The sequence below is a fragment of the Jaculus jaculus genome, chromosome 4 (assembly GCF_020740685.1).
Source record: "Jaculus jaculus isolate mJacJac1 chromosome 4, mJacJac1.mat.Y.cur, whole genome shotgun sequence".
Lineage (NCBI taxonomy): Eukaryota > Metazoa > Chordata > Mammalia > Rodentia > Dipodidae > Jaculus > Jaculus jaculus.
In genome coordinates, this window is record NC_059105.1 from 65,841,605 (window position 1) to 65,907,301 (window position 65,697).

The following is a 65,697-nucleotide window of genomic DNA, read 5'->3' on the forward strand; positions in this document are numbered from 1 at the left end:
GGAGCTACTACCTGCATTTAAAATTTTTTTCAGATGCTTGTGTGAAAATAACTATCTATTTACCTGGCTACCTATTTCAAAAATAGTAAGGAGTTCCTTACTTTCACTCACACATAATCTCCTAGCCAGAAAAGGTTTGGAGAAAGAAACTTCATGTGCCTCCTTTGTTTTAGAGAATGTTTTTGTGTGTGCGTGTGTGTGTTTTCTGGGCTTGTGTTAGGATGAAAAAAAAATTTAAATCCATGTTTAAAAAGCTCCCAGGCCAACTTTACTCTCCTTGGCTGAGAAAACTAAGGCTTTGGTGCGTGTTCTGCCAATACAAGGGAATTAGATTTGTTCAAATGGAGGAGAAACTGTCACTTCTAGGCCTCCCACAAAGATCTAGGGATTCCATGACAAAGAAGTAATAATCCCTGTTGCTTCTAGACTAGAAAGAATTCTGTAGCATGGATGTAAACAAGCACCCTAATAAAGCCCTACTTTAAACACATATATCTGAGAGTTATTTTTACTTGTCTTTTGGACGGAAATATTTTTTTAAAGCTTAAAAAAATACATTAAATAACTGACCAGAAAAATGAACCCTGAATGAAATTTCAGCAAACATGTCAACCATAGCACTGGAGTGTGGTAAGAAAATCTCACTCGAATAAGAACAGTGGAGTAGTCAACAGAAAGCCTGGGTTGAGATCGAGAAACAAGGGCAGTGATATTCATGGATCAGAGCGGAAAGAAATGCACTGAGTGGTCATGGGGTGTTTGCCAGTCAAGTGGAAGAGGTGACGGTATGAGAACTTCACTTAACCACAGCACTAGAGACAGACACTTTCCTCCCCTTTCTTTCTTTCTTTCTTTCTTTCTTTCTTTCTTTCTTTCTTTCTTTCTTTCTTTCTTTCTTTCTTTCTTTTTTACCTAGCCAGAAAAGGTTTGGAGAAAGAAACTTCATGTGCCTTCTTGTGAAACTTCATGTGACCTGATGGAATTGAATAATCTGTGAAGAAATTCTCCAACAATTAGAAATGAAATCTGGTGAGAATTTTTAAATGAGCAGTAGTCATAAAAGGATCCATAATGTGTGAATGCAAACATGCTTTGTATCCTGTTCCAAGGTTAAACTAGATTAGGACTACTAAGTAAACCTATACACCCATATATGTGTGTGCACACACACACACTATTCTCTAGCATGTGCTACAATGTGGGTATATGCAAAAGAAAGAAAGAAAGAAGAGCCGGGCATGGTAGTGCACACCTTTAATTCCAGCACTTGGGAGGCAGAGGTAGGAGGATCGTTATGAGTTTGAGGCCACCCTGAGACTCCATAGTGAATTCCAGGTCAGCCTGAGCTAGAGTGAGACCCAACCTAGAAAAACCAAAAAAAAAAAAAAAAAGAAAGAAAGAGAACATAAGAAATGGATATTATAAAGTATTTAGTAATATTTTTAATTTTTTTCATTTATTTATTTATTTGAGAGAGAGAAAGAGAGAATGGGCACACCAGGGCCTCTAGCCACTGCAAATGAACTCCAGATGCCTGCACCACCTGTGTCTCTGGTTTACATGGGTACTGAAGAATCAAACCTGGGTCCTTAGGCTTTGCAGGTAAGCGCATTAAGTGCTAAGCCATCTCTCCAGCCCAGTAATATCTTTAACTGGGGGCTGGAGTTTAGCTCATTCAGTGGTAGAGCACTTGCCTAGCATGTATGAAGCCCTGGGTTCAAACATCAGTACCACAAAAACCAAAGCTTATAATCAGTGGGCAGGGCAAGGTGGTGCATGCTGTAGTCCTAGCCTTTTGGGAAACTGAAACAGGGAGCTCTTCTTGGGCACAAGAGTTCATGACCAGTGAAGGCCAGCCTAGGCATCTCAAGAAAAGCCTTTGGAAAATTTTTGCTCGTGAATGTTACCCCAAGGACAATTTTTTTTTTTTTATTTGCAAGCAGAAAGAGATAGAGAGAAGAGAGACAGAGAGAGAATGGGCACCCCAGGGCCTCTAGCCACTGCAAATGAACTCCAGACACGTGTGCTCCTTGTACATCTGGCTTACGTGGGCCCTGGGGAATCAAACCTGGGTTCTTTGGCTTTGCAGGCAAATGCCTTAATGGCCAAGCTCTCCAGCACCTGGGGACAAATTTTAAGTATAATCATGAGAAAATAATGCTAAGTGTTTATCAGTCAGCAAAGTAGCTTAAAAATTATGCTACATCTAACAATAGACATAGCCATGAAAAGCAATGGTTTAGAAGATGTCCTTCAGTGACAGAGCATTTGTCTAGTATAAATGAGGCCATGGATTCAATCTCCAGCACCATCCACCCACACCACACACAGACACACACATGCACACATGCACAACAATAACTTAGGTTTATTGCTAGAAAGATATTATATAAAGTGGTAATTCTATAAATTTTATACTTATAGTAATGTAAGTATGCAACAGTATACAGTATATACTAACATAGAATATACAGTAATTGATATAATATCAATGATGGTATTACATAGTTGGAATGCATATTTCTAGTATGATCTACAAAGTGAGTTCAGATTGCAATTTATCTGGTGATCTGATCCATTTCTGTAAAATTGTGTGGCGTGTGTAAAACAAAGTATAAAAGGTAAAATACAGAGATAGCAAAATACAAATTGAGAGGTCTCCTGTGGGAACTATTTTGTATTATATCATAAAGTATAAAACAATAAATATGAGATCAGAAAGTTGTCACCCTCTGAGGTAGCATTACTGTAATGGGATGACACAGTTTCTTAGGGTACAAGAAAGATTTTCATCTAGGTAGTGGGACATGAGTATGTATGATTTTTAAAGCTGTCTTAAACATTAAGACATCCCCTTGTGATTTGTGCACCTTTCTGTAGGCACATTATACTTCAATTTTAAGGAAAAACATAGGGCCAAGACCTCTTCAGGAGATATGGCTGGGTTTTACTTTTCTCAGCCTGTCATTCTCTTTTACTCAATGATCATATATGCATTTATCTTATAATAAATATAATGAAAAAAAGCAAATATCTTTTAACAATTCAAGACATGAAGATCCAGATCATAGTAACCTTTCAAAATCGACATAGACTCGCTCCTTTGCCCAGCTCTTTTCCGAATTCCTGGTCGATGTATAAAATATCCGAATCATGTTTTCCACATATTCTAAAAATGTCCCCTAACCCCAATGAGATCAAGTTTTCACTTCGTGGTTAAAAGTGTAAGCAACATGGAGACCTAATCCTCCTGCCTCATTAGGAAAATACCCAGCCCAAAGAGGTCACACACCAGAGCAGTGTCCAGCCCCGGAGGGAAGTGAATGGGAGAAGGGATGAAGGAAGGCCCTGTCTCAGATTCCTGCAGCTCTGGCCTAGAACTTGAAGGGCTCCGTTGAGGTGTGTCGCTGTGTACGTGCCAGGCTCTGTTTATTTCATGTTCTGAATGATTCCTTTTTAACCTACCAAGTATTTATAGCCCATAGAAACTCAGAGATGAAAGTTTTTCCAACGTGCAAAAGCCACAAATGACAAAATCTTGTTAGAGTGGCCAAAGCCAGGAGGGCTCTCAAGCCCGTGTGTGTGTCCGTCCGTCTGAAGCCCCGTTCATTACGACGGGGCTTTTCTGGGCTGGTCCTCAGAGGAGAATGGGTGACCCTAGGAAACCATTGCCACCACTGTGTTGTGAGCTGAAGGACAGCCATTGAACACAAACAAAAAGGATGCTTCAAGGACGCATTGCAACACAATCAGAACCATGCCACAGGCTCTGATGGCTAGAGGGGACAGCAGGAGTGACACAATTAGGGACAGGAGTGGTTCAATTTAGGGGGAAAAAAACCAACAGAAGTGTGCGGTCTGCCGGACAAAGAATCTGAGTTCTAAGGCGCCCCCAGTAAGCGGCTTCCACAAAGCACTGACCATGTGCACGGAGCAGGCTCCGCAGATGGCTCTTTAAGCCCCACTTAGAGCTGGCACTCTAAAAAGAGTTCAGGGGCAGCAGGCTTGCAAGCAAGGGAGAGCGGAGCTGCGTGAGGATGTGCGTGTGCCCTCACATACCAGAGGCAGTGCGGGCCAAACAAAGCCCCCACCTGGCAGGACTGGTGAGTCTCCAGCCTATTTCTGCTCTCTTCCTCTTCTTCCAGTTCTGTCCTCCCCAGCACTCCCCAGTTTATGCATTTTGAAGTGATAAGCCAGTTTAGAATTCCCACATCTCATTTGTTCAGCCATTTTGGTTAGAAAGCTCACTCAACCCATGCCTTTCCTCTCAACAACAGTGCCCAGAAAACAAGGGCTGACGATCTGGAAGAGTGGGTGGGGGGAAAAGCGCTATCGTACTTTCCAGGGGTGCTGGTGATGTACCTTAACTCCCCACGCCAAGAATAACTAGGGAAGGCAGGGCGTGGTGGCTGGCGCACGCCTTTCATCCCAGCACTCAGGAGGCAGGGGTAGGAGGATCGCCTTGAGTTCAAGGCTACCCTGAGACTCCATAGTGAATTCCAGGTCAGCCTGAGCTACAGTGAGACCCTACCTCAAAAAAAACCAAAACAAACAAACAAAAAAAGAATAACTAGGGAAGATACAGATAATGACCAACAGTGAAATGTACTCACCCAATCCTTATCCTGGAATACTGGGCCCAGACTAATCCTTTATGAAGATGTTTGTGATGTGCTGGGAAGATAGCTCGGTCCATACGGAGCTTGCCTTGCAAGCACAGGGATCTGAGTTCAATTCCTAGTGACCAGTAACAGAAAGCTAGATGTGGCGGCACATGTGTAATCCTACTACCGGAGAGGTGGAGTTAGGTAGATCTCTGAGACTTGCTGGCCAGCCATTCTAGCCGACTTGGTAAACTCCAGGCCAATGAGAGAGCCTGTCTCAAATAAGGCGGATGAGCCCTGAAGAATAACACCCAAGGTTGCCCTCTGGCATCCACACTGATGCACACACATGCAAAGATGTTCACAACAAGTGAATCTTGACCAGCCTCGATGTGGTGCGTAGGTGAAGAAAATAAGACAGAGCCTTGACTTACCATGCTGTTCTTAAGTTTGGAGAAACACAGCCAGCTCTACAAACTGATGTTGAACTTCCCTTGCAGATCTTGGTGGACATTCTCCTTCTTCAAATAAAAGTGCAGTTTAGTCAGGCGTGGTGGCGCACTCCTTTAATCCCAGCACTTGGGAGGCAGAGGTAGGAGGATCGCCTTGAGTTCGAGGCCACCCTGAGACTACATAGTGAATTCCAGGTCAGCTTGGGTTAGTGCAAGACCCTACCTAGGGAGAAAAAAAAAAAAAAAAAAAAAAAAAAAAAAAAAGCAGTGCAGTTTGCACTAACATTAGTGAGAGGAATGTACTTTTTCCTTTGGAAAAAGTAAACACTGTAAGTTCTGTCCACTTTAGCAAATAGACTTGCTGGAACAGGAGACATAAGATCAGTCTGCTTTGGGGGAAATAAAAAGTATACAGACTTCAACTTTACCACTTTTGTTTTCATCATGCAGGCATGCAAAAAAAAAGAAAAAAAGAGTGTTGTATTGGATGTGGGACCTCTGAGTATGGCTGCACAATTTGTATCCTGAATAAATCTGTGGGGGCAGTTCTCAAGTACACTGTGGTGGGGAATTTATGCTTTGCTGGGGAGAGTGCATTGCTTGGTGCTACTGAGTCAATGAATGTAGACTGTGGGATGCTGGCACCCTGAATCTATGCCAGTGCTTGCTCTTCTGCCCGCTTCTGAATGGTCACTACGCCTGCATAGAGGCCTCTCCTCTTGTCATAGGCCCCCAAAGCCCTTCCGCCACAAAATAAGGGTGTGGATGTCTTTCACTGCCACATGACAAAAAGCTCAACAGCCTGCCCCTCAGAAACAATGATTTTTTTCCCCACATATTTAATTTCTACTATGAACCAAGCCCTGACAGATTCAGTTCCTTACAACTCACAGAGGTAAATTGGCAAGCTCAGATCTGCCTAAACTCAGGGTCCACATTTCTTTTATTTTTCTTCTTTTACTTTTTGTTTTTACAACTATTTTAATTTATTTATTTGACAGAGAGAGAGAGAAAGAATGGGTGGGCCATGGTCTCTAGCCACTGCAAACTAACTCCAGACACATGTACCACCCTGTGTATCTGGCTTACATGGGTTCTGGGGAATCGAACCTGGTCCTTAGGCTTCACAGGCAAGAGACTTAACTGTTAAGCCATCTCTCCATGCCAGGGTGTGCACATTTCTTACAGTGACTACAGAGCCACAGTTTCCCTGGCCGTCCTTCAGGTCTTGGGGCCTCTAAGCCTCTGCTGCTTTGCCAGGATGGCGCTTCCCCCTTCCAAATGCTCCTCACCCTATGGGTCCTCAGTCCTTCAGCGAGGTTAGACTTCCTCACTTGTTCTGTTTCCCATCTTTTTGTTGTTGTATGTTTTTCAAAGTAAAGTCTCGCTCTAACTCAGGCTGACCTGGAATTCACTATGTAGTCTCAGGGTGGCCTTGAACTCACAGCAATCCTACTTCTGCGTCCCGAGAGCTGGGATTAAAGGCGTGCGCCACCATGCCCAGCTCTGTCTCCCCTCTTCCCCATGGTGCTGTAATTCTTCTGTACATGTCTTCTTTCACCATCTGCATTGCCACACTGTGAACCTTCAAGGAACAACTGCCCATCACACAGACCACTGGGTGCTTAGCGTCTGGCATGTGGTCAGACTTAACCAACATGTAACCAATGAGTCAGAGAATGAATGAACGGTCCAGGGGGAGCCTACATGAGGGGATACTGAGGTAACACAGTCTAGCAGGCCAGGGTTCCGATGGCACAGGAAACTTATACCTGGCATTTGTTCCCTCCTAACAAGCCATTTTCTAGGTGCCTATGAGAGTGCAAATGCCTCAGCCAGCACCCCCGACTCCCACCCCGGGGAGCCTCCAGCCTCACTTCTGCATTGGTCTCCCCAGGACGGCCATCTGCCTGCCACCCTCTCCAGAAGAGAGAGCTCCTTTTTAACCTTGCCTGCATGGTGAGATTCCCCATCCCCCAGGGCAGCCATCTTCCCTAGATTCTCCCAGGTACAATACAAAACTGCTTTGCGTGTTACTGTGACTCGGTCCCACCACTAAGTACAATATTACTCATTAGTTTCATGTACAATGATCATATTATAGTGATATAATACACTGTGACAATCTTGATACTTTCGTCTGACAAGCCAACAAACCTGACAATCTCATTTTAAGGCATCTGCAATTTAAAGGAATAAAAAAAAAAAAATGTACACTCTAATGTCATTGCGCCCTCCCTGCAAGAGGAGGGGTTGGACCCACTTGGAGTACTACATTCTGAGATGCTGTCAGAATTCTTAAAGTTAAACAAAAACCCTCTTGGTGTTACAAGGGAGAAGACAATAGCAGCCACTATCTGAATAGATAGCTGTCACTCCCGAAGACAGCCTGCCGGTAGTTCTGAGGACTTGCTTTTGAGGGGTGCTAAACTGGGGCTGTAGAGACTGTTTATGCGGGGTACCAGATTCTAGCTGCTGGTGGGGTGGGAGACCCTCACCTAGCGTGCATGGTCCTTCACAGGCCGTGGCTGTGCGTCTGAAGAACAAAGGCTCAGGGGTAAACTGGTGGTAGCCCAGTTATATGGAAAGGCCAGAACACAGCACACACCCAAGCCGTCCGTGTTCACTGAAGCCTCCCCAAGGCTTGTGAGTTCCATTTAGCTGTGTCCATGGTTGTTTTCTTTTTGTTTGTTTGTCTTTGGGGGTTTTTTGTTCTTGTTTTGTTTTGTTTTTTGAGGTAAGGTCTCCCTCTGCCTGGAATTCACTATGCAGTCTCAGGCTGGCCTCGAACTCACTGCGACCCTCCTACCTCTGCCTCCCAGAGGGCTGGGATTAAAGGCACGCCCAGCACCTCTGTCCGTGGATTTTTAACAACATGCCTGCCCTCGGATCATTCCCTTTTCTGGCCTATTTACACGTTGGCTCTCGGTCAAAATTAATTACAGGCATTCTTAAGAAAACCAAGCTCCTTGCTAGAATAAAAGAGCAGAAATCCCAGCCTTTTTTTTTTTTTTTCCTCTCTCTCTCTCTCTCTCCTTTTCCGAGAAGGGAGAGCCCAGGAGGAGTTTGCCAACACCCTGATCTGCTGTCTTGCATTTGTGCGGGCGCCATGCCCCTGCGGCTGGTTTTCAAAGAGCCGATCGGAACTGGCACCTCCGTGGTCAAGTCAAGGCCTTGCACTTGCCGGGCGGGCTGTGCGAGTGTCTGGAATGGCTTCCCAGGTTTAATCAGCAGCTCTGTCCTCCGCAGGCAGCAGATGAGCGCCCTTCCGTGACCCCAGCACGCCGCACACGGCGAGGCAGACAGCATGCTCACCTTTGGGGAAAAGACGGCTCTAATCTTGATCCTGTTCCCAGGACCGCAAGAATGGCGCTGCTTGTGCCTCGTCCTCGTCCTCAGTCTTTTCTTTGCTTTTGTGGTCCGGGTACACTGATCCTCTCCTGCCTGGGCCCGCGGGGCTCCGACCCTCGCCCCTCATCTGGGTAGCAGGCTTTTTCAACCCCCAGCCCTTCTTCACAGGTAGGAAGCACATCACAACTCATTAGTAATTTACTGCTACAGTAATTTTTATAATTACTGCCAGGAGGCCTCATTAAATTTGATCTAATGAATAAATATTGTATTTTTCAACGTGATTACCAGAACAGCTTAAGCTGAGTGCCATAAACAATTATTTTCCTCAGTACTCAGGATGTTGGTGACTATTGATTTTTATTTCATAAAGAATTTACTGTAGTCATACTGATATAAATGACTTCAGGAATAGGCCACATCCCCGGTGTCAATTCACGAGCAACAGCTAGCCACAGAAATGGCCGAGGGGAAGGGCTGAGAAGAAGAAGGAAAGAAGAGAGGAGTGTCCAGGGGTGGGCTGTGTGGACAGCTGGGTGCTACCAACTTCCGGTCATGAGCTGGCGCCTCCTGATACCCGGGATAGAGAGCTCTCGGTTGAACACAAAACTGGAGTTGATTTTTTTTTTTTTTTTTTTTTGCATTTGTATACATGGAATCAATGAATTCTCAGGTAAACATTTCCAAAGTAAAAAAGATGAAAAGACAGCTGGGTGTGATGGGGCACACCTTTAATCACAGCACTTGGGAGGCAGAGGTAAGAAGATCACCGTGAGTTCAAGGCCACCCTGAGACTACATAGTGAATTCCACGTCAGCCTCTGTGGAGACCCTACCTGGGGTCAGGGAGGGGGGCAACTATGACCAAAAAAAAAAAAAAAAAGGATGAAAAGAGACAGAATAGAAGGCTCACACCAAACCCTAAGTATTCATATATTCCTTTACTTCCAGGGAATGTCTTATTTTCCTGAGAGCCTCATTTTCCTGACCTCCCTAACTCCCAGGCCTCTTCATAGAAGCGCTATGGGGTCCTTCTGATTTTTCTCTTCCTCTAAGCAAAGCCAGCAGTTTGTTGCAACAGTTAATCAGTGCTTTTCAGACCTTTAAAGAGGTGGTGAAAGCCCGGCCGTGGTGGCTCATACCTAGGATCCCAGAACCAGCCTGGGCTACAGAATGTGTTATAGGTCAGCCTGGGCTAGAGTGAGATCCTGCCTCAAAAAAAAAAAGCTAAAGACATGGTTAGGCTAAAATGTATGGATGAGGAGTGGGTCCAATTCAATATGACTGTGTCCTTATAAAGAAGGAACTGTGGACAGAAGCACAGAGAGGAAATCATGTGATGACACCACAGAGGGCCATCTAGAAGCCAAGGACAGGTCCCAGGAAGCCAACTGTGCTGATTTTGATCTTAGTCTCCTAGCCTCCAAAAATTGTAAGAAAATGAATTTCTGTTCCTTAAGTCACCTCATCTATGTTACTGTCTTGCATTTTTAACTTTTGCTTTTAATTGACACCTGAGTGTTCATTGGTACATGTGTAGTTTGTGGTGCTTTATCACAGAAGTCCTAGGAAATCAGGATGATGGTCTTCACAGCCTATAATGGCTGTAAGCAGAGACTGTGGAGTAGACAGAACAAAGCAAGCCCAGGGCTCTATATGCACCTGTATGATCAAGGCACCTGAGGATTTAGTGGCATGAAACAATCCTTGTTCCCACCCATGAGTTATGTAGGCTAGAGATTGAGAAAGGATATAATGGAGACTATCTCTCTATCTCTCTCTCTCTTTTTCAATGTCTAAGGCCTCAGCTAGAAGCAAGAATGATGAGGGTGGCTCAGTAGCTGAGGTCCAGGATCATCAAAAAGCATGTCTTCTTCCATGCCCAGTGAGTGGCCACCTATTGACCAGGATTAAGTTGTTAACCAGAATATCTATACATGCCCTCTTCTTGGCGTTTCCTCACAACATAGAGGCTGTGTCTCAAGGATAAGAATTCACAGGAAGATAGTAAGATGCTACTTTCCTTTTTAAATCCCAGTCTTGCAAGCCCTGCATGGTATTTCCACAGTGCTCTAGTCAAGGCAGTCACACAGGCCTGTCCACATTCCAGGACTGAGGAAGCAGACTGCATGGCAAAAGGAATAAATGATGGTGTTTGGAAAGCAGGTAGGGTTAGGAATATAATTTTGCCATCTGCCACACTCGGACACATGTTTTAAGCTCTTCAAGCCACTGTTTCCTCATCCTTAAGGTAAAACCATGAGAAACCCTCGCTTGGTTGGTGAGAGGGTTAAAATGGAAACTCTAGAAAACAGAGCCTGGCACACAGCAAGGACTTAGAAAATCTTAATGATACTATTTGGGGCCAATCTGTTTATTCTGATCATGCCTTGAGATGATCACAACCTCAGAGGCTACACTCAGGGCCTGGAGTCAGAACATCCCTTCAGCCTTCCCTTGGCCAGACACAGCCTCCTTTTTCCAAGCCCGGCCTCTGCCTTCTCTTCTCTCAGAACCACACTGTCCCCACGCCTTCACAGCAATCATCTGGAGATGGGAACCTAGGACTCCACAGTCACCACTAATTAACTTAGTTCTCTCATGCCTCAGCCCTCTCAAGGGTATTTGCTTATGTAAAAGAGAAAATGTTCTAGGCAAAAACCCAATTTGAAAAAGTACATTGCAAAACTGTATCTCCATTATGATCTATTTTTGTTAAGCAAAATATGTGTACTATCCAGACACATAAAATTAAAAATGTTAAATGTTAAAAACAATTTAGTCATGAGATTCCTTTTATTCTCTTTCATGCTTTTAGTATTCACCATGCTCGCTACAATAAACACAGATTAACTTTGTAATCAGGAAAACAAAAAAATTTTTTTTTTCTCTCTCTTTAAGGGTTAGTGTTCACATAGAGGAATAAATGGTACAATTGATGCTGTGGAAGAAGGATGTCCTTTGAAGTCAGTGGATCTCCTCTTCACCTGGCTCTCATGGGATCTCTTTCCTCAGATCATATGATTTCCCTGGATTTTTAAAAATTCTTTTAAAAGCTCTCTTGGTGGGCTGGAGAGATGGCTTAGCGGTTAAGTGCTTGCCTGTGAAGCCTAAGAACCCCGGTTCGAGGCTCAATTCCCCAGGTCCCACGTTAGCCAGATGCACAAGGGGGCGCACGCGTCAGGAGTTCGTTTGCAGAGGCTGGAAGCCCTGGCGCGCTCATTCTCTCTCTCTCCCTCTATCTGTCTTTCTCTCTGTGTCAAAAATTAAAAAAATTAAAAAAAAAAAATAAAGCTCTCATGGCTTCTAGGTAATTGTACTAGATGCTCATTTTTCAAGCTGGAGTGTGGTATATTACGTGCATACATTAGTGGTCATTAAGGTTTGTTTTTGTTTCTCAAGGTAAGGTCTCACTCTAGCCCAGGCTGACCTGGAATTCACTATGCAGTCTCAGGGTGGCCTCGAACTCACAGCAATCCTCCTACCTCTGCCTCCTGAGTGCTGGGATTAAAGGCGTGCGCCACCACACCCAGCTCAAGAATCAAATTTTAAGCAGTTTGTGAATTTGTAGGGAACTATCATGCCCATATGATATAGAACAATAAGAGTTGGAGCTAAAAATGGAAACTTTTATAAGGCATGTATGTGAATCTGTCAACCAACCCTTCTAACTCCAGCCTGTGGGTGGAATGAAAAGGAGCCAGGAATTTTCCCACGAGCAGAAACTCAGAGAACTCTCTGCCTATGGGACAATTTGGTGGTTTTTGCTGTTATTGTTTGTGTTTTGCTTTTCCTAGAAAAACAGAATTGAACTGTCCAAGGAGAACTAGATCAATTAACATGTATGCTGGCCCTCCTTATAAAACCCAACTCAGGCTTCAGGTTGGGTCTCCTATCAGAAAGGCTTGCCCAGGTCTTCAGCCTGAAGTCAAGCATAGCTTAGCTATCCAGGGTCCAGAGTCAGCCTTCCAGTGTCCCTAAACCCATGCTGTCTCCAAGTTTAGCAAATGCTGAAACAAAAAGTTTGCAATTTGAAATAGGATAAAATTTCACTGTAGAAAAAGGAGATGAAGAAAAGAGTATTCTTAAAGAAACACACAAAAGGAATAGGGTGCTATGAAAAAGGAATAATCACAGGAATAAATTCTTAGAAGTTAGAATATAGCTATACAATGAACCAGGCGTGGTGGCACACGCCTTAAATCCCAGCACTCGGGAGGCAGAGGTAGTAAGATTGCTGAGTTCGAGGCCAACCTGAGACTACATAGTGAATTCCAGGTCAGCCTGGGTTAGAGTGAAACCCTCCCTCGAAAAAAGACAGAAAACCAAAAACCAAAACAAAACAAAAAAATATAGCTATACAATGAAACAACATTAGGGGCTAGGGAGATAGATGGCTATAAAGGGTGTTTGTCTGCAAAGCTTGCTGGCCTGAGCTCAATTACAAGACACCTTGTAAAGATGGACACAAAAAGTGACATAAGCATCTGGCATTCTGTTTGTATGGACAACAGACCCTGGCACACGCACTTCCCCCCACAAGCGCAAATAAGGAAGTAAATAAATAAAAATTTAAAAATCAGGTAATTGGGGCTGGAGAGATGGCTTAGCGGTTAAGCGCTTGCCTGTGAAGCCTAAGGACCCCAGTTCGAGGCTCGGTTCCCCAGGTCCCACGTTAGCCAGATGCACAAGGGGGCGCACGCGTCTGGAGTTCGTTTGCAGAGGCTGGAAGCCCTGGCGTGCCCATTCTCTCTCTCTCTCTCTCCCTCCATCTGTCTTTCTCTCTGTGTCTGTCGCTCTCAAATAAATAAATAAATTTAAAAAAAATCAGGTAATTGAACCATATGAAGTCACTGATACTTAACTGTGTTACTGTATGTCAGTAGCAATTTTGCATACATAATTCAGTCTTATGGATTCAATGATAGAGGCAAAGAAGAAGACACACTGGTTGCAGACAGATGTAGACTCTGAGAAAAAAAAGACAAAAAACACAGACGATTGGTGCAGAAGAACTGTACCCAATAAATAAGATTTCCAGGGGAAAACAAGCACAAAAAATTAACATAAAATAACAAAAATGAGGAAATTATTTCTAAATAACAAAAATAATTTACCTTGGTAAAATTGGATAATTTTAGTTGAAAAGTGCTAATCAGAACAAATTTTTAAGAAGGACAAGAAAGCAAAATATACCAACACACATCATTCTGACATTTTGGCACACTGAAAAATAAAGATCTCAAAAGCCTCCAGAGAGAAAAACACAGGCTTCCACTAGAAACATCTCACACTGGCAGAATCAGTGCTGAGCAGCAAAGGAACAAAATAAAAATCGTGATAGATAGAAATCATTTGACTTCACATTCTCTTTCCAACCAAGCTACTAATTAGGCAAACTAAATAATTCTCAATTACCCTTTCTGGAGAAATTGCCTGAATTGTACCCCAGCAAAATGAGAGGGGAAATGGAGGTTAGAGAAACGATAGCTCTTCCTGACTCACCCTGGGAAGACAAGCATGCAGCTCATGGATGACTTCATATGAATGAAGATTCCACGCAGGACAGAGAAAGAAGGAACAAGCAGATGAAAGTTGGAGTGGCTGGCAAGGGAGCTTAGTTGGTAGAGTGCTTACTTGACATGCATAAGGCCCTGAGTTCCATGCATAAAGCAGAGTGGAGACGCATACCTGTGACGCCAGCACTTAAGAAGTGGAGGCAGAAGGATCAGAAGATCAAGATTATCCTTGGCTACACTGGAAGTTTAAGGTGAGTCTGGATACATGACAAGGGAGGGAGGAAAGGAAGAAGAGAGAGAGAGGATCTTCATGATCTTGGGTTTGGTGGCAAATTCTTAGATAGAGAATCAAAAACGCAAGTGGCAAAAGGACAACAGATAAATTGGACTTCATTAAAACCTCTGAAACTGGGCTGAGGAAATGGCTTAGTGGTTAAGGAGCATGACTGCAAAGCCTAAGGACCCTAGTTCGATTCCCCAGGACCCACGTAAGCCAGATGCACAAGGTGGCACATGCATCTGGAGTTTATTTGCAGTGGCTGGAGGCCCTGGCGTGCCCATTCTCTCTATCTGCCTCTTCCTCTCTCTCTCAAATAAATTAAATTAAATTAAATAACTCTGAAACTAGGGAGATGGCTTAGTGGATAAAGTGTTTGCCATGTAAGCTTTGAGTAACTCAGTTCTGATCTGTAGAACCCCCATAAAGCTGACTGCTCTATATCCCAGTGTGCCTAAAGCAAGAAAAGAGGGGGAGACACCCAGTTCTTGTCAACAGTTTCTAGTCAACTTGTCTAGCAACTGCAATAGTGAATACCAAGCACCCCTTCCTTAAACAAGGCAGAAGGGGAGGAATGACACCCAGATTTATCCTCTGGCCTCCCTGTGTGTGTGCACTGTGACACACACACACACACACACACACACACACACACACACACACACACCACATACACAAAAACACACATCAAAAGAAAAAAGAAAAAAAAAACTTATATATCAAGGAACCAGTGAAACCACTCAATGATTTTAAATTTTTTTGTTCATTTTTACTTATTTATTTGAGTGTGACAGAGAGAGAAAGAGACAGAGAGAGAGAGAGAATGGGACGCCAGGGCTTCCAGCCACTGCTAACAAACTCAAGACACGTGCCCCCCCTTGTGCATCTGGCTAACGTGGGTCCTGGGGAATCGAGCCTTGAACCGGGGTCCTTAGGCTTCCCAGGCAAGTGCTTAACTGCTAAGCCATCTCTCCAGTCCAGTGATTTTAAATAGTTGCCATGCGACTTAACAATTCTAAACTTGGATATATACCAGAGAGATGAAATAAAGTGTTCAAACAGAAACTTATAAACAAAAGTTCACACCAATTAATACATACTAGCCTGGTGAAGAAAAAAAGACAACAAAATGTTCACCACCTACTAACATATGCACAAATGATGGTATATTCATACCAAGGACTATTGATTATTTGGTCATAAATAGGAAATGAAGTACTGAACACGCCACAACATGGATGAACCTGGAAAACGTGCTCAGTGAAGAAGCCAGACACAAAACCACCACACTGTATAAATTTCAGACATCCAAACTCCAAATCCAGGACAGAAGCAGATGGGCTGCATGAGCTGGGGAAGGCAAGAGGGAGGGGCTCTTACATGAGTAAGTTTGGGGGAGAGAGATGAAACGCTGCATTCACACGGCGCTCTCAATGTACCGGAAGCCAATGAATTGTACACTTTGAAATGGTTGAAATGGCAAATTGTGTTATGCAAATTTTACTTCCGATTTTTTTTTTTTTAAGAGTTAAGAGAAAATAGTAATGAAAAGCTAAACACTAGCCAGAGATCCAAGAAGCTTGATATTAGATTGTTTCTGAAGCCCCAGTTCTGTGCGAGAGAAGTCTGCTTAAATTGCAGCAGATCCTCTGTCCCCGCCATGGGCAGGTCTCCAGAGCGCAAGGGGTCCCCTCATCTTTCCGGCTGAGATCAATTAATAGAGTTCTTGGTGTCTGCCCTAATCATCATGCAAGCGGATAAAATTTACTTAATATCTTTTCCTCCCTCCCCAACATTGAAAAATAGGATAAATAGAATCCATCTCCATAATTTTACTTAGTCATTTAGTTCAGTAGCGTCTGTTTATCTTGATTTACAAGAATTTGGCTGGCAATGAGAGTTGCAGAAAGCATTTGCATAAAAGGAATTTTATTTACATATTTTCCCTCCTTAAGTACCAGAAGACTCAAAATGGTCATGTCAAGGAAACTCAGGCAAGCTCCAACGGTGATTATTGCTCTTCTTAAAGCCATACTGGATGGTCATTAAGAAGCGGAAAGACATTTACAGCTATTCAATTTAGAAGACAGACTTGAGGATCAGTCTATTAAAATATGGGTACCCAGATAAAAATAAGAGAAAGCTGAAATATGGGTTCCTGCTGTTATCATGCCTACTCAGTATGTGGGAAAGGAACGTGCCTTATGAAGAAAAGCTCACTTAGCCAGGCGTGGTGGCGCACGCCTTTAATCCCAGCACTCAAGAGGCAGAGGTAGGAAGATCACAATGAGTTCAAGGCCACCTTGAGACTACATTGTGAATTTCAGGTCAGCCTAGGCTGGAGTGAGACCCTACCTCAAAAAATTAAAAACAAAACAAAATAAAACAAAAAAGTTCACCATCTTTAAAAGCCCTCTCCACAGTATTTGTTTCTCTGGAACTTTCAAGCTAAATTCTGTATCCATGCATGAAAGTATACTTCAGGATTCTTTTCATAATCTCTGTATAATAGCATTTTTTAATGCTTATTATCCCATATCTGTTAAGTGAAAAGACACAGTGAAAGAGGTATATGGAGCGAGCGTGGTGGTGCACGCCTTTAATCCCTAACCCTCGGGGAAGCAGAGGTAGGAGGATCACCATGAGTTCGAGGCCACCCTGAGACTACATAGTGAATTCCAGGTCAGCCTGGGCTAGATTGAAACCCTACTTAAAAAAAAAAAAAAAAAGAATAAAAATAAAGCTTTCATTACCTGGATATTGTACTTGCCTAAAGCCTGTCAATTTCTCTGCAACCAAGACTCCACATCCTACAAGAGTCCTCTGCAAACTCTTGTTTATATGCCTTCCTTTGTCTCATAGCTATGGTTCCTATCAGTTATTGACCTTGGCTTTTCTTCCTTCTCCAGTGTTAAATTTGTAAGGAGTTATCTCCAACTTACAGGATTTTCTTACCTGCTCCTAAAGCCTGTGGGATCTCCAACATCCCTTGCAGAGAGAATCCAGGAACCTGGTTTCCTACCATCCTCCTGAGCCCACTCTCCATCCCCAACAAAGCCCTGCATGTGAGATGTTGTGTCAATTTCCTGAGGAGACTATTCACCCCAAACAGGGCATGGTTGGTGGACCAAAGAAACAATTCCACCCAAGTCTGGCTTGGTGAACCAATGTGATTACTTAGGGTTACTTACATGGGCCACACCATTGCAATATCTCTCACCTTGCCAGCACCCATGTGCTACACATACATATATGTATATGGACATGTGTGGGGCAGAGAGGGGCGGGGACTTAGGACCAATCTTGTGTCGATCTCCTGTGGATAATCACAGTGGCTGAGAGTACAAGAAAGAGGGCAGTGGCCAACGTCACGCTGGGAGGACAGCATTCCGCACCAGCCCACCTCTTTCCAGGCCCCATCCATCAAGTTTCTCAGCCAGGCTTTGCCCAGCACTTAGCTAGCCTCACAGAACCTGATTAGTTATCCTCCTAGACTTACACACTCCTGCTTAGGCAAGCTCAGCTTAAAGAAAATAAAAATCAAGGGCTGGAGAGATGGCTTAGCGGTTAAGCATTTGCCTGTGAAGCCTAAGGACCCCGGTTCGAGGCTCGCTTCCCCAGGTCCCACGTTAGCCAGATGCACAAGGGGGCGCACGCGTCTGGAGTTCGTTTGCAGAGGCTGGAAGCCCTGGCGTGCCCATTCTCTCTCTCTCCCTCTATCTGTCTTTCTCTCTGTGTCTGTCGCTCTCAAATAAATAAATAAAAATTAAAAAAAAAAAAGAAAGAAAATAAAAATCAAGATCCGTTCATAGAGTTCGGGGCCAGGCTGGGCAGCATATCAAGACTCTATCTCAAAAATAAAAATGAGGGGCTGACTAAAAGCAGTAACATTCGGATCCAGGCTACATCATGGTGAGCTATGACAACATGATCTGAGTTGAAGAAGACAGACACAAGGCACTGATTGTATGACTCTACTGAGACTAAACATCCAGGAGAGCTAAATCCGGAAAGCAGCTTGTCAGGCCTGAGAGGAGAGATGGGGGGCGGTGGGGCTTGTGGCAGAGGGACATAGGTTTCATTTTGAGGTGATAAGAATCACAACATGGATTATAGTGGTGGTTTTATGATATGGTGAATATATTAAAAGCCACGGAACTAAATGGGTGAATTGCGTGAAAATTAGTTTCAAGTACAAGTTATAACTCCATATAGCTGTTAAAAAGGGTGTGTGATCCCAGGTGGACTGAAATGCAAAGGCGGGAAGACGGAAGTAAGGACGGGGAACGCACTCGCTGGGAATGGGAGTGGGCAGGAGCTGGAAGTGGTCTGTGTTTCACTTTGGCTGGTAGACACGTGAAAAGTGTGTGAGCCGCACCTTTAAGAGTTTGTGTGCCCAAGACCATCATAAGAGGAAGAAAAGATCATGACATCAAAATAAAAGAGAGACTGATTGAGATGGGAAGAATGGAGTTTCAAAGGGGAAAGTTGGGGGAGAGAGGGTATTACCATGGGATATTTTTTATAATCATGGATGTTGTTAATAAATAAAAAAAGAAAAAAAAAATGAGGGGCTGGAGAGATGGCTTAGCGGTTAAGCGCTCGCCTGTGAAGCCTATGGACCCCGGTTCAAGGCTCAGTTCCCCAGGTCCCATGTTAGCCAGATGCACAAGGGGGCGCACGCGTCTGGAGTTCGTTTGCAGTGGCTGGAAGCCCTGGCGTGCCCATTCTCTCTCTCCCTCTATCTGTCTTTCTCTCTGTGTCTGTCGCTCTCAAAAAAAAATAAATAAATAAAATCAATCAATCAATCAATAAATAAATAAATAAAAATAAATAAAAATGAGGGGCTGAGCTGGGCGTGGTGGCACACGCCTTTAATCCCAGCACTCCGGAGACAGAGGTAGGAAGATCGCCATAAATTCGAGGCCACTCTGAGACTACATAGTGAATTTCAGGTCAGCCTGGACTAGAGTGAAACCCTATCTTAAGAAAAAAAAAGGGGGGTGGTGGAGAGATGACTTAGCAGTTGAAGCACTTGCCGGCAAATCCAAAGGATCCAGGTTCCATTCTCCAGTACCCACGTAAAGCCAGACACACGAGGTGCTGCATGCATCTGGAGTTCATTTGTAGTGGCTGGAGGTCCTGGTATGCCCATTCCCTTTCTCTCTATCTGCCTCTGTCTCTCATAAATAAAAAGGTAAAATACTATTAAAAAATAAACATAAGGCTGGAAAGATGGATTAGCTGTTAAGGCGCTTGCTCATGTTTAATCCACCACTTCCTTCCTCTGCAATGTTTCCCAGGCCCTGGCAGTTGGGAAGTTATAATTTAAAAGGAGGACCACATTAGTTTAAACACCAAAAATTTTCCAAACAATGGGTTTGGGGTGTAGCCCAGAGGAAAAGCATGTGCAGGTAGGTCCTGGTTCAATCACCATATAAATTCCAAATCAGCAGTCTATTGGCTTTGTTTGTTTGTTTTTCCAAGACTCACCTGTCACTCACTCTGTCCTCCCAGGATGGTCTCTCACAGCAGTCCTCCTACCTCTGCCTCCCCAGTGTGAGGACTCTAACATTTAGGCTCCCAGTTACATAAACTTGGTTTAAGATCCTTATGAAAAAAAAAAAACAACAACAACAAAAAAAAACCACAATAGTAATTCCTTTCTTTTGGATGTATATGGAAAGTGTAACTTTCAGCTTGGGTCCTCTCCGCAAGTATGTGGCTCATGGCCATACTATACGCCATACTACCACATACCTTTAAGAAGAAAACTTTGCTGGGCATGGCGACACACGCCTTTAATTCTAGTACTGGCGAAACACAGGTAGGATTGCCATGAGTTCAAGGCCACCCTGAGACTACACAGTGAATTCCAGGTCAGCCTGGGCTAGAGTCAGACCCTAAGTTGAAAAACCAAAAATAAAACAATTTTTTTTTAAAATGGAAAAATAAAACATAACTAAAAAGTTCCATAGACACTGGAACTACATAGGTTGCTAACAGTGGCCTACAGGCAGCCATTTGCCTGCCAAGTCTGGTCTGAAATTGGAAAGTATTTTTGTTTGTTTGTTTTTTGACATAGGGTCTCTCTCTAGCTCAGGCTGACATGAAATTCACTATGCAGTCTCAGGGTGGCCTCGAGCTCTGGCCGTCCTACGTCTGCTTCCCCAGTGGCAGGATTAAATGTGTGCGCCACCACGCTCGCCAAGAATAAGTAATTTAAAAATTATTTTACTGGGCTGGAGAGATGGCTTAGCAGTTGAGCAAGGCTCGATTCCCTAGGACCCACGTCAGCCAGATGCACAAGGGGGCGCACTAGTTGGACCATTCTCTATCTGTTGCTCTCAAATAAATAAAATTAAACAAAAAGATTTGAAACAAATTTATTTGCAAGAAGAGAGACCCAGGCATGGTGGTGCACGCCTTTAATCCCAGCACTCTGGAGGCAGCGGTAGGAGGATCTCCGTGAGTTACAGGCCACCCTGAGATTACATAGTGAATTCCAGGTCTGCCTGAGCTAGAATGAGACCCTACCTGAAAAAACCAAAGGGGGGAAAAAAAAGAGAATGAGCAAGTCAGGACCTCTGACCACTATAAACAAACTCCAGATGCATGTACCACTTCGTGCATCTGGCTTTATGTGGGTGGGCACTAGGAAATCGAACCTGGGTCGTTAAGAGTTTATAGGCCTTAAACACTGAGCCATCTCTCCAGCCCAGGAACTTCTTAAGACTGGTTATTTAACCCAAGCCGACCTCAAATTCTAATCCTAACCTCACCCTCCTGAGAGCTGCCATTAATGACATGCATCACCGTGCCTGGCTCTGAGTTTAGACCAGGCCTTTTGTGTCTTCTTGTAGTTATAAATTAGGTCTCAAGGAATGACATGCAGTTAATAAATATTTGAATGGTTGATAAACAGCAGCCAAGTATTACAAAAACCACTGTTCTTAGGTCTGCAAATGACAAGAGAACAGCAGAAAGCTTCATGAGCACAAGGCTGTCACGTGACGGACACTGCTGCTTTCATGTATTTTTCTCATCTCAGCTATTGGTCTTATGATCAAATGAGACACTGTTCAAGAGAACATCAGAAACCTAAGTCAAGAAGGAAACTTTTAGGAAAGAGGAAGAAATGGTCTTCCCAATATGAGGGGAGAAAAGATTAAATATAGTTAATATATTTGTTTATTTATTTAAGAGCTACAAAGAGGCAGATACACAGGATGGGCGCACCAAGGCTTCCAGCCACTCTGGCTAACGTGGGACCTGGGGAATCGAGCCTCGAACCGGGATCCTTAGGCTTCACAGGCAAGTGCTTAACCGCTAAGCCATCCCTCCAGCCCTATAGTTAACATTTTTATAGCCTGGTATGGTGGTGCATGCCTTTAGTCCTCAGCATGCCTTAGCACTCAGGAAGCAGAGGTAGGAGGATTTCTGAGTTCAAGGTCATAGTGAATTCCAGGTCAGCCTAAGCTACAGCAAGACTCTACCATAAAAAGCCAAAAAATATATGTATGTGTGTGTGTATGTATATATATGGTCATATTTAAACTTTTTTCTTTTTCCTTTTCAAGGTAATGTCTCACTCTAGCCCAAGCTTACCTGTAACTCATTCTGTACTTCCAGGCTGACCTCAAACTCACAGCAATCCTCCAACCTCTGCCTCCCTCCCAAGTGCTAGGATTGAAAGAGCTTTAAAATATCTTTTTATAACACATACACGTCAGAACAAAATGTTTTATTATTAAAATAAAAACCTTTGTATAAAAGCATTACAGATCCAAAGCTGTATTTACACTTGATAATTCAAGGTCCAATTAAGCACCAGAAAGTGAGCTGGTGCAGCAACAGACTACACAAGCAAGGAAATCTGACAGGCAGGATTCTACTTCTACCAACCAAGAGGGGAAGGGGAGGAACGACATAGCTCAGCCCATCGGCAGAAGGTAGCGTGTGCGCACACACTTTACGTCGCTACCTAAGTGCTTAGAGCCTAAACCGGACCAGTACCCAGCAGCCCCCGGGATGGCCACTTCAGGAAACTACAAGTTTAGTTCTTAATGTCAAGTTTCTTAAGTTTTATACCAAGAATTCACATCAGCCAATTCCAGGGTTTCACCATGCAAATTTCCCAGAATGTCTTTTCTCTTAACAATTGAAGTAGTTTGGTACAATGTCATCCACAACCTTTGGATGACTTTGGAAGCCGGATGTAGCCTGAGTCTCAAGAGAGGCAGCCAATGTAATACTCCACAACAATAACATCATCTTCCCACAAGATTTTAAGACTTTTGTGCCCCGGGTTTTCTGTTTCTAAAAGTCAACTAGTGTGAACACTAAATCATGTCCATTTCTTTTGTGTGTAAACAAGTTCAAAGGGCTGGTCTCTGGGATCTAATGGAGGAGTCAGTGTTACTATGGTGTTTCTAAGTGCTTGGGCTTTATGAGTGTGTCCCAGGGCTATTTTACACCAATTACATCAACTATGCCTTTATAAAACTGTCACTTAAAGAGAATTCATAAGTGAAGTGATGGCAAAGGACCCTTGTAAACAGAGGCTCCAAGATGTGGCCTAGTGATGCAGAGGGGAAACAGGTAAGGCAAGGGGTGCCAGCGATAAGCCTCTCGTGGGGTGGCAGGAACAAGCTGCAAGCCTAACAAGATTAACTCGCTTTGTGCTTCCTCTAAAAAACATCACAGAGATTCTCGCTCTGGGTTCAATCACAAACAAAAATCAAGGACTTTAATAAGAGGGAGCTGAGCAGCCGAAGGCAGAAGCGGGTCTTTCCAGTACTACGCCTGCATTTCAAATTCCTGCTTCAGGCTGCGGGAGAGAAAAGGGACATGTCAGGATATAGTTTTCAATCAAGAAGTTTTCTTTGTTCTTTTTTTAGACAGGATCTCACTCTAGTCCAAGCTCACAACATGGAACTTACTCTCTAGCCCAGGCTGGCCTGGAACTCACGGTGATCCTCCTACCTCAGCTCCCCAAATGGCTGAGATTAAAGATGTGTCCAACCATGCACAGTTTAAGAATCCTTGAGAGCTAAATTCATCTTTTATGTTAATTCTAGGTCAGCCTGGGCTAGAATGAGTCCCTACACCTTGGAAAAAAAAAAAAAAAAAAAAAAAAAAACGGGTGTGGTGCTGCACACCTCTAATCCCAGGGCTTGGGAGGCAGAGGTAGGACTGCCAAGAATTTGAGGACAGCCTGAGACTACATACTGAATTCCAGGTAAGCCTGGGCTAGACTGAGACCCTACCTCCAAAAACCAACCAAACAAACCAAAATTATTTTTGAGCCGGACGTGGTGGCCCACAACTTTAATCCCAGGACTTGGGAAGCAGAGGTAGGAGGATTGATGTGAGTTGGAGACCAGCCTAGGACTACAAGGTGAACGCCAGGTCAGCCTGCGCTACAGTGAGACCCTACCTTGGGGAAAAAACAAACAAGAAAATGTTATGAATTATAAAATGCATGTGGTCAATGCATGCACGCACAGGCTGGCTTTCCATGTCCACTGGGGTTAGTTGTACCCAGCAGATGTTTCTATTAATGTTCCTCTACTGTGGAGAGAACTACTGATTTCTATCATCCACATTAAAACACAGATGACTGTAAGATTCAGGTGAGGAAGAGAGGAAAAACAACAGCCATTACCTTTTCAAGTAAGCATGCACGTTCCCGAAGCCATGGTACTTGGCTAAATACACAAGGACCCCAGTGGCACATCGACCATCCCGTTGGCGGCAGAAACTGCAGTTGCAGATTCCTCGACAAGGCGGGCAATTCCAGTTCTGCATTAATGTGAAAAGCAATCATGAAACTAACCCGTAAGTGCACCTCCCAACTCCCCAGTGCCCTCTTCTGCCCTAAGCAGCTTACGGCCAATGTCAAGGCCCCAGGCTCACGCCTGCCATATAAAGCACGTACCGGGTCCAGCAGGGCGTCCTTGACCTCTTCACCATAACGGTTGCGAAGGCAGGGACCGCAGAACTGGCCCCGAATGCCCCAGCACTCTGGGTTTCTGCAGTTTGTTTTGGTATCAATAGTTTTCTGACGGCACTGGTGGCAAGTAGATCCCTAAAGGTAAGGAGCAAATGAAAAAACAGTCCATTTTGTAGAGAACAGCGCAAGGAAATGTCCTTATTCTTATCTGACTTGACATATTTTCGTAACATTTTATTTGTATTTATTTATTTGAGAGAGATAGATACACAAATAGGCAGGTAGAGAGAGAGACAGAATGGGTGCGCCAGGGCCTTCAGACCTGAAAATGAACTCCACATGCATCTGCCCCTTGTGCATCTGGCTTACATGGGTTCTGGGCAATTGAACTGAGGTCCTTTGGCTTTGCAGGCAAATGCCTTAACCGCGAACTCATCCCTCCAGCCCCCTTGAGATTTTGTTTTTTGAAGCTTATCAAACAACAACATAACCACATCCCAAGCAAGGTGATGCACCAGATTGGCAAGTGTAATAGTTTAATATCAATTATGGGAAAGGGGAGGTCAGGGCTATTACAGAGCACTTGCCTAGCACCTAGCATACCCAAGTTCGGAGTTTGATTTCCAGCATGGGGAAAAAAGGAACATTCTGCCCAAATCCTTTTTTTTTTCTTTCCCCGAGGTAGGGTCTCACTCTAGCCCAGGCTGACCTGGAATTCACTATGGAGTCTCACGGTGGCGTCGAACTCACGGCAATCCTCCTACCTCTGCCTCCTGAGTGCTGGGATTAAAGGCGTGTGCCACCACGCCTGGGCCAAATCCATTTTTATCTTTAGCACACCGCTGTATCCCCAGCAGCTATCTGTGTATGCACACTGAGCGATACTCAGTAAATCCATGTTGAATGAATCCACTTCTAAATTAAGAGAAATCCCAGGCCGATAATTCAGTCCCAGGGTTACCATACAACTCCTCTGTCCTTGTATGGAAAAGCACGCAGACACGCGGGCCCAGAGCTTACGAGGAGCAGCACACTGGGGCCCAAGCTGCCAGGCCACCCGTGGACGTTTACATTCCAGACATGACCTAGGGCTCTCACCAGTGAACGGCTATAGATCTTCTCTCGAGAGTTGCTGCAGATGTTCTCCAGCTCGTCCTTGGTGACTTCTTCAACTGGGCGGATGACGTGTGGAAGACTCATGGATCCAGGGCGACGATTTCTGGGCATGTCATCGTCCTGTGTGACACAAGAGATAGGGCACGGAATTCCTCCCTGGCTCTCTGCGGTTTTTGAATGTCAGATGCTGGATTGAAGTTTCATCACAGAAAAACTCAATTTGGGACATTTCTCTTGCTTGCGGGGGGGGGGGGGGATGTCATGTAAGCTTACTATGTGGATAATGGACAAATTACGGAAGTAATTCCTATAACTGAGAGAAGCTGTAAACGTCTCACCAGCTAACAAAAAAAAGCTCAGGGAACATGAAAAATTCTGGCTTTCGTGGGATCATTTGGTACTAAGTGACACCGAGCCTCCAGATGATGAAATAGACACACAAGGATGCCAGTGAGAACTCACATTCATGTAGCCATCCACGGACTTCCTCTTTCTTACTAGCATGTACTTGTCCTCTTCCTCATCTTCCTCTTCCTCCTCTGTGGGCAGAGTACCCAGAGACCCCAGGATCCGGGATCTTGACCTGGTAAGAGGCCGGGCTCTGCGTTCAGGGTTCCTCCTGGAAGCCACACCTGGGAAGGTTCGCCTTCGAGGAGGCCTTGACTGCTGAACACAACATGGGAGAAAGATGTGCTATGACCTGAACAAGCAAAAGCAGCACTGCAGGGAACCCACACAGTTTCCCTAAGCTTTAAATAAAAACAAAGCTCCGTTTTCTCCTTTTATTTCTTTCTTACTCAAAAATATTTTGTGAGACAGGAGTGGTGGTACATACCTTTAATCTCAGCACATGGGAGGAAGGAGAATTATCGTGACTTCGAGGCCACCCTGAGACTACATAGTGAATTCCAGGTCAGCCTGAGCTAGTGTGAGACCCTACCTCGAAAAACCAAAAAAAATTGTATTTCCTTATATGTATGTGGGAATCTCTGGTGCCACTGCAAACAAAAGCCACTTTTTGCATCTGGCTGTACATGAGTTCTGGGAACTCAAATAGAGGCCAACAGCCTTTGCAAGCAAGCACCTTTAACTGCTGAGCTATCTACTCAGCCATCATTTTCCCTGTCTTTATTTATTTATTCCTCTATTTACATAAGAGAGAGAGAAAATGGGCATGTCATGGCCCCCAGCCCCTGCAAATGAAATCCAGATGATACACCACCTGTGCATCTGGCTTATATGGGTACTGGGGAATCAAACCTAAGTCCTTAGGCTTTGCAGGAAAGAGCCTTAACCGCTAAGCCATCTCTCCAGCTCCTACTTTGTCTTTTTTTTTTTAGCAGTGGGGGGTGGGGGATGTTTCAAGCTGGGGTCTCACTCTAGCTCAGGCTGACCTGGAATTCACTCCGTATTCTCAGGGTGGCCTCAAACTCACAGTGGTCCTACCTCTGCTTTCACAGTGCTAAAGGGGTGTACCACCACCCCCATCAAGGTAGGGTCTCACTGTGGTTCAGGCTGACCCAGAATTCACTATATAGTCTCAGGTGGCCTTGAACTCTCTGCAATCCCCCTACCTCTGCCTGCAGAGCATGTACAACCACTCCGGCTTTTTGCTTTATCCATTTTATTACATGTGGAAAATGATCTCAAAGTCAATATAATTATAAAAGGTCAATATAATTCTTTTTTGGGGGGGAGGTGAGACAGGGTGTCACTGTAGCCCAGGCTGACCTGAAATTTACTATGTTCAGGCTGGCTTTGAACTCACAGCAATCCTCCTACCTCAGCCTCCAGAATGCTGGGATTAAAGGTGAGCCCCACCACACCTAGCTAATTCTTAATTTTAATTCGAGCTCTGGTTCCAAAAAGCCTTTCTAATGACATCTCCTAAGCTATCTCTATTTGCACAAAGGAAGCTCGCCTTTTCTTCCCTGGCCTCCAGCAAGTTTTTCTTTTATACCAAATGTCCCTCAGTTGCACTAACATAGTTTCTTATGACACAACCAAAACGATTATGAAGCCATGACCTGGCAAAAACATTGCTTTCTTTCCTTTCCCTCATTCTGATTTAAAAAAAAAAAAAAAAAAACCTATTAGGCAAACAGGTCTTAACTTCACCTGCTACTGAAGTTGGTCTAGCCTGGAAGGAAAGAAATCATCTATCAAAACCAATATAAACCAGGCATGGTGGGGCACACCTTTAATATCATCACTCAGGAGGCAGAGGTAGGAGGATCACCAAGAGCTCCCAACCACCCTGAGAATACATAGTCAATTCCAGGTCAGCCTGAGTTAGAGTTAGACTCTGCCTCAAAACAACAACAACAAAAAAGAAATATAGCCGGGTGTGGTGGTGCATTCAATCCCAGCCATTGTGAGGCAGAGGTAGGAGGACTGCCATGAGTTCAAGGTCACCCTGAGACTACATAGTGAGTTCCTGACCCTACCTTGGAAAAACCAAAAGAAGAAACATAGGGCTGGGAAGATAGACAGCCCAGTCAATAAAGTGCTTTCCTTACAAGCATGAAGACACGGTGCTTATGCTTATTTGTTTTGTAAGCAGGGTCTCACTGTAGCCAGGCAGTCCTGGAACTCACTTTGTAGCCCAGGCTGGCCTCAAACTCACAGCAATCCTCCTACTTCAGCCTCCTGAGTGCTAGAATTAAAGATGTACCCATGCCAGATAAGATGCAACTTTGGTCCTCAAAAGCCAAATTAAAAAAAAAAAAATCCAAGCAAAAGGGCTAGAGAGATGGTTTAACAGTTAAGGCACTTGTTTACAAAGCCAAAGAACCCAGGTTCAATTCCCTAGTACACATGTCAAGCCAGATGCATATGGTGGTACATGCATCCAGAGTTTACTTGCAGTGGCAGGAGGCCCTGGCATGCCCATTCTTTCGCTCTCAAATGAATAAAAAAAAAAAAAAAAATAGCCGAGCATGGTGGTACATGTCTTTAATCCCAGCACTGTGGAGGTGGAGACTGGTGGATGCCAACCAGTCTAGTCTAGTTGGTGAGCTCCAGGCCCAAGTGATCTCAAAAAGTTGGACAGTGACACCTGAGATTATCTTCTGGCCTCCACATGCATATATATGCATGCCACACTCACAAAAGGGAGGGCTATCATGCCGCAGGGATGGCAGGAGTGTCCCAGAAGAAGGACTATCTGGAGCGCTCCAGAGGCTTTTTCAAGGCCCCTGCAATTGTCTACAAGTTCACACAGATAAGTAAACCAGATTTTCCAACCTCACCACAATCTGCCCATATGCTAACCCAAACAAAAAACAACACTGCAGAAACAAACACTTACATTTACAGAACCGTGACCTGTGAAGGACCTTCTGCCAGAGAACGAACCAGGAAAACTCTCTAATTCTGACATGAGTTTTGCAAGCTGAAAAGGGAAGACAGTTAAGCAAATTATTAGTTTAGAATTACTGCTGAAAATGAACAGCTAATTTGTGAGAATGATGCTAGCACATCTCATAGCATTAATAATGATATATAAATATATATATATATCATTTATTTATTTATTGAATAGAGGGAGGAGAGAGAGAAAGAGGCAAATAAAGGAGAAGGAAAGGCACACCAGGGCCTCCAGCCACTGCAAACGATCTCCAGATACATGCACCATCTATTGCAGGTGGATTCACGTAGGTACTGGGGAATCAAACCTGTGTCCTTTGGCTTTGCAGGCAGGTGCCTTAACAGCTAAGCCATCCCTCCAGCCCAGCTTTAATGCATTTTGAAAAGCAAAATTAGTTTAGGGGGAAAAAAGGCTTGTTTGAGAGTGGGGGGAGACTTCACAGCTACATGGAGGTAGAAGCAACAGGCTGCTTAGAGAAAAGCTGTGAAGAATTCTAACGCAGTCAAGCACCTACCATGGCTTTGTTTTGCTTTATATTTAAAGCCCTTTTCTCCAGAAAGTTCATGCCTCCCTCTTCTTCAGAGTCAGAATTGGAGTCGGTGGCAGAGTTCTTGGAGGGTGGCGCGGGGACTGCCTTTGTGCTGGCTGCCCCCCTTGTACTGCGGGCCGGGAACTTCATGGCCACCCTGAGAGGTCCAGAGTGAAGGCACTGGCTGCGGGTCCTGCAGCCCTCCCGGTCCAACTGCAGTCTCTAGCGACAGAGCAAGGAATCCAAGTGAATGAGACACATTAGCAAATCAATCTAGACTGACTTGCACATGAATAGCGGGAATAGCCAGAGTCTAAGAAGCAGGTGGTAGGAGCTGCCCTCACAGCCCCGTGCCTGGGTACCAAGCCGCTTCTTCAAATGGATCCCCTGCCCCTTTCCCCATTTCTTTAAAATAGCTCCTTATTTCCAAAGAATTTGTACAGGAACAACCATGTCCACCCATAAAAATGATCTTCCATATGTATTAACTATTTTTTTTTTTTAGGTATGTTCTTGCTCTAACCCAGGCTGACCTGGAATTCCTCATGTAGTCTCAGGCTGGTCTTGAACTCACAAGAGCCTCCAGAGTGCTGGGATTAATGGTGTGCTGCCCACCCCTCCCCCCACCGATTTTTAACTATGTCAATTCTCTAGTTGTTTTGTGGTTGTTTTTCAAGGTAGGGTCTCACTCTAGCTCAGGCTGACCTGGAATTCATTATGTAGTCTCAGGGTGGCCCTGAACTACCTCTGCCTCCCAAGTGCAGGAATTAAAGGTGTGTGCCACCATGCCCGGCTCTCTCCTTGCAAATAAATAATTTTTCTAAGCCTTTTTTTTTGGGGGGGGGGCATTCAAGGTAGGCTCTCTAACACAGGCTGACCTGGAATTCACTATGCAGTCTCAGGCTGGCCTCAACTCACAATGGTCCCAAGTGCAAGGACTAAAGGAGTGTATCACCATGCCCTGTTCTGATTCATTGTTTAAATATTTTACTTACTTATCTGAGAGAGAAAGAGAAAGAGGCAGATAGAAAGAAAGAATGGGTGCACCAGGGCCTCTAGTCATTGCAAATGAACTCCAGATGCATGTACCACCTTGTGTATCTGGCTTACATGGGCATTGGGAAATCGAACTGAGAGGTCTTCAGGCTTTTCAGGCAGGCACCTCAATACTAAACCATCTCTCCCGTCAAAATTAACCATTTAGGTCCCACTGGGCAACGTGGTTCATGCCTGTAAGCCCAATGCAAGGGAGTCCCAGGACAGCCTGAGCTACACAATTAGACCATATTAAAAACAAAAACATGGGCTGGAGAGATGGCTTAGCTGTTGGGTGCTTGCTTGTGAAGCCTAAGGACCCCGGTTTGAGGCTCGATTCCCCAGTACCTACGTTAGCCAGATGCACAAGCGGGCGCACGCATCTGGAGTTCGTTTGCAGTGGCTGGAAGCCCTGGCACACCCATTCTCTCTCTTTCTCTGCCTTTTTCTCTCTCTGTCTGTCACTCTCAAATAAATAAATACAAATAAATATTTTTAAGAAAACAAAAACATTAATTCCCATTTTTCGCTCCCATCTGCCCCTGTAACCACCATCTTTTTCTGTTTCTGAATTTGACAGTTATTGGTACCTCTAAAATTTACTTGTAAGCTTAAAAAAAACTGACCTAAGGATGTAGCTCAGTAGTAGTGCTTGGTTGTATGCACAAGACACTCGGCTCAACCCCTACAACCAAAAACAAAACAAAGGGCTGCAGGGATGGCTTAGCGCTTGCCTGTGAAGCCTAAGGACCCACGTTCAACTCTCCAGATTCCACATGTGCCAGACACACAAAGGTGAGGCAAGCACAAGGTCACACAACCACTAGGTGGCACAAGCATCCGGAGTTCAATTGCAGTGGCTAAGACCCTAGAAAGCCAATTCTCTCTCTTAAAAAAAAAAAAAAAAACCTAAAAAAAGAGAATAAATAAATTCACAGATTAGAGCACAAATCATAATCTCAACATACTAACACACTATCACCTCACACCCACTAGCTCAGCTCAACCAAAAATAGAAAATAGGGATGGAGAGCTTGCTCAGTGGTTAAGGCACTTGCCTGCAAAGCCTAGGGACCAGAATTTGATTCCCCAGTACCCACATAGAGCCAGCTGCACAGGGTGGTGCATGCATCTGGAGTTCCTCTGCAGTGGCTGGAAGCCCTGGCACCCCCATATTCATTCTCTTTATTCTCTCTCTCTCCCTCCCTCCCTCTTCTATCTCCCTCTGCTTGCAAATAAATAAAAATATATTTAAAAGTAGCAAGTGTTAGCAGAATATGGAGAAAGTGAAACTCTTATACACTTCTGGAAGGAATATAAAATGGTATGCTCACTTTGGAAAAAAATCTGTTAGCTCCTCCAAAGGATAAACCCGGTTACTATTCGACCCAACAATCCCATTGCTAGGTGTATAGCCACATAAAAGTGTGGACATGAATGTTGATATGCTGATGGCAGCATTTTTCATAAGTTAAAAAGTACAAGCCGGGAGGTAATATGATAGAGAATGGAATTTCAAAGGGGAAAGTGTGGGGTGGGAGGGAGGGTATTACCATGGGATATTTTTTATAATCATGGGAAATGTTAATAAAACTTGTGGAAAGGAAAAAAAAAAAAGTACAAGCCCTCCAAATGCCCATCAATGGAGGGATAGAAAATGAGTATTTGTGGTTATGGTTTCTTGTTGGTGTGATGAAAACATTCTAAAACAGAAAAAAAGACGGGGGAACATTACCCACAAAGCTACAGAATCAGAAGAATGCCTTTTAAAACTCCAAATTTCTCAATAAGCCAGAAGTATAGCTCAGTGACACATGATTAGCAAGTGTGATTCTCTACACCAAAAAAATAAATCTTTTTAAAATTTTATTTATTTATCTATTTTGAAAGAGAGAGAGGCAGATAGATTGAGAATGGGTGCACCAGAACATCTAGCCACTGCAAATGAATGCCAGACGCATGTGCTCCCTTGTACATCTGGCTTATGATGGTACTAGGGAATCAAACCTGAGTCCCTTAGGCTTCACAGGCAAACACCTTAACTGCTAAGCCATCTCAATAAATATTTCTTAAATCTCCACAAACCGCTTTCAGTACTTCATGCATTCTTAGTGTTCAAAGATTGAGAGATTATAAAACAAAAACCTTGCATGGATTCTTAACACATTTAATCAAATGGCATTTTATTAACCACAATACCCTACAAAAAAACTGAAAGGCGGACTAAACTATATAGACTATTCAGCCATTGACAATAGGTCACATGCAGATTAGCAGGCTGGCCTCAGCTAACAAATGCCAATTGGTGCCCATTTGAACCAATACCTCTTATTACAAGAGACATGAATTAGCACAGTTATTGATAAGACAGTTCTGGAGTAAGTGTTATCACATCAGAGTTACTCAAATGGTGGCCCCCAGGTAGTGGATCCACGTGAGGCCTGGTAAGGTGGAGAACATGTGTCCCTTTGTAATGAAGACACTGCTTCCCCAGGACAAAGACTCAGGAACAAGAGCTGTCTGCAGGATGGCACAGTATGCTCAGGGAGGGGGGCGCATGCACAGCTGCAGCCTGAAGCAGGTGACCGAGCGGAGGTGGGGGCTCGCGGGAGAAGAGCAGACCAGGGAACGGCAAGCGTAGAAGCAGGAAGGGCCCTACGTGTCATCTCTACTGCTTGTGGCAGTCCTTGCAGGTCGTCAAGATGCAGGGACAGACCTAACTATGGAACCCAGCATCTGCCAAAGACCGACTCCATGCCAGGACTGTGCTTTAGGACATGTGTGTGTTTCCTTTGAAGAGCTGGATTTGTGGTCGTGAAAATCTGACAATGTTATACTCTATTTAAAAAAAAAAAAAAAAAAGTTGGCCAACTTTATTTAACAAATTTCCAAGAGTTCCACAACCTAAAAACTGTTTCAGACCTACAAGTTGGACATTAATAAAATACGACTGTAAGACACACACACAAAAAAAGTAATCTTAAAAAAAAAAAAAAAAAAAACAAGAAAATCTTCTGGCATGACTAAAACAAAAATGAACAAGGAGAAAAAGTTTCAAAAGACAAAAATCTTTCCTGCCTCTAAATATACCTTAATATTGGTGAAATTCTCAAACTCACCATTCCATCTTGTGTCTCACTCTCTGAGAAACCGCAAAATGATTCATCGTCAGAGTCGGCATGAAAAATACTGGCCAGTTCGTTAGTGGCATCTGGCCTTGGTTTCTGTAAAAATCCACAATGGCTTAATAGATCTTCTACCTCACTTTCTGAAAAGCCGCAGAAAGATTCATTATCAGAGTCCTCATAAAAAACACTTGCCAGTTCTTCACTGATATCTGACCTGAATTTAGGTTTCTGTAAAATAAATAAATAAATAAATGTGGTTGTGGATTTTTTTTTTTCTCTTTCAAGAACCAATTTTCCATAAACCTTGCAGAGAGCAAATCACATTTACAAGTGCACTACAAGAGAATAGCTTTTGTTACAAAGAAAAATGGTTCAGAGGTTTACAAATGATTTCTGAGTTGTTATGGCAAATCATCAGGCATGTTAGGTTAGGCGACATCTCAAAAGGATAGAATAAGTAGTTAATCTACCTCCAACAATTACCACCTAGAACCACAGCAAAGAGGGAAATGAAATTACAGTGCATACTGTATTTTCATAACGGCTGTATAGAAATGTAGGCAAAAAGCAAGCAGTTTTAATCATGCACAAAGCATTTGGGGCATTTTGAGCTCTACAGACTCAATTCTGTTTATTCTCAGGCAGCACTTACCGTGTTTGCAAAATTATCAGAAGCAAAGCTGTCACAACTGTCATCAGAGGATGATGAGGTTTCCATGGAAATCAACTTCATATATCTGAATTTCTTTAAGTTCTTTGCTCTGAGATCCTTTTGCTGAAAACAGAAATGGCAATACTATTAAGTGGGACACTGCCTGCAGTATCTAAAGACATCATTTTTAGTTTAGCAGGTTTAAAAAGCAGAGTAGATGGACACATTTTTCACACCCTACAGAGAAAAGAAAAGACTTGTAATGGCTACAGAAAAATTTTCAAAACCAGGTCAAATTCTAAGAAAGGATCCCTTCGGGAGCAGGTTTTAATGGTTATTTATCAATTTATTCAAACATCTGCAGAGCTACTTTTCTCCCCACCTTAACAGGCCCCAAGCTCTTAGCATTATATGGAGCGCCATGGGAGCTTAATGCTAACTCCTAAAATCCAACCTTATTTTTTTAATTGAACTGTACCTCTAAAAGGAAATTTCAAAAGTACAAAATGGCAGAGCAATTTTTCTCCCTCAGCCAAAATCAAGCTAATGAGGTCTTTTTATGTAAGCTTTGGGCTCTGTGCTGTGATGCTAATTTCCCAAACTACGAAAATTGGGCAGGACCTCTGTTTCAAGATGGCAGGCTTCCAGACAGGCCCTGTTCCAATCAGGAGGGGTATGGAGATTTTGCAAGAGTTCTTACAAATCAAGTATTATCAGCCCAGTAAACGTATGCTACAGGAAGCCAAGTTAAAGGTCAACTAGCACTCCAAACCCAGGTGGAATAGCTGATTCCATTTTAGCACTCCACTACCTGGCCTTCCCATCTCTTTCTGCTGGTCCCTGCCTCAGTAACTCCTGAAGTTTTTAAGGACTGGAAGAGCAGCTCAACAGAGAGCATCTGTCTAGCACAGGAGGCCTTAGGGTCAATCACCAGCACATGAGGAAAAGACAAGTTTTTTATTTTTATTTTTTAATTTATTTATTTGAGAGACAGAAAGAGGCAGATAGAGAGAGAGAGAATGAGCACGCCAAGGCCTCCAGCCACTGCAAACAAACTCCAGATGCGTGCGCCCCCTTGTGCATCTGGCTAACGTGGGACCTGGGGAACCGAGCCTTGGAACCAGGGTCCTTAGGCTTCACAGGCAAGCGCCTAACTGCTAAGCCGTCTCTCCAGCCCAAGTTTTTTTTTTTAAATATTATTTATTTGCAAACATGGAAGACAGAAGAGACAGAGAGAATGAGCGCACCAGGACCTCCAGCCTCTGCAAACAAAGTCCAGATGCATGCGCCACTGTGCATCTGGCTTCACATGGGTACTGGGGAAAGAACCTGGGTTGTTAGGTTTTGCAGGCAAGTGCCAAAACTGCTGAGCCATCTCTCCAGTCCAAAGACAAATATTTTCTTAAATATTTATTTGAGAGAGAAAGAATGGGTGCACCAGCGCTTCCAGCCACTGCCAAAGAATTGCAGACACATGCGCCACTTTGTGCATCTGGCTTTTCATGGATATTGGGGAATAGAACCCGGGTTGTTAGGCTTTGCAAGCAAGCACCTTAACTGTTGAGCCATCTTGCCAGCTTAAAGACAGGTTTTTAAATAACTTTTTCATTACATTAGTTCTTCTGTTTTTAGTTTCTCAAACAATGCCAAAGATAAGCAGAGTCCTTACACAGAAAATTCCAATAGGCAAACTTTGCTACAGACTCACAGAACGATGATGCTATAAATGTTTTCCCCTCCCTCTTCAGCCAACACTGTGCACTTCAGTTTCTAGCAATGCATAATATCCTCAAGATGGAAGCCAAAGCCCCGTGTTCCTAAGTGAACCTCAATTTTCTTAGGAGGTTTCTGTCTTCCTTTCAAAAAGGAAAATATTACTGGGCAGTACTATGAAATATAAAAGTTGTGTGTAAGTGGGGGTACAATAAATGTTAGGAGTAGAAAGGGATCTCTCATAAGTTTCCCCCCCACACACACGCCGCCCCTGTTTTCCAGATGAGGAAAAGCAAGGACCCTTGGAAGGTAAAATAGCTTGCAAAGACCAGAGGGTCCCCCTAAAAATAGCACAGCTCCTTGCAGAGCTTCAAGGAGCCTCATTAATCTACCTGCAAGTAGGAAGGCCCCAAACAGCCTCCAGGGAGATTCTAGGGGAAACATGCCAAACTTTAGCAAGCCAGGACAGGGCAAGAATTATGCACCAGGCAGATATGCCTTCGGAGGGAAAAAAAAAAAAAAGCAAAGCAAACGGTGGCATCTGGGATGAGAGTTTTTGCCAGGCATAATGCCATTTATGGTGGATGTCTTGGTGTACAAGCATTAAGTAGGATATGCTTTCAAATCGTGTTGAATTTTCTTCGCAGCAAAGGGGCTCAAATTAGATAAAAGTTGAGAGAGGTCAAACTGATTACTCAAGGGCTTAGTTGCCCCAAATTTCAACTCGGGCATATGAGCTTCCAAACTCAGCTAAAATGTGGGAGGGATGGTGTGTGTGTGTGTGTGTGTGTGTGTGTGTGTGTGTGTACTTGTGGCTGGGTGGGAAAGGTTTGATGCTGCCTAGGCTAACCTCGAACTGTCTCTGTAACCAACGATGATCTTGAATGCTAGATTCTCTTGCTTCCACTCCCCCAGCGCTGGGATTACAGAGGCAGGCAAATCCAAGCCCAACCCACACGTGACTTTCCTATTCTAGGACACCAAAAAAAAAAAAAAAAAACCAATTTCACACGGGCAGAGATGGGCTCTGAAGCCACGCCCCCGCACCCCACCCAACTCAGGCCCATCAGTGTTTTTCCTTCTACCCAACCCCCCACATTTCTACCCTATCCGACGACCTCTGACTTCCTTTAGAGCAAAAAGTTAACGTTCCTTTCAGGGCAACAAGCAGCTGTTGAGTGAGTTTGGGAGGGTAGGGGAGGAGGGGAGGAGGGGAGGAGAGCGAGCAAACGGTCGGGTCGTCAAAGGTTGGCATCAGCAAGTCCCTGAACTGCACTTAATCGCCATCTGGGACTAAAATACCCTGCACCACGTGCACAACCAAAGTTCTAAAGAGAAGCATTTGCAAGATCTCGGCAAACTCGCAGACCGTCCGCTATTAGAGGTGGCCCCTGAAGGCTGCGCGGGCCAGGAGTGTCCCAGAGCCACCTACTGCGCGCGGGTGAGAAACCACGCACCCACCCCAGCAGTGCGTGCAAGAAAAGAGCTAGGCGGCTAAGGGGCGACCCCCCGGGAGTGCCGGGAGACCAGCGCTGGGACACAGAGCAGGGCCTCCGGCGCGCACGTGCATCCCGGGCGCACGTGCCCTCGGGCTCGCCAGCGCTGCCAACCACGCAACACGGAACACACAAGCATGCCACCTCCAAATTGCGCGCTCGCCGGCGCGAGCATCCCTCCCCCACCCCCCACACCTTGATTTACTCCAAGCGCAAAACAAATACACAATCAGCGACTTCCCCAAAACCCCGCGACGCCCAGGACCGCCACCAGTTGATAAGCAGTTACGGCGACGGCGAAGTCCAGGGACTTGGTGCCCCACCCGTCCGTCCGTCCGTCCGTCCCTCACCCGCGCGCGACGAGCCTCCATGCTGGCGGCGGGCGCCCGGGCACTTGCAGCCGGCGGAGGCGAGCGTGCGGAGCGCACGGAGCAGGAGCAGCGCGAGCCGCGGGGCCGACAGGCGGGGCGCGCGGACCGAGGCCCGAGGGGCGGGGCCCGGGCCGGCTTTTCCCGCGCCGGGACCCAGGTCCTGCAAGGTGAGGTAACATCACGACCCCGCGCCGGGCCCGCCTGAGCCCCTAAGTCGTCCTGTGGTCTCAGTATTCTAAACTCCGAGATGTCCTCGGGAAGAGGGGAAATTCTCCTTGCCGAAGTGAGCGTTCCCGAACCACCTCTTTTGGAGCCCGCTCTTTATGTAGCTGCGCGGTCCTCGGCCAGTGGCGCGAAAGTAGCTGGCGTGGCCCCGGGCTGCCTGCGTTGATTTGCATGGATGCCCGGGCTGGGGAGGAAAAGCCGGGGATGGGGATATGGAGACAGACAGACGCTGAGCACTTCCATTAAGGTGGCAGTATACGCTATTTAAAAAGAAAAATTGATACAAGTCAGAGAATCCAACAGAAACACCGTTCTTGGTGAACCGGTTAGTCATGGACCTCTAATCTGGCAGCCACACCATTATAATGATAAAAGGGGTTAAATCCCGATCTTTGCTGAAAGCCCAGGAAGTCGAGTTGTTTTACATGAAGGTAGGAAGGTCTGTGGGTGGTAAAGTAGAAAACGTACTGGCAGGGTGAAAGTCTTTGGAGATTAGATGTTGGAGATAGATGCTACATTTGTAATAGGAGGTGGCTGTTCCCTTCTCCCGACAGAATTCGGAATTCAACTGAGTCAGAAAGGAGAGATTTTTCATTTTTCATCCCGAATGAAGTTGAAATAACGGAATAAATGAGGCTTTTCTTTTTGTTAAGGGAGGGGCTTGATTAAAAAAAAAACTAAGAAATTGAGCTTCATTAAAGACCTTAATTATAGTGCTAGTTTTTAAAAAGTCTTTTGCATTTAATAACGTTAGATTTTTTAACAAATATTTGATGTAAAAACATTCACATTTCCCCCTTATTTCAAAACTTCTGTTGGAATAAGTCCTTGGCTGTGAAGAGAGCATGCGCGGACACGCCATTCCGCTCCCAATTTGACTCTAAAAACTTGTAAGTAAATAATGCAGGAAGACAAAGGATTGGAAGGAGCTTTTCCGAAGCACGCCTGCCCACGGCTCACCCTGCCTCTGTGCCAGACAAAGAACTCGTGGTCTCTAAAGGGAGGCGCCAGGAGAAGAGGTCACTGGCTTGTCTAGAGAAATTACTGGTAGCCAGCAGGGTCCTCAATAAATATTTGTTGAGCTAAAATTATCGTTAGGGAAGTGCTGAAGTTGTAAGCCAGTCACACAAAGTAGGGACCATTAAGTCACTGTGGAAGATTTTGACAAGAACATTCTGAATCCCCCTGGGGCATGAGATAATAATTTGGTTTGCATTCTGGTTGTTCAAGGATAAGCTCTCTGGTTTGTTTGTTTTTAAGACTGGTGGTCTAAAAGACTTAATCTTTTTAGTAATCAGAAACATGCAAATTAAAGCAAAGAGATACAGTTTGGCTCTGAGTGGCAAAATTTTAAAAGCCTGATGATAACAGGTGTTAAGTAATAATAGGAGCAATTCCCACAAGAATGTGAGTAGTGTAATTTCTTTTTACATTAGACAGCAATTCAAGACTATGTAAATTAACCCAACAAAACCACTTCAAGATATATAACACTAGAATGTTTTTTCACATTGCTGGTTCAAACCTGTTGAAGTTGTGAAATCAATTCAGTGAGCTTCAGTTGGCATATTTTCTTTTTTTTTTTTTTTAATGTCTGTCTATGTGTGTTACCTTTGTAATTTTATTGTGGTTGGTGAGAAAGTTTAACATAAAAACTACTCTCCCAACAAATTTGCAAGTAAACTATATATAGTATTGTTGAATATAGTGTTGAGTAGCAGATCTCCAGAATTTATTCATCTTGATTCCCTGGAGGTATACATTGATTAGTAATTCCCCATTTCCCTTCCCTCCAGCCCCTGGCAACCACTAATCCATTATGATGCTATATGAATTCAAGGATTTACAACACCTCCTATAAGTACAATTGTGCATGGTTTGTTTTTCTACGTTCCCATCTTTGTTTTACAATGAAACAATTTAAAAGGAGATGTGGTTCACAAGCAGTGTTTCCCTAGCATGTGCCAGGTGCTGGGCTCAACCCCCAGAACGGCAAAAACAAACAAGGGAAAGTAGTATGGCTATTGTTTCCTGAAACTTTTCTTCTGTGTTTGTGGGTGTGCTGTGTAAAATGTATCTCCTACTGGGTCTCACCATCAAGGACACCGACTGATGACAACCGCATTTTGTGCACAGGCAGGGACAGAACCTGGAAAGCCATTGATGATGGAGCCTAGCAGGTCATATGTTTTATAGTTTTCATTTAATTAAGTGTTGTTGAAAGGTTAGTAAGCCAGGCACTGTTAGGAGGATACAAGGTTGAGAGTGCATCTGGTTGGAAGAGCTGACATACACAAGAAGTTTCAGTTGTGACAACTTCTTGTGTTTGTGGTGTGTGTGTATACTTGTGTGCAGAAGACCGTGGATGTCTTCCTCAATTTGCTCTCAAGGAGCACCTGGATCTTGAAGAAGAGGAGATAGAAATTGGCTAGGTAGTTTATGGTAACAGGAGCCCCAAAATGACTATGTTGGTAGTTTCCTTTGGCCTTCTCACTTATCTTTCTTTCCTGGGCAATTAAGATTGAATCAGAATTACCCTTTTCTTGGAAAACTAAGATGCCTGGAAAGATTACCCAGTCTCCCAGGAACCAGACCTCTTATCTAGAAACCTTGTTTTTCCTTCCTTAAAGGAATTCCTCTCCTCAGAATCCAAACCAGTCACTAGGAGAGTTCTCCACCTCCTCGCTGCCTCACAATAGTCACTTCCCTCCTTCTATCAAGTTCTTTTTGTTTTGGTTTAGTTTGGTTTGGTTTTGTCGAGGTAGGGTCTCACTCTAGCCCAGGCTGACCTGGAATTCACTATATTAGTCTCAGAGTGGCAAACTCACAGCAATTCTACCTCTGATGGGATTAAAGGTGTGTACCTCAACCCCCAGCCCTTGGGCAAATTTTCAAAACACAAAATATACATAAAAACATGAACAAAAGATGAGTGTGGAGGTGCGCACCTTTAATCCCAGCCCTGGGGAGGCAGAGGTAGGAGGATCATTGTGAGTTAGAGGCCAGCCTGAAATTACATAGTGAATTCCAGGTCAGTCTGGGCTAAAGCAAGACCCTACCCTTGAAAAACAAAAACAAACAAACAAAAAAATGAACAAAGCCAAGTGTGGTGGCTCACAGTTTAATCCCAGCACTACAAGAGTCTGAGGTAAGAGGAATGTCATGAGCAGAAAGGCCAGCCAGGCCTAAGGAGTGAGTTCCAGATCAGCTTGGGCTAGATAGAGCAAGATGCTGCCTCAGACAAAAAAAGAAAAAGAAAAAGAAAAAGAAAAAAGAAACGTAGGATAGGATAGAGGTGAACTCTAAGGAGAATAAAAAGGGATAGAACCTTTGTATCATGAAGGTTTTCTTTAAAAAGAGAGGGAGGGGGCTGGAGAGATGGCTTAGCGGTTAAGCGCTTGCCTGTGAAGCCTAAGGACCCCGGTTCGAGGCTCGATTCCTCCAGGACCCACATTAGCCAGATGCACAAGGGGCGCACGCATCTGGAGTTCGTTTGCAGTGGCTGGAAGCCCTGGCGTCCCCATTCTCTCTCTCTCTCTCTCTCTCTCTGCCTCTTTCTCTCTCTGTCTCAAATAAATAAATAAAAATAAACCAAAAAAATTTTTAAAAAACGGATGGAGGACTAGCTCAGTGGGTAAGAGTGCTTGCTAGAACCTGAGACTGCCTGAGTTAGATCTCCAATACCCATGTAAAAAGCTGGGTATTGCTAGGCATGGTGGCGCACACCTTTAATCTCAGCACTAGGGAGGCAGAGGTAGGAGGATCGTTGTGAGTTCAAGGCCAGCCTGAGACTACAGAGTGAATTCCGGGTCTGCCTGAGCTAAAATGAGACTCTACCTTGAAGGAAAAAAAAAAAAAAAAAGCTAGATATGGCCACACTCCTATAATCCTAGTCCAGTGGGGTGGAGGTAGGAGGATTGCTGGGGCTTTCTGATCAAGCAGATGGACCAAAAACTGACAGCTCCAGTTTCAGTGAGAGATTTGTTCTCAGGGAAACAATGCAGAAGAGCAAGGCGGGAGGAACCTCAGTGTTCTCTGGCCTCAGTGTGCATAGCTCACACATCCTCACAGCACACACCACACGCCCCCAAAACAAACAAACAAACAAAAGCTATGCATGGTTGTACATATATGCCTGTAATCTCAACACATGGAAGGTAGAAGCAGGAGGATCAGGAGTTCAAGGCCAGCCTAGGATACCTGAGACCGTGTCTCACACACAATTACTATGTGAAGCAAATATGGCAAGTTGGTAAATATGAGTCCAGTAAATGGGAATCCAAGTATATCATGAAATTATAAGTCATTGTCTTAATCCCTCAAGTATATGTTTATATTTTGGATGAAAGACACACAATGAATAAGCATTGAAAAAAAAAAAAAAAAAACAGTGAGCAGGGAAAAATGAGGGCCAGGCTTCCACAACAGGCAAAAGGAAACTCATTACATCAGCATATGCCTGGTGTACATATACAGACATTTTCTGAGGATGTGGAGACAACAGGTCCTCAGTAAATACTTATTACCAATTAAATTATAAGTGGGCTTTCCTATCTGTGAAGCACTCTAAATGATCACAGAGCTTTGAATTGCTTGGGCTATTGTGAACTTTAAAGATGGCTGGGTGTTGTCCTGTGGCTTTTATCCACCTTGCACAAAGACGTCCATTTCATATTTGAAACTTTATTCTGAGGTTTTCAGCACTCAGCACTTTTCTTAGCGAGAAGGGCTGAAATCGAACTTTAACTTAGAAAGACTAGATTTTGAACAAAGAATGCAGCAAGAAGCAAGGTGTATCATTTTTAGATGGGATGTTCTGCCCACTTAGCCATCTCTCAGGCGGTGTAACCTGAACCCAGGTAGCCCAGAAACCAGAGCCCTTGAGTAGACCAGACACACCTGGAGACAAAGGGCAAAGTTTTTACTGTGTTTGTGGCTCCAGACAGGTGGCAGTACGTCAGGTCACAAATCTGTTTAAAATAACCCTCTAATTATAGATTTATCTCCCTGTGCCTGCTTTCAGAATACATAAAGGCAAAAAAAAAAAAAAAGACCTTCTGGCAAGGGAAGTTATGTTTCCATTACCAGAAGCCTCTGAGCAGGAGGGCCCAATCCATTACCACCCAGGCTCTGGTTGTTCACAAACACTAGCTCTCCCAACAGTACCGCGATGTTTGCCTTTGATCATACGTCTTATGTAGGTCAGTTTGCTGACATCAGATACCTGATTACAGAAAGGTCTATAGGAAACGTGAATGGCCATTTTTACCATCATTAGCAAAAGGAAATGCTGTTTCTTCTTGGATGAACATTGTCTATTGTGAACCTTGTAACTGCAGGTGGTAGAGTTACACTTTTTTTTTAAGTGTTTGGGATGGCAACTAGGGCCTTGTACATGTTAGCCAAGCCCTCTGCCACTGAGCTATAACCCCCAGCCTCATTAAGTACATTAGATAGATAAATATAGTCCAGCTTTGATTACTGAATCAGTTCCAACTTTATGGAAGCAACTAAACTCTAACTTGGCCTACTTTTAAAACAAAGTTTGAAAAAAATCCATCTATGACTACTATGGCTTTCCTCTAACCATTCTCCCTTCAACAACTTAAAAAAAAATTTTTTTGCCCAGGTGGGGAGAAGTGCTCTCCCCTGCTGGGCAGAGTTGAAAGACTCACATGTGTGCCAGGCCAGGTCACAGGGCAGAGAGGAAGAGGATAGCGCAGACAAACCCGTATAGTTGATCACCATGGATCGCTGTCGTCAGACTCAAGTATGCCGAGGAGAGACCTAGTCGTGGCGGTGGACTCGGGGCTAATCCAAAGGCTACACCACCTAGGTAGTGTGCTGTCCTGGGGGAGCAGCAGCCTGTGGCCAAGACTGGATCAGATCCACAATGCCAGCTCTGTCAAAGCCATGGGGTGGCCACTCCCGTTTTCTCTCTGGGCTCCTGCCCCTGACTAGCTGCCTAGGGGAAGCTAGCTGTCTCTTGGCTCCTTCACTGAGGCCCTGGGGTCAGGGTGGACATAAAAAAAAAAAAAATGTGCATGGCATTAACGACTTTGTAAAGAATTAGGATTTTGCCATGTACCCCAGGTGAGCAATACCATCATTGGTAAAAACAATTTCCTTATGACACTTATTGAAGAATTTTAGGTAAAGTTTGTGTGTAACAAAGAACATTTTAGTAAAAGTTAGAATGTTCCTAGAGAGGTCCGTGAGTAGACTGGGAATTACATTGTCAGCATGAAGCAGACAGTGTTTAGAAAATGATGTAGAGCCAAAAAGTGCCCTTTGGTGGAAAAGAAACCGAACTTAAAGCTAATTAACAACCTTGCAGTATGTCAGGATCACCGAAATCTAATCTTCCTTTAGTATAAGTTTCATCTATATTTTGCAAAAAGCTATATGGACTGAAACATAATATGTCATCCTATAACTATGCACAACGTAATGTTTTCTTTTTAAGTTGTATTCATTTAAAATAAATCTCATAAGAAAATACAATAAAAGTCTTCAAAGGAAACAAAAAAAAAGATGTGCGCCACCACAAAAAAAAAAAATTGTGGGGGAGGAGGGAGTTTGAGTTAGGGTCTCCTTCTAGCCCAGGCTGACCTGGAATGTATGTAGTCTCAGGGTGGCCTCAAATTTACTATGATCCTCCTATCACTGCCTCCCAAATGCTGGGATTAAAGGTATGTGCCACAATGCCCAGCAACTTTTTCTAAAACTAAAGAAAAAAGATTATTATTAGAGAGAGAGAGAGGGCAAATGGGCACACCAGGGCCTCTAGCCACTGCAAACAAACTGCAGACACATGTGCCACCTTGTGTATCTTGCTTACGTTAGATCTGAGGAATCAAATCTATGTCCTTAGGCTTCACAGACAAGTGCCTTTATTGCTAAGCCATCTCTCCAGCCCCCTTCCACAACTTTTTAAAAATTGCACTGGCAAAGTTTGTGTTTTTACTTCAGAATTGTTTTTAATTTAATCATTTCTCTGGAAACAGTTGGAAAAATTTCCAAGAAAGATGTGAAAACATAAACAATGTACTATAATTTATCTCAGCAGTGAATTATCCAGGTCTTCACATCTTACAGTGTTGGGGATTGAACCCAGGGCCTTGAGCATACTAGGCAAGTGCTATACCACTAAGCTACACCCAAAGTCCTCAGGTCTTTTGGGAACAGTGACTTACACAGTGGTTTTGAAGAAAAAATGATGTAACTATATGCTGTCTACAAGAAACTTACCTGTATATAATGATATTAGATGAAAATTTATATATCATCAGATATCAATAAAGGGAAAGTAAGTTGTCCTCTAACCTCACCTGGCCTCACACGTGCACCATGACATGTGCATGCATACACATAGATGATATATATATATATCTAAAACCAATGAACTACATTCATAATGCTTTGGAAATTTGGAGATATACTTTGAAAACTAGGTGAAGAACTGCAAACCATGATTCATGTTCTAATAACTAAAGAAATTAGAAGTCAAAGTACGCAATATTGGTTTCCAGTTGGAATGACATAATTGCTCTGATGACAAAGTTTCAGATTCCAAGCAGTGTATGTGATCTGCCTGCATCCCTGCACTCTGATAGCATGAATTAAAGCAGGATAAGGGTCTCGGCTTTTCTCACAAGACTCATAGTAAACTAAGTTCTTCCCTTCATTTTAGAAAATACTTTATTCAGTTATTTCAGTGAGAGAGACACAGAGAGAGAGAGAATGACACATACAGCTTCTTGAAAACAAACTCTAGACACCTGCACCACTTTATGCATCTGGTTTGACATGGGTACTGGGGAATCAAACCCATGCTTGCAGATTTGCAAGCAAGCACCTATAACCAGTAAGCCATCTCCCTGGCCCTCTTCCCTTCATTTTAAAAAATACCTTGGGCTGGAGAGATGGCTTAGCGGTTAAGCACTCGCCTGTGAAGCCTACGGACCCCAGTTCGAGGCTCGGTTCCCCAGATCCCACGTTAGCCAGATGCACAAGGGGGCACATGCATCTGGAGTTCGTTTGCAGAGGCTGGAAGCCCTGTCGCGCCCATTCTCTCTCTCTCCCTCTATCTGTCTTTCTCTCTGTGTCTGTCGCTCTCAAATAAATAAATAAATAGGTGAACAAAAAAATATATATTAAAAAATACCTTTATTCATTTGTGAGAGAGAGATAGGGAGAGAGAAAGAGAACGAGTGTGCCAATGAACCCCGGATGCATGTACCACTTTGCACATCTGCCTTTAAGTGGGTACTATGGAACTGAACCTGTGCTGTCAGGCTTTGCAAACAAGTGCCTTGAACCACTGAGCCATTTTGCTAGCCCTCTTATTACTTTTTTCTTTAAAAAAAAATTTTATTTATTTGAAAGAGACAGAGAAAGAGGCAGAGAGAGAGAGGGAGCATGGGCACCAGGGCTTCTAGCCATTGTAAACAAACTCCAGATGCATGTGCCACCATATGCATCTGGCTTACATGGGTCCTAGGAAATTGAACCTGGGTCCTTGGGCTTTGCAGGCAAGTGCCTTAACTGCTAAACCATCTCTCCAGCTCCCTTCTTTTTACTTTTTATTTTAAGACGGGGTCTCACTAAGTTGCTATTGTAGTTAACTTTGTGATGCTGGGAGAAATCACCCAACCAAAAGCAACTTATGGGAGAAAAGTTGTTTATTTTGAGTCTCGAAGGGAAGCTCCGTGATGGCAGGGGAAAGCATGGCATGAGCCGAGGCTGGACATCACCTCTGCCACAGCACATGAACAATGGCAGCAAGAGCGTGAACCAAACTCTAGCACAGGCGACTTGGCTATAGTAATACCCCTAAGCCCACCTTGAACAACGCACCTCCTCCAACAAGGCTCCACCTCCAAAATTGCCATCAGCTGGGGACTAAGCATTCAGAACACATGAGCTTATGGGGGCGGGGGCATCTGATCAAACCACCACAACCGCAGGCTGGTGTTGAACTCACTGTGTAGGCCAAGCAGGCGTTTGACTTGCATCCAGTAACCTCAGCCTTGGGAGACTTGGGATGAATGTATCACCAGGGAAGCACTTACTTAATCTTAGTGCTAACTTGTATTTTTACCTCCATTTTATAGACAAGTCAGCTAAAACACAGAAAGATTAACTTGCCCCAAGTCATAAAACATGTAAGTGGCAGACTTCTTTCAAACTGAGTAGGACCCTCGCTCTAGCAGTATATTGAGGCAAATGACTGAATATCTAGTGCGAAGATCTGCCCCATGTTTGCTACCACATGTCACAGACTGAAGATGTGATCCTGATACAGGGACCACCAATCCATAATAGAGCCTGGATGTCCTCACATACACAGGTGGATGAAACCGATTGTGTTTTCTTCCATGGCTTAGTTACTGCCTTGTCAGCACTGGCTCCCTACCCCGCACTCAGGAGACTGACACACAGAATGATAAATTCAAGGTCAGCCTGGGACTATATAGGGAGTTGCAGGTAAGCCTTGGCTATGTAGTAAGACTCTGTCTCAAAACAAAACCCAAATGTGAAAAAATAGTGGCCCATAGTAAGACGGAAGATGTTAGCATGCTTTCAGTCCGTGGCAGATGGTCAGCCAGTGTTATGATGCAGAGAAGACAGAGTGGGCAGGAAAGAAGCTGGGAGGTTTAGGGATGATTTAGGGAGGATTATACAAAATTTGGAAAAACTGGAAATTGTAAAAATAGGTTTCCCTGTCAGAAATGAAGGAGAAATAGGAGAAAGCTAGCTTCTTTCGGGCAGTTATTTAGGGATAGAAGCCCAAAGAGGAAACAAGGAGATGCTATTCTGTCCAGCTGAAACTTGGATCTGATACTTAACTTTGGCTTGGGTATTGTTCTTTTGGCCTTCCATCTGTGCCAGGCTCCAGGGATACCTCTCACTTTGATTATATGTGAGATTTATTTTTGATCTCCGAGTCGCTATTTGTTTTTGTTGTTGTTTTTCAAGGTAGGGTCTCACTGTAGTCCAGGCTGACCTGGAACTCACTACGTAGTCTCAAGGTGGCCTTGAACTCACAGCAATCCTCCTGCCTCTGCCTTACGAGTGCTGTGATTAAAGGCGTGTACCACCACATCCGGCCCTTGCTATTTCTTAATCCTTTCTGGACTGTTATTTGCAGGGATTTTATGTTCAATCTCTTGTATGTGTGCATGTGTGCATTCCTAGATACCAGTTTCCCCTAAATAAACCTCATGAATCATTTCTCCCTAAATAAATTCAATAATTCATAATTTAATCTTCTTGAGTCCACTTTGTCAATCCTTTGGTGAAAGGATAAGAACCCAAAATTGGAGTGTAAAGTTTGGGAGACCCCTCGTGAAGCCCCCCAAACTCCCCCTCCAAATCCTGTATCAGAAATTGATATTGCCTCATTATTCAGGTTTTCGAGCGTGAGGGTTTGGGCCACGTGTGGTGTCACATGCCTTAAGTCTCAGCACTCAGGGTGGTAAAGTAGGAGGGCCACTATGAGTTAGAGGCCAGCCTGGGACTACAGAGTGAGTTCCAGGTCAGCCTGGGCTAGAGTGAGACTCTGCCTCAAAAGAAAAAAAAAAAAAGAGTGAGACTAGGAAAATCTAGTTTGTTGTCAGTGTTGTAAAGGCATTTCCATCTCAAGGATTAGAGGCTGGCTGAGTTGGTTCTATTTGAACTTTTCTTTTTCAGTTTAGACGCAAGAAGCAATTGGATTTGAGGTCTGTTTAATAGAGAACGATCTAATCTCAGACCCTTAATTTAAGTATATCCACTTTTTCTTTATGAGTTTTTTGTTTTTGTTGGTTTTTCGAGGTACGGTCTTACTCCAGCCTCAAGAATTATATCCACTTAAAAGATTCCTTTTCCAAAGCCTGAGTTATGTGTACCCCTTTAAGTGTAGCACTGGGGAGGCAGAGGTAGGAGGATAGCTGTGAGTTTGAGGCCGCCCTGAGACTACCTAGTGAATTCCAGGTCACAGGCTGGGGAGATGGCTTTGTGGTTAAGGCATTAGCCTGCAAAGCCAAAGGCCCTGGTTCGATTCCCCAGGACCCACGTCAGCCAGATGCACAAGGGGGTACATGAATCTGGAATTCATTTGCAGTGGCTGGAGGCCCTGGTGTGCCCATTCTCTCTTTCTCCCTCTGTCTGCATCTTTTTCTCTCTCTCTCAAATAAATAAATAAATAAAAAGATTTTAAAAAAAGATCCCTTGGGTTGGAGAGATGGCTTAGCAGTTAAGCGCTTGCAATGTGAAGCCTAAGCACCCCGGTTCTAGGCTCAATTCCCCAGGACCCATGTTAGCCAGATGCACAAAGGGGCACACGCGTCTGGAGTTCGTTTGCAGTGGCTGGAGCCCCTGGAGTACCCATTCTCTCTCTCTCTCTATCTGCCTCTCTCTCTGTCATTTTCAAATAAATAAATACAAATGAACAAAAAAAAATTTTAAAAAGGGGCCAGGCGTGGTGGCGCACGCCTTTAATCCCAGCACTCGGGAGGCAGAGGATCGCCATGAGTTCGAGGCCACCCTGAGACTACATAGTGAATTCCAGGTCAGCCTGAGCTCCTGAGCTAGAGTGAAACCCTACCTCGAAAAAAAACAAAAAAAAACAAAAAAAAACAACAGATCCCTTTTCCAGGGCTGCAAAGATGGCTTAGCAGTTACGGCGCTTACCTGTGAAGCCTAAGGGCTCATAGTCGACTCTCCAGGTTCCATGTAAGCCAGACACACAAGGTGACGCAAGCATGCAAAGTCACACATGGGCACAAGATGGCTTACTTGTCTGGAGTTTGATTTCAGTGGCCAGAGGCCCTGGCATACCAATTCTTTCTGTCTTTCTCTCTCTCGCTGATAAAAAATAAAATCTGGGTAAATTCCAGGTCAGCCTGGGCTAGAGTGAGGCCCTACCTCAAAAATCCAAAAATAGTATGATGTGACATAATAGATATGAATATTAATCACTGCTTGACTATGTTAATAAAGTTGTTTAACTATAAAAAAAAATCCAAAAAAAATAATAAAATAAAATAAAAATTGGAAAAAAAAAAAAGGATCCCTTTTCCAAAGTCAGGTGTGGTGGCACACACCTTTAATACCAGCAAAGGTAGGAGGATCACCTTGAGTTCGAGGCCACCCTGAGACTAGATAGTTAATCAGGACTAGAGCAGACACTGCGTGGGGGCAGGCACGGGGAGGAGATCCCTTTTCCAAGCACACACCTTTAATCCCAGAATTTGGGAGGCTGAGGTAGAAGAATCACTGTGAGTCTGATGCCAGTCTGGGACTACAGAGTGAGTCATACTGGGCTTGAGTGAGCCTGCCTTGAAAAACCGAAAAAATTATCCCTTTTCCAAATAAGGTCACATTCATAGAAGCTGGGTATGGTACATAGACATGTACTTTGGAAGGCCACCACTCAACGTACTAAAGATCTTGGGTACAGTGTTGTACCGGTGTTTACTGAAAGTACAACAATAAACTTATTTTCTTTTTAAAAATCTATTAAAAAGTTTATTTGACAGAAGCTGGGCATGGTGATGCACGCCTTTGATCCCAGCACTCGGGAGCAGAGGTAGGAGGATCACCATGAGTTTGAGGTCAACCTGAGACTACATAGTGAATTCCAGATCAGCCAGAGCTACAGCGAAACCCTACCCTGAAAAACAAACAAACGAAAAAATTATTTGACAGGGAGAAAGAGGCAGAGAGAGAGGGAGGGAGAGATTGGGCACACCAGGGCCTCCAGCCACTGCAAACGAACTCGAGATGCATGTGCCACCTTGTACTTATGGTTTACATAGGGAATGGGGAATTGAACCTGGGTCCTTAGGTTTCACTGGCAAGCTCCCTAAATGCTAAGCCATCTCTCCATTCCAAGAGTAAATTTTATTTTATTTTATTATTTTTTGTTGTTTTTCAAAGTAGGGTTTCACTCTAGCCCAGGCTGACCTGGAATTCATTATGTAATCTCAGGGTAGCCTTGAACTCATGGTGATCCTCCTACCTCTGCCTCCCAAGTGCTGGGATTAAAGGCATATGCCACCACACCCTGCTCCCAACAATAATTTTTTTAAAAAAAGAAAGAAATTTCCTTGCCCCCATTCCACTGAGGGCCCTTCTCAGCGGAATTGCTGGTATTCACCAAGGGACTGTGGGTTACGAGTTGTGAGAGCTGCAGTCAGTCATTGTGGGGGAGCAATAGACTTTGGTTTCATGAACTCTGGGTTGAAGGCCCATGAAATTTAAAAGTGACAGGAAGAGAAAACTATCGGCCTATCCATTTTGCCCGAAAAGTAGGGAGAGACTTAAGGCTGAGGAGATAGCTCAATTGGTTAAGGGCATGAGGACCAGAGTTCAGACCCCCAGCCCTCATGTATGTAAATGCCAAGCGGACATTCTGGCTGGCCTGCTCTCCCTGTACGTGGGAAGTAGAGAAAAGGCATCCCTGTGGCAAGTTGGCTAGCTAGCCTGTCCAGATCAATAAGTTCTGGGATGAAGGAGAGATCATGCCTCAGTAGATAAAATGGACAGCAATGAAAGAAGACAGCTGATGTCAGGCTCTGGCCTCCACAAGCTTGCGCACACATGCACACCCACACCCACAGAGACATGAGAAATGCATACACAAACAACACCCACCCGCCCTCCCCACACACAAAATAAGACAAATAGAGGCTCATTGTCAACCACAGGGTTACCTTTGGGAACATCCTGACCAACAAAGAGAAAAGGCTGAAATTCTGCCATTTAGACCAAGAAGGCTGCACGGATGCAGTGGACTTATAAATTTTATCTAGCTACTAGGCTAGCAGTGTCTAGAATACAGCATAGGCTATAAAAAACAAAGGCATGAGCCAGGTGTGGTGATGCATGCCTTTAATCCAGCACTTGGGAGACAGAGGTAGGAGGATCACCATGAGTTCAAGGCCACCCTGAGACCACACAGTGAATTCCAAGTCGGCCTGGGCTACAGTGAGACCCTACATTGAAAAACTAAAGAAAAATAGAAAACAAAGTATAAAGAACCATCTGAGATGGCTCAAGTGGAAGATACATGAGAAGCCATAGACTTGGGATCAAATATTAAGCTATAATATGTTGGGTTCATTTGAGGAAGAGGCTTTGAATTCACAGGATCCTTCAGAGTTCATGTGTCATCACCTGATTTTCCACCAGTTACATGACTGGCTTAGGTAACACTGTGTTTCTGTCTCCTCAGGTCAAATATAATTCTCAGAAACTTTGTAGTTTACTTAAGTTTTGTGCATGACTGGATCATGCCTCAAAGAACCAATAAGAAGCATATACCTTAGCATTATATTTCCTAACAGAAATGAAATCTATCTCCCCTTAGCTATACAATTACAATATGTAGTATCTAGTCATTTCTGTGAACAATGTTTATTACCTTGAGAGTTAGGTGCCCTTTGCATTATACAGTAAAAAAAAAACAAACTCACATAATCATTTTTTGCCTTATTATTAAACTATATATAATTCTCTTGAACATATTCTTTTGAGATAAACATAATCTGTGATTAGTTTTATTATTATTCAGGAAATACAGAGATAAATGATAGTGATCATTGCCTAAGACCTGAAGATTAAATACTGTCTAGAAATTATACAAGGAAACTGAGTTTGTGTGTCCAAAAAATCCATAGGCATGGAGAAAAAAATAAAACAGAAGAAAGGAAGAGAAAGAAACAAAAGCAAAAGAAAATTGGCACACTTAAGCCTTAACATATAAATAATATATTACATATAAAGGACCTAAATATGCCAACTAAAGGACACAGAGCCAGGCATAGTGGCGCACACCTTTAATCCCAGCACTTGGAAGGCAGAGGTAAGAGGTTCACTGTGATTTCAAGGCCACCCTGAGACTACATAGTGAATTTCAGCCTGAACTACAGTGAGACCCTACCTCAAAAAAACAAACAAACAAACGAAAGCCGGGCATGGAGGCACATGCCTTTAATCCCAGCACTCGGGAGGCAGAGGTAGGAGGATCACCATGAATTCAAGGCCACCCTGAGACTTCATAGTGAATTCCAGGTCAGCCTGAGCTAGAATGAGACCCTACCTTGAAAAAACAAAAACAAAAACAAACAACAAAAAAAAAGATCTAGCTATATGCTGTCTATAAGAATTTACCTCTAGCTAATGATAATGGATTAAAAATTGTATATAATACAATTACTAATAAAGGTAACAAATCTTTTTGTTCTGAGAAGACTTAATGCATGTGCTAACTTGTTCTTCCTTGTGGAGGATTCAGGTTAATAATTACTAGGTGTTACACACTCTGTTATGTATCTTTAATAAAAACAATGGCAGGTGGGAGAGATGGATTAGTGGTTAAGGTGCTTGCCTGCAAAGCCTATGGACCCATGTTCTACTCCCTAGATCCCATATAAGTCAGACACACAAGGTGATGCATTTGCAAGGTCGCACATGCACACAGGTGGCACATGTGTCTGGAGTTCAGTTGTAGTGGCTGGAGGCCCTGGCATGCCAATTCTCTCTCTCACTCATTAAAATAAAAAAAAAAAAAAAACAGGGCTGGAGGGATGGCTTAGCAGTTAAAGTGCTTGCATGCAAAGCCAAAGGATCCAGGTTTGATCCCCCAGGACCCACATAAAGCCAGATGCACAAGGGGTGCACACATCTGGAGTTTTTCTGCAGTGGCTAGAGGCCCTGGCACTCCCATTCTCTCTCTCTTTCTCCCTCTCAACTAAATAAATAAAAATAATTTTTAAAAAAACCAATGGTTACAATTTATAGCAGGCATATGATGCTCAGGAGCCCCTGCCCTTTATACTATATCCATGATTTCTTTCCCCCTCCCAGCACTCTCTGAGGATTATTTTTCTCACTAGAGAAAGGAACTGAGGCTTAAAATTTTTCAGTCAATTTTTCAAGGCCACACATACTACTAAAAAGGGTTTCTGTATCTATAAGCAAAGGTCTTTTGGGGCTGGAGAGATGACTTAGCGGTTAAGGTGCTTGCCTGCGAAGCCTAAGGACCCAGATTTGATTCTCCAGGTCCCACGTAAGCCAGATGCACAAGGTGGTACGTGTGTCTAGAGTTTGTTTGCAGTGGCTAGAGTCCTTGGCATGCCCATTCTATCTCTGTGTCCCTCCCTCTGTCTCTAATAAAAAAGAAAGAAAGAGGGCTGGAGAGATGGCTTAGCGGTTAAGCGCTTGCCTGTGAAGCCTAAGGACCCCCGTTGGAGGATCGGTTCCCCAGGTCCCACGTTAGCCAGATGCACAAGGGGGCGCACGCGTCTGGAGTTCGTGTGCAGAGGCTGGAGTTCGTGTGCAGAGGCTGGAAGCCCTGGCGCGCCCATTCTCTCTCTCCCTCTGTCTTTCTCTCTGTGTCTGTCGCTCTCAAATAAATAAATAAAAAATTAAAAAAAAAAAAGATTCTGAAAAAAGAAAGATAGAAAAGGTCTTTTGAGGTCTTTTAAGGGCAATAGGATTCCTTCACGGCAGAAGCTCTGCTACTTCACTTGGTTAGAGGCCCATAGACCCATTTTGCATGTTAACTTTTCTTTTGTTTATTTTTATTTATTTATTTGAGAGCGACAGCCAGAGAGAGAAAGAGGCAGATAGGTAGAGAGAATGGGTGTGCCAGGGCTTCCAGCCACTGCAAATGAACTCCAGATGCATGCACCACCTTGTGCATCTGGCTTACATGGGTCCTGGGGAATAGAGCCTCGAACTGGGGTCCTTAGGCTTCACAGGCAAGTGCTTAACCACTAAAGCCATTTCTCCAGCCCCATGTTAACTTTTGTTTGTTTGTTTGTTTTTGTTTTTTCAAGGGAGGGTCTCACTCTAGCCCAGGCTGAACTTTGTGGAGTGCTTCCCAAAAACCAGCCCGATAAGGAATGGACTGTGTGTTTATGGAATTGTCAGCTATGGGGTATTTTCCAAGACACCCACCTCAGGTGCAGACCATATGAACATCCCTCACTACCCCACGCCCTCACATTCCCACTCCAGTTTCTCCCAGATTTGGCATCTTTCCAGTCCCACAGGATGAATGAATTCATACTCAAAACCATATTTCTTATTTCAGCTTCATGGGAGAGAACACTCCTTGGCACCGGCACCAGCTTGACCACCCCCTTTCCCCGGGCAGCCTTGCCTCCTCTTGTAGGATGTTTCTTTATGCATTAAAACAAAACAAAAGAAAACAAAAACAAAAACACTGGGGTGACAGAGGTAGTAGGATTGCTGTGAGTTCAAGGCTAGCCTGGAATTACAATGAGTTCTAGGTCAGCCTGAGCTAAAGTGAGATCCTACCACAAAAAAGCAAAAACAAAATAAAACAACAGACTCAGGGCTTTTGCCCCCTCCCTGCTCCTGGGCAGGCACTGTCAGTCCTCTGGGCTTTACCCCTCCTGTTTTGTCATGGGCAGGAGCTCTTCATACTCTCTCCTCTTCATGTAATAAAATCTCTGTAAACCAGGCATGGTGGCGCACACCTTTAGTCTCAGCACACAGGAGGCCGAGGTAGGAGGATCACTATGAGTTCAAGGCTACCCTGAGACTACATAGTGAATTCCAGGTCAGCCTGGGCTAGAGGGAGACCCTACCTCAAAAAACAAAAACAAAACACAAAATAAAAATCTCTCTAAACCTTACCCTCCGGTCTGAGAACTTCAATTCTTTGACTTAATAAGACAAGAATCTGGGACACCAAAATATCAGTGCCCTGATATATATTGGTTCATTCCTGAGGGAATTTTAGAGGGTCCAAATTCTCCTGTTTCCTGCCTTCCTCATGGGAGGAGGCATGATCTCCTCTCTCCTGAATTCTCCATTCTCTTCTCTGCAACTTGCTTCCATGGGGGTATAGCAAAGAAGTATTCAACCCATACAAGATGTAAACAGGGCAAACATCAAACTCAATAGCTCCAATTCCAGCAACTCTAGCCAATAACAAGTCTGAGAATTCTTACCAGCAACAAGTCTCTGGAGTTTCAATTCTGCCTCTCCAGCTAGGCTGCTCACAGTCCTGGAAAACTTCATCTGGGGCCAGCAGCTTTCCTTAGCAGTCATCTTGTGGTCCTGGCATCTCCACTGGGTCTCCACTGCAATCCACAGTTCACCCTCATGGTTCCATTGGGTTTCCATGCAGGCATCCAGCAAACCTGCTTCACACTGCCCATGGCCATTTCCGAAACACAAGACCACATTGCAAACTCAATGACCCTCTCTTTTCTGCATTTCTTATGCTCCACAATAAAAGTTAGGGTACTAATTTGTTAATCCAGGGGGGAATTAAGCAGATTTTGAAGAACAGGACACTCCTTGAGCACTGAAGCTCCTTCAAGAGTCTAGATTCTTCCTGTTGCCCCAGTGCAGGTCAGCTGGCCCAATCTCAAAGGTTGTAATCTCTCAATTGGAGCTGAACAGGCACCAGTTTCTGTCTAAAGATTTCTTTTTGTGCCATATCTCTCTGCTCACACCATTCCATTTCCTGCAATGCAGCTCTGCACAAATTCTCAGGACCTGGCCATAACAGCAAGCCTTACACACAAACTGCTTCTAGCACAGTCCAAGCAAAGCTCTTTCTCAACCTCATAAGCCAAACCTCACAGTCTATAGTTCTTACTACATTCAGGTCTTTCAACAATGACCAGAATAGTCCATGAGGCTGTTCTTACAGCATGCAAGGTGTATCTTAGGCCAATGTTTCAAATCCTTCCACATTCCTCTTGAAAATCAGTTCCAAAAGGTCAAAGCCACATAGTCAGGTGTCTAGCAACAAATGACACCACTCCTCAGTACCAAGTTTACTGTTGCAGTCATTTTTGCATTGCTGGCAGAAATAACCTGACCAAGAGCAGCTTTGGGGGGAAGAAAGGGTTTGTTGTGGCTTATAGACTACAGGGGAAGTACCATGATGGGAGGGGAAAATGATGGCATGAACGGAGGGTGAACATAACCTCCTGGCCAACATCAGGTAGACAGGAACAGGAGAGTGTGCCAAACACTGGCATGAGGAAACTGGCTATAACACCCATAATCCCATCCCCAACAATACACTGCCTCCAGGAGGCTTTAATTTCCAACTACCATCAGCTGGGGAGACTAGCATTCAGAATACCTAAATTTATTGGGGACACCTGAATCAAACCACCACAGTGTCCCATTAGTAAGATTAAATCTATAGATTCTATACAGAATCCTATCAGTAAGGATCTAAATCCATAATAGATTTTTTGGGTACCATTGGTAAGAGTATAAATCTGTAGACCCTGATTTAGGGTTCCATTGGTAAGTACTTAAATCTGTAGGCCCTGGGAAGCAAGGTCACACTGGTGTGGTGGCCCCATCCCAGATGGACCTTTGAAGGCCTTGTTCCCTGGCTGTGGGAATGGATACAGAACATGAAGAGAGTCATCTTTTTGTACAGGAGCTGAGGCCCTAATAGAGATGCTTAGATAGGGTAGCTTAGGCTTATATTTAGAGTCCCATTCATGAGAGTCTAAATCTATAGATCCTAGGCTTATTTAGAGTTCCATGGGTAAGGATTTAAATCCATAGACCTCAGGCTTCCAAGTACAATCTTGAAATTTCTTTATGTGTCAGCTCTCTTTGCTTTAAAATGGTATGCTAAGCCAGGCGTGGCGGTGTACACCTTTAATCCCAGCAGTGTGGAGGCAGAGGTAGGAGGATCACCATGCAATTGAGGCCACCCTGCGACTACATAGTTTATTCCAGGTCAGCCTGAGACCCTACCTTGAAAAACCAAAAAAAAAAAAAAAAGTAAAATAAAATAAAATGCTATGCCACCTTGACACCCTTAGTTTTCATGGGACCATCCATGTGTGCCCTCACTGGGGCATGATCTTTTGGCCCCAAGGACTTGCATTTGCCACCCAAGGCTATTGAGACTTTTAAAATTCATTGGTAACAAGCATTTCCAGTGCTGTTATGCTTTGCCTGTATGTACAAATCCATGCTTTTGTTCAAGACTGGTGTAACTGTCCTTTGGAGTGCTTGGTAAACACATGCAGAAACCAAGGCCACTTGGAGACACCAGAGCTAAAAAGGGCAACAAATATATTGGACTCTGCTCTTTCAGGTTTCACAGGCTCAGGAGATGATGGGACACTCCTAATATGTCTTAAAATTCTGAAATCACTAATTCTCTTGCTCAGGGAAATAACTGAGGCCCAAAGGTTGGCCTCCAATCAATGTACTGTCTGCAGAAGTAGATAAGAATCGAGGGAAGATCCTCAATACTTCTAAAGGAAGCCATGTGCTCAGCATGACCCTGAATCTCATCCTAGCAGATGACAAACATGCTGAGCCACATGACCCTTCCCAGGTCCCCAAAAGTCTCTCAAAAAAGCCACAACATTCTTTAAAAATACAATATTTTTAAAGTTGAAATTTTAGCTACCTACTTGATCTTAAGCACTCAGAAAAAAAAAAAATACTAGGAAAGAAAAGAAAAAAATACTAGGAAATAAAGGACTTAACACAAAGTGACATTTGTGCCATTGTCAAGGTTATATGTCATTGACATTGAGAGGAGCCATTGGGCCCCTGAAAGTGAAAACAAGCAATGTCCTTGAGCCTGCCCTTGCTATGTCCACTTTGTTAGAGGTCAGAGAAAGATACAGCTTATCTTTATCTCTTACTGCCTAAGGGAGTTCTCTCTAGGTCTGTTTTTCCATAAACAACCTGGGTTCCTCCCCAGGAAGGAGTTCCATTTCTTAAAATTAAGATTTTTGTTACATAGTGAATTCCAGGTCATCCTGGGCTAGAGTGGAACTCTACCTTAAAAATCCAATAAAGAAAAAAAGGAAGGATTAACCTGATTGTGGTTAGTTAAGCTCAGCCCAGAAATTTAGCATCATGACTGGTTAGCTAAGCCTCCATTCAGAACCTGTAAATGACCTGAATGTGGGTCTCTCTCTCTCTCTCAGTCTCTCTCTCTTTTTTTTTTTTTTTTGAGGTAGGGTATCACTCTAGCCCAGGCTGACTTGGAATTCACTATGTAGTCTCAGGGTGACCTTGAACTCATGGTCATCCTCCTAACTCTGTTTCATGCCCATCTCTGAATCTGGGTCTCTAGTTGAGCTATTTACTCCCTCCTGCCTTCATTTGGGCAAAACCTCTTCATACTCTCCCCTTGTCTTAATCTAATGTAATTTCTTTGTACTTTAAACAAGCAAACAGAAAACAAGCCCTTCACTACCCCATCTATCATTACTAGGGGCAATCTAATTTCAGCCTTATGGTAAAAAAGGTGCTCTGCCAGGCGAGGTGATGCACACCTTTTATCCCAGCACTTGGGAGGCAGAGGTAGGAGGACCAATCACTGTGAGTTCCAGGCCAGCCTAAGACTACACAGTGAACTACAGGTTAGCCTCAGCTAGAGAGACTCTACCGCCCCCCCCCAAAAAAAGAGGTACTCATTTATGATTGAGACTTCTCCCTTATCAAAATTTAATATCTTGGGGCTGGAGAGATGTCTTAGTGGTTAAGCGCTTGCCTGTGAAGCCTAAGGACCCTGGTTCCAGGCTCGATTCCCCAGGACCCACGTTAGCCAGATGCACAAGGGGGCGTACACATCTGGAGTTCATTTGCAGTGGCTAGAGGCCCCCGGCGCGCCCATTCTCTCCCTCCCTCCCTCTCTCTGCCTCTTTCTCTCTCTCTGTCTGTCACTCTCAAATAAACAACAACAAAAAAATTAACATCTTGCCGGGCGTGGTTCCCACACCTTTAATCCCAGAATTTGGGAGGCCCAGGCAGGATCGCCATGAGTTTAAAACCACCCTGAAACTACATAGTGAATTCCAGGTCAGCCTGAGCTAGGGGGAGACCATACCTCAAAAAACAAAAGCAATAGCAAAAAGAATAATTAACAACTTGAATTATGTTTTTATGACCTGTTTTTACAAAATAATCAAGAAAGAAATTAATCAATTCCCCTGTACACATGACTGAAAAAAACAGTGTGAAGCGCTAGAAAAGCAATCTTTTTCCGTGTATAGGCATGGGCAGTAGGGGGAAAGGTGGTTGAGAAAGGGTCTCATTTATCCCAGGCTGGTATAACTTGCTATGTAATATGACCTTGAACTTCTTATCCTCCTGCTTCCACAGTCCTGAGTGCTGGAATTACAGGTTTCCAGTAGGGCTTTTCAGATGTAACAGAAGCACTCTATCAATTGAGCTAAATTCTTAGCCCTAATAGAGCAATCCTTTTTTGGGGGGGTGGGTATTTCATAGCAGGGTCTTGCTCTAGCCCAGGCTGACTTGGATTTAGTCTCAGGCTGGCCTCAAGCTCACCGCTATCCTCCTACCTCAGCTTCCCGAGTGCTGGGATTAAAGGTGTGCACCACCACGCCTGACTAATCTTGATAGGAAAAGTCATAGTACTCAATGTGTATATTAGAAAAGAGGGTGTCAAACCAATGCTCACGTGTCCCAAAGCAAACATCTTGAGAAAGAACAACAAACTAAACTCAAAACAATTAGAAGGAAAAGAATGATTTATACACAAGTCAGTGTTATCTAAAAGAGGAAAATATTAGAGATCAATGTTACAAGGAACTGGTTCTGGGAAAATATCAGTGAAGCTGATGAATCTCTAATAAGACTGACAAAAAAAAAAAACCAAAAAAAATTAATACAATTACTATCCTAGATGAAACAGAGCATTTTACCACAGATCCTACAGACAACCAAAGGATAATAAGGTAATATCTTCAACAACTCTATATAGACAACTTGGATGAGATGGACCAATTCCTCATAAAAATACAAGTCAGGGGCTGGAAGGATGGCTTAGCGCTTTAGGCATTTGCCTGCAAAGCAAAGGACCCGGTTTGATTCCCCAGGACCCACGTTAGCCAGATCTACAAGGGGGCACATGCAACTGGAGTTCGTTTGCAGTGGCTGGAAGCCCTGGCATACCCATTCTCTCTCTCCCTCTTTCACTGTCAAATAAATAAAAATAAAATATTGAGGGCTTGGATTTTTTTTTGTTGTTGTTGTTGTTTGTTTGTTTGTTTTGTTTTCTGAGGTAGAGTTTCACTCTAGCCCAGGCTGACCTGGAATTCAATATGGAGTCTCAGGGTGGCCTCGAACTCACGGCGATCCTCCTACCTCTGCCTCCCGAGTGCTGGGATTAAAGGCGTGCGCCACCACGCCTGGCTTTGGGTTTGTTTTTCTACTGCTTGAGTGTATGGCTGCTAGAGAGAAAAGCCTCTTCCAGGTCACACGTAGAAACCTTCAGTGATCTTGTTACCAGTAAAAGCCCTTAGTAGCACTGAAGTCGGGGCGACAAATCCAAATAACACCAAACCCGTCAGAGAAATCCATCCCTACAATTCTGTTTCCTAGTACCACAATGTGTGTTAGTCAGGGTTCTATAGAGAGACAGAACCAGTAGAATGATTTGGTATTAAAAGGCTTAGTTATTAGATTAGCTTACAGCAGTCCAACAATAGCCATCTGCAAGGAACGCGGTAGCTGCTCAGTCCACGTGGCTGGATGCCTCAGCAGTCCCAATCCCTCTCTGAAGGTGTGGAGGATTCATAGAGAGCTGCAGCTTTTCCAGTCCATGTTGGAAGACTGAGGAAAGTGCGTTCACATGCTGACAAAGCATAGCATAACAGGATATATGAAGAGCAGCCCTGTACAAGGCACTCACCAGCCAGTATCCCAGGCAGCCAGGTAGGGTTGCGGACTGCGGAGCTTCCTTATGTACAGCCCACTACTGGAAGCGCCACCCACTCTGGAGGCAGGACTTTCTCCTTCAGTTACTGCTTTCTGGAGGCCACCCACCCAAGAGGAATGTCTGTGCATTCATAATCTAATCAAGTTGACAACAGAACTTAACCTGCAAAGACGAATTTGACAGCTTAGGTGAGGTGGACCAGTTCCTCATAAAAACACAGGTGACCACAATTCACCAACTATAAAATTATTTTTGGCAGTTGTTGCAGTTGCCTTCCCGTTGCTGAGATAAACACCCAACCAGAAGTAGCTAATGGGGGGGGGGGGGGGGAAGGAGGGGGTTATTTTACACCTATAGATTCCAGGAGAAGCTGCATCATGGCAGAAGAAGCTGGCTCAGAACTCCCAAGGTCAGCCCCTGGGGCCACACTTCCTCCAGCAGAGATCCACCTCCCAAATGATTCACTTCAACCAAAACAACTGAAGCTATGGGGACCCTGCATTCAAAGCACCAGAGCAGAGCTGGAGATTAGAACACAAAACTCTTGCTAGGTGTGGTGGCACACACCTTTAATCCCAGCTCATGGGAGGCAGAGGTAGGAGGAGGGTTGTCCTGAGTACGAGGCCGCCCTGAGACTACATAGTCAATTCCAGGTCAGCCCCGGCTAGAGTGAGACCCTACCTCGAAACCCTCCTCAAAACAAAACAAAACAAAACAAAACAAAACAAAACAAAACAAAACAAAACAAAACAAAACAAAACAAAACAAAAACAGAACACAAAGCTCTTTTGCATATTGGACAAGCACTTCACCCCAGGCCAAAATAGATCCTTTTAGTCATTGATCATAACTATTAAGAAAATTCGGGCTGGAGAGATGGCTTAGCGGTTAAGCGCTTGCCTGTGAAGCCTAAGGACCCCGGTTCGAGGCTCGGTTCCCCAGGTCCCACGTTAGCCAGATGCACAAGGGGGCGCATGCGTCTGGAGTTTGCAGAGGCTGGAAGCCCTGGCGTGCCCATTCTCTCTCTCTCCCTCTATCTGTCTTTCTCTCTGTGTCTGTCGTTCTCAAATAAATTTAAAAAAAAAAAATTAAAAAAAAAAAGAAAATTCAATATGTGATTTTACAATTCACCGCAAAAGACATATGCAAATCTGAATATTTTAGTAGACATTCCAATAACTGTTTAGAGAAGAATTAACGTCAAGTCTACACAGTTCTTTAAGATAATAAAAGATGAAAGCTGGGCGTGGTGGCACACATTGTTAATCCCAGCACTTGGGAGGCAGAAGTAGGAGGATCATGGTGAGTTCGAGGACACCCTGAGACAACATAGTGAATTTCAGGTCAGCCTGAGCTGGAGTGAGACCCTACCTTAAAAAAACAAAACAAACAAACAAACAAAAAAAAAACACAAAAAGATAATAAAAAATGAGATATTGCCCATCTCAACTTATAATGTCAGCATAGGGCTGGAGAGATGGCTTAGCGGCTAAGGCACTTGCCTGCTAAGCCTAAAGACCCAGGTTTTTTTCCCCAGTACCCACATAATTCAGATACACATGGTGGCACATGTGTCTGGAGTTCATTTGCAGTGGCTAGAGGCTCTGGTGAATCCATTCTCTCTTTCTCTCTACTTCTTTCTCTCTCGCAAATAAATAAGTGAGTAAAAATACTTATAAAAGATAAAAAATAGGGCTGGAGGGATGGCTTAGCAGTGAAGGCACTTGCTTGTCAATACAGCCAAAGACCCAGGTTCAATTCCCCCAGGACCTATAGGAGTTTGTTTGCAGTGACTGGAGGCCCTAGCATGCCCATTCTCTTTTTCTCAGGTAAATAAATAAAAAAGTTAAAAATTATTAAAAAATTTAAAAAAACCACCAGTATAATGTTGGTACAATAAAAGCACACTACAGACCAATATTCTTCATGAGTAAAGATGCAAAAATCCAGGGCTGGAGAGAATGCTCAATGGTGATGGTACTTCCCTGCAAAACCTAACAACCCAAGTTTGATTCCCCAGTACCCAGATAAGCCCAGATGCACAAAGTGGCACATGCATCAGGAATTCCTTTAAAGTGTCTAGCGGCCTTGGTGCACCCATTCTCGCTCTGTCCCTCTTCTCTCTATCTCTCTCTGCTTGTAAATAAATAAATAAAGGTATTTAATTTATTTATTTTACAAAGAAAGAGGGAATGGGCATGCCAGGGCCTCCAGCCACCACAAATGAATTCCAAACATGTGAGCTCTCTTGTGCATCTGGCAAACGTGGGTCCTGGGGAATCGAACCTGGGTCCTTAGGCTTTGCAGGAAACACCTTAACTGCTAAACTATCTCTCCAGCCACCCCTTTTTTTTTCAGTGTGTTTTTTCAAGGTAGGGTCTTGCTCTAGCCCAGGCTGACCTGGAATTCACTACATAGTCTCATGGTAGCTTCACAGTCTTCTGAATTCTGGGATTAAAGGCATGTACCACCACACCTGGCAGGGAGAGAGAGAATGGGCCTACCAGAGCCTCTAGTCACTGCAAGCAGACTCCAGATGCATGTGCCACTTTGTGCATCTGGCTTTATGTAGGTACTAGGGAATTGAACTTGGATGGTTAGGCTTTGCTGACATATGCCTTAACTGCTAAGCTAATCTCTCCAGCCCTCATTTTGATTATATATATATATTTTTGGTTGTTGTTGTTGTTGTTGTTATTTTGAGGTAGGGTCTCACTCTAGCCCAGGCTGACCTGAAACTTACTCTATAGTCTCAGGGTGGTCTCAAATTCACAGTGACCTTCCTACATTTGCATCCAGAGTGCTGGCATTAAAGGTGTGCACCACCACACCCGGCTCAATTTGGTATCTTTTTTCCCCCTCCTTTAATGGCAGAATATTGATGAGTTCAATATTATCCAGGTCTTGCACAGGTAATGGCAGTTGCTGTGAGGTCATAGATGCCACAGACATTTCAAGTCTATGAGAAAGCATTTCAGCACTCTTCTCTATCCTCTGGCTCTTATGTTCTTCCCGTACCGTCTCCCTGAGCCTCGGAAGGCATGAAAGAGATGCCTGTTTAGTGCTGACAACTCAACAGTCACTTTAGTCACTTATTCTCAGCATTTTGATGAGGTTTTTTTGTTTGTTTGTTTTTTTGAGGTAGGGTCTCGCTCTAGCTCCGGTTGACCTGGAATTCACTATGTAGCCTCAGGGTGTTCTCGAACTCACGGTGATCCTCCTTCCTACCTCTGCCTCCCGAGTGCTGGGATTAAAGGCATGCACCACTTTGATAAGATTTGAGTCTCCCTTCCAACTACAAAATGAAGTCTGTCTGACAAAAGGTGAGAGCAGCGCTAATCTCTGGCCATGAACATAATGTTTAACAGTCTCATCTCTTATTCAACTTACTGCTAGGATTTCTAGCCCATAAAAAGGAAATCAAAGCCATATTAGCCAAAAAAGAAAAAACTAAAACCATGCCTATGTATGAAAACATGGCTATTCATATAGAAAATCCATAAACTGGGCATGGTGGCGCACACCTTTAATCCCAGCACTTGGGAGGCAGAGGTAAGAGAATCACCGAGAGTTCAAGGCTACCCTGAGACTACATAGTGAAATCCAGGCCAGCCTGAGCTAGAGTGAGACACCACCTCCACAACCAAAAAAAAGAAAAGGATTATTTTTTCCCAAGTTAGGGTCTCACTGTAGCCCAGGCTGACCTAGAATGCATTCTGTAGTCTCAGGCTGACCTCAGATTCACAGTGATCCTCCTACCTCTGCCTCCTAAATGCTGGGATCAAAGGTGTGCACCACCACACCTGCTCCAAAGAATCTTTTGTTGAAAAACAATCCACAAGACAAAAACTCTTCTACAATTTATGAGAAATTATTTATTTGCAAATTACATATTGGAGAAAGGACTAGTATCCAGAAACATAAAGAACTCACAAAACTCAAGGGTGAAAAGCAAATAATCCAATTAGAGCAAGTACAATACTGAAAAGACCTTCCACAGAAAAACTTGCACAGGGCTGGAGAGATTGCTCAGTGGTTAAGGCACTTGCCTGCAAAGCCTAAGGACATAGGTTTGGCTCTCCAGGTCCCACATAAGCCAGACACACAAGAAAATGGTGCAAGCATGTGCAAGGTCACATGAGCATAAGGTGGCACACGCATCTGGAGTTTGATTACAGCAGCTGGAGGCCCT

The 65,697-nt window shown here is 43.9% G+C and overlaps 1 protein-coding gene across 4 annotated transcripts; it reads right to left on the reverse strand.

Annotated features, from left to right (window-relative positions):
* Positions 1 to 21,931: 21,931 nt before the first annotated feature.
* Cdca7 (cell division cycle associated 7) lies at positions 21,932 to 37,631 on the reverse strand. Of its 4 annotated transcripts, none has more exons than XM_045148472.1 (10): positions 37,547 to 37,631; positions 33,988 to 34,110; positions 33,327 to 33,563; positions 29,158 to 29,394; positions 28,584 to 28,667; positions 25,736 to 25,936; positions 25,256 to 25,393; positions 24,143 to 24,292; positions 23,870 to 24,006; positions 21,932 to 23,032 (listed from the first exon to the last, which is right to left on the reverse strand). In XM_045148472.1, the coding sequence occupies exons 1-10, from the start codon at positions 37,565 to 37,567 to the stop codon at positions 23,002 to 23,004; spliced, it is 1,359 nt and encodes a 452-aa protein (XP_045004407.1). In that variant the 5' UTR covers positions 37,568 to 37,631; the 3' UTR covers positions 21,932 to 23,001. The 4 variants fall into 4 exon arrangements, with proteins under 4 accessions (XP_045004407.1, XP_045004406.1, XP_045004409.1 ...); XM_045148471.1 differs by having other exon boundaries at positions 25,736 to 25,939; XM_045148474.1 differs by lacking the exon at positions 33,327 to 33,563.
* Between the last annotated feature and the right edge of the window lie 28,066 nt (positions 37,632 to 65,697).

Coding starts and splice junctions, on each gene's coding strand:
- Cdca7 (XM_045148471.1), bottom strand. CDS start 37,567: ATGGAGGCTCGTCGCGCGCGG. Junction 33,564..33,987: donor CTGATAATTTTGCAAACACG/GTAAGTGCTGCC, acceptor TTTATTTTACAG/AAACCTAAATTCAGGTCAGA. Junction 24,007..24,142: donor AGGACGCCCTGCTGGACCCG/GTACGTGCTTTA, acceptor ACATTAATGCAG/AACTGGAATTGCCCGCCTTG.